The sequence below is a fragment of the Physella acuta genome, unplaced genomic scaffold (genome assembly GCF_028476545.2).
Source record: "Physella acuta isolate Inbredline_101_S28 unplaced genomic scaffold, ASM2847654v3 ptg001735l, whole genome shotgun sequence".
NCBI lineage: Eukaryota > Metazoa > Mollusca > Gastropoda > Physidae > Physella > Physella acuta.
In genome coordinates, this window is record NW_026733246.1 from 1,930 (window position 1) to 74,018 (window position 72,089).

The 72,089-nt window shown below is 37.9% G+C and overlaps 1 protein-coding gene and 1 long non-coding RNA gene across 2 annotated transcripts; both read left to right on the forward strand.

Annotated features, from left to right (window-relative positions):
* The first annotated feature begins 1,183 nt into the window (after nucleotides 1-1,183).
* Nucleotides 1,184-41,113, forward strand: LOC131930200 (transcription initiation factor TFIID subunit 1). Its single transcript, XM_059286612.1, has 45 exons — nucleotides 1,184-1,307; nucleotides 4,625-4,854; nucleotides 5,154-5,262; nucleotides 5,472-5,567; nucleotides 5,833-5,949; nucleotides 6,609-6,641; nucleotides 7,627-7,754; nucleotides 8,099-8,440; nucleotides 8,898-9,074; nucleotides 9,340-9,550; nucleotides 9,839-9,892; nucleotides 10,141-10,244; nucleotides 10,550-10,681; nucleotides 11,069-11,143; nucleotides 11,491-11,604; nucleotides 12,080-12,253; nucleotides 12,700-12,873; nucleotides 13,139-13,329; nucleotides 13,647-13,761; nucleotides 13,977-14,118; nucleotides 14,473-14,603; nucleotides 14,747-14,827; nucleotides 15,084-15,206; nucleotides 27,611-27,754; nucleotides 28,312-28,396; nucleotides 29,314-29,410; nucleotides 29,571-29,694; nucleotides 30,357-30,479; nucleotides 30,914-31,056; nucleotides 32,782-32,953; nucleotides 33,346-33,554; nucleotides 33,886-33,994; nucleotides 34,142-34,240; nucleotides 34,773-34,865; nucleotides 34,993-35,077; nucleotides 35,609-35,676; nucleotides 36,005-36,124; nucleotides 36,334-36,426; nucleotides 36,717-36,869; nucleotides 37,496-37,619; nucleotides 38,015-38,121; nucleotides 38,658-38,729; nucleotides 39,245-39,350; nucleotides 39,523-39,630; nucleotides 40,063-41,113. Exons 2-45 carry the CDS (start codon nucleotides 4,678-4,680, stop codon nucleotides 40,332-40,334), a joined length of 5,706 nt encoding a protein of 1,901 aa, XP_059142595.1. The 5' UTR covers nucleotides 1,184-1,307; nucleotides 4,625-4,677; the 3' UTR covers nucleotides 40,335-41,113.
* Nucleotides 41,114-46,976: 5,863 nt separating this feature from the next.
* Nucleotides 46,977-50,564, forward strand: LOC131930199 (uncharacterized). The gene is made up of 3 exons (XR_009384093.1): nucleotides 46,977-47,101; nucleotides 49,513-49,546; nucleotides 50,504-50,564. It is a non-coding gene; the product is annotated as an uncharacterized LOC131930199 (long non-coding RNA).
* Nucleotides 50,565-72,089: the final 21,525 nt, after the last annotated feature.

Consider the following 72,089-nt stretch of genomic DNA (forward strand, 5'->3'; position numbering starts at 1 on the left):
ATTTAAGTCCGGTTTTTTTTTTTTGTAAATTTTAATTTAATTTGATTAATATACTCTTAGAAGTTTTAGTCAATATTTTAGAAAGATATTGATGTTTGAAAAGATATTGAACTGCAGTTTTTGAGAAGGGCTGAGGTGTGAAGTCATTTTTGGAGGCGGTCTGGCTTTTTGTGACAATACTTGACGGGCGGGTAAAAGGGGGGTTAAAAATCTTCAAAAAAATGCATAATGTCATTTATGTATACCCCTCCCCACCCACCCCCACCCCGAATTATTTAATTGCTTTGTAAAATACAATAGTTAGGTCTTGCGAGATATGGCATCTACAGTGCTATAAAGCAGAGTTTTTTTTTATTTCAGGCATCTCATCGGAGGAGGAGGGGGGGTAGCTCCACCCCTCGAAGAAAATCTAGCTCCCCCCACCCCCAACGAAATGGACTTTATATAGAAAATATATACTTTTACCTGTATGACCCTGCCTCCAGAGTTTCTTCCAGGCATCTCTTCGGGGGTGGGGGCCTAGCCCCACCCCCCCCCCCCCCCCCCCCCCCCCGAAAAGTTTTTATACCGCCCCCCTCCCCCCGAACGAAACGAAATTTATATAATTTTATATAGAAAATAATATACTTTTAACAGTGTCCCGCCCCCCCCCCTCCCCCCGAAGAAAGTCAACCGCCCCCCCCCCCCCCCCCCCGAAAAATTTCAAGTGCCCCCCCCCCGGAGGAAAAAGTCTGGAAGAAAACACTGCCTGCCCCCCACAATGGTTGCTCTATCCGAACCTGCCCCCCCCCCACCCACCGCCCAACAGTTGCCCTATCCCACCATGTCGTCTCCCCCCCCCCCCCCCCCCCCCCCCCCCCCAACAGAGTGGTTATCAGTGATATTTGTAAAATTCTGGATAGGCCCTAAGTGAAAATTGAGATCAGGCCTATTTATATGACAACGGAAATTCCCGAAAGTAATATGGCATTTTGGCTTTATAAAAGTTTTATTTTATAAAAACATATATTAAACAAATCTTATTTATTAAGCCATACCATACTTAGGTAGTTTTACAATTATTATTATTTATCACCCTAAATGTGAACGATTATGAATTGAGTAGATCTAATAAAAATAGAAATATTTTTAGCTACAGGAATTAGAAACACATTATGAACATTTTATTATCCAAAAAACCTGGCAAGCTTGATGTTTAAAATGGCGATGTCCACAACAAGCAAAATTCATATTATTGCAATTTAGATTAATGTTTACGTGCATTATCAAAATATGGCAATTTATGAGGCAATCTGTATGAGAATAAGGTTTGTGTACTTCATACCAACCGTAAAATACGATTAAATAATAAAATCACACTTTTTCATGTATGTTTTATGTCGGTAGATCAGAGCTCCTCTTGCTCGATGGTGAAACTGAGCCATTTGCCTTTTTTTAGCGCAATTTCCATTCTGGAGAATTGCGTTTATTAACTCGTCATTTCTGGGAATGTATGGATGGATGAATGTATGGATGTATGAATGTGTGTCCGGGCTTTAAGTCGTATCTCCTCCTCAACGAAGCAATATCGATGACTAGTTACAAAAGCAATTATGTTAAGCAAGTTACGAGGATGAACATAGGCCATAAAAATTCCGGGTTTCTTTCATGGATTTCCCGAAAAAGCCAAAAAACCTCGAAAAAATTCCGTTTTTTGCCCATATCTCGGCAACCAGACCACTTAGCGACTTAAAACATGTACCAATCGATTCCTGCCATAATTTAGAACAATATTGCCGAAGAAAGTTTTCAAAAATATCCTTTCGTTAGGTCACAAAAATTTTTTTGAATTAATTAAAATTTGGACCGAATTAGTAGGCATGTTTTTCCAACCACACCACATGCGTCATCACGTTCAATAGCTGCGCCATCACGTTCAATGGCTGCGACATCACGTTCGGTAGCTAGGCGCGCAATGGTTTTTAGTCATGTTACTCTATTGTAAATAAAACATGTAAAATACTGAAAAAAAACTTAATAAAAAACGTTTTAATAACTAACCAATGGTTTTACTAACCCTGCTCTTGATTTACGCTACGACAGAGCTATTTTTAGATAACATAAGGAAATTGCGCTAAAATTGTCACTAGACTTTTTTTAATTACTTGTTTTTTACTTTTTCGTATACAGAGTAGATCTAGATCTAGGAGATTCTGTTCCATTTTTAAAAGTTTACGTAAATTAAAAATGGGAATAAAAACATGTCTGTATCCCGAGTTGCCATCCCCTGTAGTGTTATATATAATATATAAGAATAGGGCCTATTAAAAAAAGTTTAGGGGAGATCACTCCCGGTTGTTCACCGCTCATGTCCAGTTGAGCCTTTTTTTATCTCTTATATTAGGGATTCGCCTCAGATTATAAACTTCCATATTGTTTAAGGACTTAAAGAATTAAAAACTACATTTATTTCCTAATAATTTGATAGGCCGGTAATCTATGGTTTTGGGTAAGTAAAAATTGCCCGCGGCTATGAATGTACGAAAACGTTACCTCATTGTCAAGGCTTTTATAGAAGTATATTGTGATATGTTTGTGTCGAATATTATAGATAAATGAATAATAAACCTAAATCAATGGCTAAATATATCAATATAGGCCAGAAATTAACTTTAAACAGCCGTGTCTGCGAGAAAGATTTGCTATATAAACAGCAGCCATTTGTAAAATAGAGTGGCTTCCCCCTGAATCTCATGCTATAAGTTAATAAAAATAAAACAGATGTCTGCTATAGTAAATGAGCATGGTTACATCTATTGGAAACATCGCTAGTCTTCATTTATTACTGAAAAGTTTTAATTCAATTGATTAAAAACAGGTACATAAATGAAAAAGGAAACATTTTTGTATTTTAAAAAACATAAATCTTCCTCAAAATGTGAAATAATTATTAAAATTTAAGGAGTCACCTATTTTTCACATCATAAGTCGTGGGCGATTTTACGTACCTAAAACGATAGAATCCCGATAGGCCTACCAATTTTTGGGGACTTTTTATACCAGTGTCAGAGAATCCGGAATCTTCTTAAAAAAGGGACTGTTAGGTTACTATTACCTAAAATAAGCTAACCCCAACCTTAGTCCTACCTGACGCCAAACCCTAATTTCTAAACTGGTCGAGATTACAATACTACTAACAACCTAACACACTTATCTGTATCTTCAATCATCCCCAATTTTAATTAGTTAAATTAGCCTATCAAAATTAAACGCTAGCCCAGAAATATATTTTTAAGAAATACATTTGTTTTTAAATGACCAGGAAGCTGTGAGTGAGACAGTGAGTTAATTTTTAAGAAGTGTTGTTGTGCTAAATGATAGGCAGTTCAGCATGAATGTGTCATCTACTACACTAGGAGTTCTTCCCATTCAAATACACAGCGAGCTTAGTGTTGGCTGTTTATCACTAGTTATTTTTTTCATTAATTTTTCCACAGAATCAGAAATATTTTTAATGGTTAAAATTATTTTATTACAGCAACGTTCATAATTTTGTTATTAGTAACCAAAGTTTGAGAATATAAAATAAATGATTTTTATGCTGCAATATATTACTTTTTACATTATCTTCTGCCTCGTACTCAGCGAAATGAACAAATATACAGCAGATGTAAAATGCATTGCAAACACTAAAGTCTAAACATTCATTGTTATATTGTTATAATCTAATCAGTATTGTTATAGAATTTGTTGGATAAAACTAGATCTACTACTGGTATAATAAACACTACTGACATTTTACTTTACGCTGCAATCAATATTAGTGATATGTTTTTTACTATTTACTGTGTGGCTACTTTAATTTTCTTACTAGACACTGATACTTTATAAATAGAGATCAAAATTGGTAGGACTATTAAGTTTGAATGCTGTCATCCTTATCCTTAATTTCAGCCACTGCACACACAAAAATGAGTTGGACCCCTGTATTTCATTGGCTTATTGTTAATAAATATTCCATTTTTTAAATTTTGGCAGCAAATTTTTTATTGTAAAAGCCAGACAGTGGTCTGAAGTGTAGCCCATTACATAGATTTTTATTCTTTAAATTGGAAACTAGTTTTCTTTTGAAAATGTATAATGTCTTTGACTTACTTTTGCCATTATACAGATGTATGTGAAATTAGTCATGTATAAATTTATTTTCTAATTTATAGCCTAAATTATTAATTTTTTTTTTTTAATTTAACCTATTTATTCACACCAAATTTAAGGCTGATACTCATTTAATGACTGTTCTCATTTAAAAAAACTTACCCCATTTCACTGCCACCAAAAATCATGTAAAAATGTCTTGTGTCTACTGTTAGAATTAGCTCAGTTTTGAAAATTTTGGGTTGATTCCTTAATCAAAACTTACTACATATTTATTTTGGCTTCACTAAACATTTCGCAATGCAGTTTTTTTTTTTAAGCCCCCATGATAAAAGGGATAACTTTGACAGTCCAAAATTATAAGTCACAAAACTAATACAATTGTTTTTATTTTCAAATAATTTCTATCTTTAAAAAAATTAATCATTCTACTCATATCAATTGATTGAGAAGAATTTACTTAATAAATGGATTGCTTTTTTTAAAATAGCATGTTACTCAAAATGTCATCATAAAAGCTGATTCAACTGAACAAAGCAAGCCATGGACAGCGATGAAGAGAGAGATATGGACCTGGACCTTAGCCTGGATCATGCTAACAGTGACCATGGAGACTCCAGCCAGCAGGATAAACAAACCTCTGCCATATCCTCTTTGACTGGGTTTTTATTTGGCAACATTGATGAAAAGGGTGAATTGGAGGAAGATTTTTTGGATGAGGTAACTTGAATTTCCTGTTCAATTTTTTTTCTCATTTTCATAATTATTTAAAGCATGAAAAGACCTAGCATTCTGATTTTGGTAGCTATCTGTTTACTCAAGATATATTTATTAGTAGTAATTTACATTTTGTGTTTTATGTATTTTTTCTTAAACATGATTTTCATAAAAACTTTAAGACAACAATAGCCAAGCTAACTCATTTACTGTTGGTATTTTTATTTATGACACTAAGAGGAACTAGACATAGCATGAAATTTGAAAGTTGTTTGTAACTCCTTATTTTTCTTTACTCCCAGGAATCCAAACGTCACCTGGGCTCACTAACACAGCTAGGTATAGGGTCCATGGTGCAGGAGATCACAGAAGGTGGGGGTGGAGACTTGGGCTCTGGACAAGCAGATGAAGGTAAAATTTGTTTCAGTTTTTTTTTTATTTATTAATTGTTCTATCCCTGATTGGGATTGTGTTTTTTTTTTTTTTATTTATAAACCATACTTTTTTTATTGATCTAAAATGTGCAATATTTCCTATGTTTCCTATGATTTCAACAGGGATTCACTATTTATTTCTACTAAACTACTTATTTTATTGATTTGCAATTTGTTTTCGTATAGACTTTAACAGAAAATCACCATCTGCTATTGATTATTCTGACATCATCGAAACTGCAGATGAAGATATTGATCTGAAATTAGTTGGTGACTTTAAAGGTACTTAGTTCTGATTTTATGTTTCTGTATACATTTTTATTAATATATTATGTTATACGTTCTTTTATGTTTTCAGTTGAAACAAATAAATTTAAAATACATATAAATTTTGTGACTTTTACTGAACTCTTAAACATAACTTATTAATCATTTGCATACTAAATACAAATTCATTTTAAAAAGATGTAAATGCATTGAAAACTTTTCTAAGAAAATGATAAAGCGTTGAAACAGATGTACACATTATGACTACTGTTCATGCTAGATGATGCCAATGAAGACACGGCCGATGACGATGATAGGAAGTTGATGCCACCACCATCATGGCTACCCTGTCCCACTCAGCCAATCAGTGTCTCTACAGATGGTGGCACTAGCTCAGGTATAGAGTTCTGGGATATTTATAGCTAAGTGTGTTATCTGGCTTTATGTTGTCATGGTTACCCTATCCCACACAGCCTATCAGTGTCTCTACATCAGATGGTGGCACCAGCTCAGGTATTGCATTATGAGATTGGATGTCCAAGGCTATGTTTGTTGTCTAACTGTATGTTGTCATGGTTACCCTGTTTCACTCATCCATTCAGATTGTGGTACCAGCATAGGTATTTCATTGTGGGATATTCATGGCATGAATGTGAACTGATTTGTTTTTTATTAGTATTTTGTTGCTTATGATATTATTTAATATAAGTATGTTTTTTGGTATTTCTTATTGTTGCTTGGATGTTTGCACGTGATATTTTGTTTAGTTTTACTTGTATTTATTACTCCAGTTAAGTCCCTTTATAGTATAATGCAATTTTTTTTTTTCAAATCTGTTGTTCCAGTGTTGCTTTTATATTGTTCCACCAACCATTATGACTAAAAAAATTCCATTTCTGTACCTTACATAACATTTTATGATTTAGCATGCATGCTGTAAGTTTTGTATATTGTGAACTTGTTTTTAGTTACTTACTAACACTATGTTGTTCAGCTTGGTTACATTGTTTTTCAGTGTGTCACTGACTAACATTGTATGTTGTTTTCCCACCACAGGTCATCAAACATCAGTAGCAAAATTTTCTACTGGTAAGACACCTCCTCAGCAACTATAATATAATCCTCCTTGCTGTGGTTATTTCTCACATTAAGTAGCCTAGTATTTAAAAAATTCAATACAATTAGTATCTACAGATTAATATCTTTTGGGTTTTCTCATGTGGTTCTCACCTAAATATAAATTATATAATAGAAATTATTTTAGCTTCCTTTTGTTCATGTCATCTACTAGCTTAAAAATATTTCATAAAGTTCAATAACTTTGGTCATCAGTGTGGACAATATTAATCGTTTCTAATTTATGCCTCTCGCTTTATACACTAATTTCAATTTCAGTAGTTTATGCTTTAGTATTAATTATTTCTATTCTAACTTAATATGTTGCTAAAAAATATCTATCAATATTAAATGTTCAAAGTACATGATATATTCTGGTAATTAATTTATCTGTCTTTCATTTTGTTACTTCTCTGAATAAGTATGCTTAATTTACTATTTCACACTTGTTAGGAAACCCATTCTATTGCTAACTTCAATAATTTTTACTGTTAGGCTTTAATGAAAAATCCTTAAAATTGATCTCAATACAGTTTTTATTAGCATGAGCATAAAATGCTTACTGATTTGCAAATATGAAGCACATCACATTTTTAACCCACTCCATTTTCTGAAGAAGAAAAATCATTTTCTTTTTCTGTTAAATTTTAAACATATTATCTCACATAAAGGCGAATTTTAATTTGTTTCACCAATTTTCATTGTTTTATAAAAAAAATCTAAATGCTTTATAGAAAGCTAATGTGTTCAGGAAATATTAATATTCTCTAGTTTTTGTTTAAAAAATCAACTGATTTTATACCTGCACATTACAAAGTTTATTACTTTTTATTTGAGGTGCCACATCTACTATTTTTATTTATGTGTAGAATAAGTTTAGTAAAAAATATTTTCTGCCAGGCTCTAGAAACCACAGTTGTTAAAATCCCCTGCTTTAACTGTTTGTCTAATCTCACAGATGAGCAAACATCTCCATCATCATTAAGCCCAGGCAAGAAGCTCAACACACCATTGGCGGACATGATGCCTCCAGAACTGGCTAATGTTGATGTCACCATGTTGTTCCCTGAGTTCAGGCATGGTCAGGTAGGTCTTTCTTGTTCCCTGCATCCAGTGGCCAGATAGGAATCCTATTGTTCCCTGGGATCAGACATGGCTAGGTGATCACTTGTTGTTCCCCGAGTTTAGATTTGTGTCTGTAGGTCAATTCCTCTCAGAGTTCAGACTTGCCAGGTAGGTCTCTTATTGTTTCTTGAGTTCAGACACGTATATCACTCCCTTGTTGTTAAGAGATATGGCTGGGTAGTTTGTTGACATAAGACAAGGTGATACACAAAGCTGTATTATGTTTAGTAATTTTACTGTAATAATTGTCATACTTGTCCATCAGCACCAGTTTTATTTCATTGAATTGTAATTACTTTTGGCAGGTGTTGAGGTTTTCTAGGCTGTTTAAAGCAGCCCACATGCCCCATGTCTGGAGGAAAAAGCGCAAGAGAAAAGACGATGACGAGGAGAAGAAAAAAGCTGAAAGTAAAAAGAAAGAAAAAGAGGAGAGTGAGAAGAAAAAGTCTGACTCTGCTGACAAGGAAAATGAAAGCACTGACAATGTGCAGAAGGTTGGGGTTAAGAAAGAAATGGATGAGAGCAGCAAGGCTGAAAAGATGGATGACAGTGATGATGGTTACGAGGCTGGGGAAGAGGATGAGTTGGATCTTAAGATCAACCTTGGAAGGAGCCCCAAGAAAGAAGAGCTGACAGATGATGATGAGGTTGGTATTTGTTGTATGACCTTGTATTAAACTCCATTTTGTGGAATCAGTCCAGTTTTTGCCATTTAATTCTGTTTATAATACTGTATTATAGTAGCAGACTTTAGCAATTACTAAATAGAGGTATAATTAAATAATTAGTATTTTCCTTTTTATGATTAGTTTCAGTTCAAAGCTTGCTAAGAGACCTCAGTAAACTTAATTTTAAATTAAAATTTAACATATCACAACCATTCAACAACCATGAGCTGCCTATAACTGTTCACATTTCATTAGTTTTTAACCATCTAGTGCTTAAAACTATCAATATCATTGTTAACCAATTGGAGCCTATAACTTGATTTCAGTGTTAACCATGTAGTGCTTGTCACATAACTCCTAGATGTTTCATATTCACCAAGAAAATTTGGATAGTTTTTATGAAATATATTAAGTTTTCTGTAAATTTCTATTTTAGGAACTGCTCAAAAGGCCAACAGATCGCTCCATGTCAAGAAATCAATCAGGTCCAAATGAGAGTGACCATGACACAGATGTGGCACCATGGCGCTATGGACCTGCCCAGTACTGGTATGATTACCTGGGGGTGGATGAGACTGGACGAGACTTTCACTATGACTTTAAACTCAAACCAGTGAGTACAACAATACACTCTAATTTTCTAACTCTATATTAAACTATTGAGCTTATTGAATAAAAGTTAAAACTAAATTGATTTACACTTAATTTATTAGTGAATTTTGAATTTTATTTCAATGAGCGTTTAGCCATATTACATTTAATATTGTTATGGTGATGTAGAAAGGATGATCCAATATTTCTGTGAGGGAAAATAGAATGTAAATGTTGCAGTACTAGTTTTAGTGTAGTTTACTGTAACCACCCACTCTTCTGTGCAGGAGGAGGCAAAGAAAAGAGAGGAGGAAGAGGCAGAGAGGATTGACAAAAACCTGGACTATGACCGTTATCTGATGGTCACCCAGCAGAGGTGGGAGGATAAAATTATCTGGGATGGAGAGAAGTCCAAGCAGAAAGTTCTAGAAGAGCACAAGAAGAATGCTGAGTTTGCTGGCTGGGTACCAAGTACAAACAACAGGACGTTTGCTCAGTGTAAGGATTTCGTTCTCAATTTAAATATAGATTTTTTTCAATTCAGCTTAATTCTTTAAGAAAATTTGTTTCCATGTTGCATCTTTGTCAGATTGTCTTTAAGAAACATGAAAAACACACAAATTTGAGTGGAAATGCACAATACTGTCCGTACCAGCCTTTAATAATATTTCAACCTTCTAAACAGAAAAGTCTTGTTCTTATGTTCACTTCAATCTGCTGTTGCTTTGTTGTAATTGAGAAAGTATGGTGCACCTTTATATATTCTTTAATATTATCTTTCTCTAGCTCGGTCACAGTCAGGTTTTTTACAGAGATCAAAGTCCATCATTGCTAAGCCAGGTAGGTAAAGGCTACACATCAGTAGAATAACATGTAGTTTAATGCTGCATTGGTAATCTCATTGGTAACCTGTAATTGTGAAATCTGTATATCTAAAAAATTCATGGACTACTTTACCTTTTTTTATTTTATTTCATTAATTCTCTTAAAATAAAAAAAATGTAGTTTAAAAAAATATATGAATATTTTATTTGGCATTTTGTGTTTTTTTACATGTAAGATAATTGGCCTGTTGTATTGTTTTACAGATTCTGAAATGGGCAGAGATTCCGAGTGGTTCTCAATTTTTCCTGTAGAGAATGAAGCCTTGATCTACAAGAATTGGGAGGATGACATCATATGGGATGCAGAGGTAAAAATCTTCTTGAGGTTTTGATGAGAATATCTTTGGGCAGGATTCTTGATTCATGGAATTATTTAAATGCACAAGCTTTGACCAAAAAACCCCTTATTGCTGTTGAACAAAACAGGATGTTCCGGCTTTTACTTGTTTAAAACATGATAGTTATCATCCATTATTATTGAAGGTTTTGGATTTGAGTAATTTTCCATGATAATTAGTAGTTTCAATTCAATTTTTCTTACTTGTCTTTGCCTTTGTATAATCATTTGTTTTCTTTGTCTTGACAACTGTTATTTATTACACCAATCCTCCAGAACATGGACTCTATACCTAGCCCCAAGGTGCTGACCCTTGACCCTAATGATGAAAACATCATCCTGGAGATACCAGATGACATTGACCCCAACCAGCAGACAGAACAGGGGACTGGCACAAAGAAGGAGAAGGTAAATCTTGTTTCCTTACGACTACACTGATATGTGGGTTGTCTTAAAATAAATCTCACATGGTTTCTCATAAAATAAAGCTGTCTGTGTCATCACTCTGTTCATAGAATGCTTGGAAATGGGTTTTTTTTTTTCAAAGAAAAGTTATAAACAGAATGTTAAACAATCTCATGAAAAAAAAAATAACTATTTGATGTTCCCATTAGACTAATATTAAAACAATACAGTGTAAACATAATCCTTTTTATGTATAAGAATGTACTGCTTTTCTTCTGTGTTATATGATTAAATATAAATACAGTTCACCTAGCAAATATTGCAAATATCTAACTGATTCACTCCATTTTGTATCAACCCATTTCTAATTATTCTGTTTATTTTTTTTAGGAATCTCTTCGCAAGAGCAAAATATTGTTGGGTAAAGCTGGAATTTTGAAGGATGGAAATGGAGATAAGGAAGAGGTAGCTATGTTTTTTATGTTCTTTGATAATAGTTTTCTGTTCTTTGATAATAGTTTTCTGTTGTTTGATACCAGTTTTCTGGTGTCATTTATTATTTGATAGTCTGGTAAGTTTCTGAAAAGTTTAAATTGACATCAGCAATGAAAAGTGATAAGTATAGTTTTAAGTATTTAGTTTATAAAAGCGCAATTTTTTTTTTACAATAAATTGTGAGATTAGCTAAACAAAATTTATCGTGACCAAATGTTAATTATTATCTTGTCCATTACAATATTAGTTTAGATCATTTAGATAAAGACAGTTTTAGAGTACATACATTTTGCTTGCACGCTGTGATTTCATTATAGGTTCCTAACGCTGTTAATGCTAAAGACTTGTTTAACCTATCCAATGATGAATACTACAGCCCTAAACAGATGGACAATGCCTTACGTCCCAACATTGGTAGCTCTGTTATACAGGTATTATCTATTGATTATGTTAATTGTATTGTTATTCACATAAAACTGATCATATTATCTAGCTATTAACAAGAGCTAAAGCAGTGCAGTTTTATTTTATAAATTTCATGGGAGTTTTAAAAAGTTTTTTTAGTAACTATCAATAAACAAATTAATTTTTTTTAACTGAAAAGTTTTCAAATCTTGTCTGAATGTTGAATAATATTTTTCTACCCTGCTAACTTTTGAAGCAAATTTCAGATGAATGCGAAATAACATTTTTCCACCCTTTAAAGCACATCTGGGCAGTATGTTGATTAACCCTTTTCCACCCATCTACCTTTTGAAGCCCATCACATCTGTCTGTCGATTAACCCTTTTCAACCCATCAAACTTTTGAAGCCCATCACATCAGTCTGTTGATTAACATCACATCAGTCTGTTGATTAACCCTTTTAAACCCATCTAACCATCAAAGTTTTGATCTCATCTCCAGCACTCCACCCCAGCGGCTGAACTACGGCAGCCATTTTTCCCCACTCACCTGGGCCCAAATAAGCTGAGAACTTTCCATAGGCAGCCATTTAAGAAATATTCCCACGGTCGCTTGTCCACATTTGAACCTCATCCTGTGGACAGCCTCAACAAAGTCATCAAGAGAAAAGCCAAGGTATTTATATATAATTGTTGTTATTCTACATTTTTTCTCGTCTAGATGTTTAGATCTAAGTTATGATAGAAATTGGTTTTTTTTAATATCTTTTATATTAAAAAAAAACGAAAGTAAAAAAAGTAATTATTTAAAGCCTTTTTTTTTAATTAAAAGTTTTTAAGTTTGTTTCACTGTATCTAAAAATGTTTTATATTATTATGCACATTCTTAAATATCTTTTGTTTTAACATTTTTGCACATTTATTCATAAACCAATCACTCTATTTCAATATTTAAATAATTTTCCGCAGTAACAGTAAAATATGCTGAGGCAGATTCACTATACAATTAACAGACATATTTCAATTTCGCTCACTCAAAATAAAAATCTTTTTGCTTATTTTTTTGCATTTTAAAGCAAAAGTACAAGAACCACAGTAAGTTCACCATTATTATTGTTACAGATCAGAGATCAAGAGAGACAAGCGTTTGGTGGTGGAGAAATATTTTTCATGAGAACACCTCAAGATCTAACCGGAATGGACGGTGAGCTAATTTTGGCTGAGTATTCTGAAGAGTTTCCTCCCTTACTGATGCAAGTTGGCATGGCTTCCAAGATTAAAAATTATTACAAAAGGGTAAGAAAACTGATTGAAATATCTTTTCAGTATACATTCATTTAAAATTAAATTAACTTGTATTATACATTGCTGAACTTTTTTTGTTGTTGTTGAAGTCAATAAACTATGTTTCTATTTTTATTTATTTTAATCTTGTTATTAACCAACATGCCTCTTGTAAAGCATATTTATTTGAATATGCTTGAATACTGATTGAACCATCACAATGACTTAAAATGTCTTTAAAAATTGCTTTTTAAGTAAAATAAAAAAATTTTACCAGAAACCTGGCAAAGACACAAATCCACCGACTTACAAGTACGGAGAACTGGCCTATGCACACACTTCACCATTTATTGGTGCTTTAAAACCTGGCAACTGCCTTCAAGCCTTGGAGAACAACATGTTCCGGTCACCCTTATATGAACACAATGTCCCACAAACAGACTTTTTGGTCATTCGCACGAGACAAGGGTAAATGATTGACACTGAGTAATGTATTAGTGTTGCCTAATAAAAAAATATATCATTTTTAAAAGTATAATAAATTTAAAATAACTTTTTTAAATAAAAAAATTTTATATTACAGTCTCCTTAATCTTTTAAAAATATAATAAAATGACAACTAAAATTTATTTTTTAATTAAAAAATGTTAAGTATTTTTCTAAATATTTAAAAAATTAAAATACATTTTTTGAAACAGAATTCTTAAAATTACAAAAAAATCAATGGATTGTCATAAAATGTATTATGATTAATATTTCAAAATAACATTAAATGTCATGGCCAGGTATTACATCAGAGATGTTGAAACCATCTACACAGTTGGTCAAGAAGGTCCTTTGATGGAGGTCCCAGGTCCTAATTCTAAAAGGGCAAATAACTTCGTCAGAGATTTCCTACAAGTGGGTATTTTCTTCTTTACATTATAGAACATAAAAGGAGCATTATTTTGTTCTTTACAGTATAGCACCTAACAATACCAGTATTGTAAATACAATGTTGAGAATTGTTAAGGCTACTGTATTAAGCTATTGATTTAAGTGAAAGCAAATGTATATGATAAAGACTTGAACTTTAAAGTTGAAGTTGAAATAACTTTTTTCTACTTTTTCTCTAGGTTTTCATTTACCGACTGTTCTGGAAGAGCAAAGACGAGCCTCGGCGAATAAAGATGGAAGACATAAAAAAAGCTTTTTCCTCTCACTCTGAGAGCAGTATCAGAAAGAGGCTGAAGCTGTGTGCAGATTTTAAACGTACTGGTAAGTCTGTGAGAGGCTGAAGATCTGTGCAGATTTCAAACATACTGTAAGTCCATCAGATTGGATTTAGCCCTGGATAACCTGTGTCACCATTACATTTTTTTTGTGTCACCACAAGAAATGTTCTATAATATAAACTGTGTTGAATGAATTCGGTTTTACATTTAGACTTTGTGTCACCACTGGGTATCACCAATTTGTATTAAACTGGTATATGAATTGTTTTATCATTGTTTTTGTGTGTCACCACTGGTTGTTACCAACTGTGTAAACTGGAATGAAAATTCTTCTTTACCAGTAGACTTTGTGTCACCACTGGGTATCACTAACTGTAAAAACTGAATCCTGTTTCAGGCATGGACTCCAACTGGTGGGTCCTGAAGCCAGATTTCAGGCTGCCTACAGAGGAGGAGATCAGGGCCATGGTGTCACCAGAGCAGTGTTGTGGCTGGTACAGTATGATCACAGCAGAGCAGAGGTTAAAGGTCAGCATTCATTAGCATAAATCATTTGTTTGTGACACTGGCTGAGATTATAATTTTATTTACAGTGACACTAAGACATAAACTCCATTATATAAGAGTTTGTTTTTAATTCCTTCACTGCGATTGTTTCATTTTTCATCTAGGATGCTGGTTATGGAGAGAAGTCGCTGTTTTCAGTTGAGGAAGAGAATGAGGAGGATACACAGACTAAAATAGATGATGAAGTAAGTCAGCTAATTTGTTTCATAATCACTAATTTGGGTAGTCAGTTTTTGTTTGTTAAAGTGTTAAGCTGTATGCTAAAATGTTTGACTGTATGCTAAAAGTGTTTGGTGGTATGGTAAAGTTGTTTGGCTGCATGCTAAAAGTATTCAGTTGTATGCTGTCTGCTGATATCCAGCAGCCAATATTTGTTTATGAGATGTGTCTGTGTAATTAAAGTATGTTGCTGTCTACTGATGTTGGTTGTGTTGTCCACAGATCCGCGCTGCTCCATGGAACACCACCAGGGCCTATATTGCTGCCATGAAAGGAAAATGCCTGCTTCAGCTGAATGGTCTGGCTGACCCTACTGGCTGTGGTGAAGGCTTCTCTTACATTAAGGTAAGCAGGGAATACATCATGTAGTGTCATTTGTCGTCTGTAGGAAAGATAAGATGTGCATCTAGTGCAATGATAATTAGTGTACCAGGTGCCTATTGGTTTTTAATGTTTTTGAACAAAAGATTGTTCTTGATTGCACCTGGAATTTGAGGTTTAACTAGATGTACCCTGTCTTGTCGGCTCGACCCTGTACCCAGTGTGGTAGAGAGGACAATAAAGCTCAGTGTCTGGAGTGAGAAGGGGAGAGAATCAAGAAATTGTTGGCACTCTTTATAGTTAGATACCCTGAAATATCCCCTGAGCTGGGTGTTCCCTTGTAGTTTTGTGTCTGATGTTGTTAGGAAGTGGTGGGCAGTAAACAAACTGGCCAGTTCCAAGTTGTTCATTAGTAGGGCTGCACTGAGGGGTGTGATGGTTGCCATTGGCCAGTACTGGCTCATGAGCTGGTCGCTGGCCACGTCTGATGGTGTCATGCCGTTGGCTATCAGGTGGGTGACCAGACTAGTGTGACCTTGAGAGATGAGTTTGATGAGAGCGGCAGGGTGAACTTGGTCAGGTCTGGCGCCGTGGTCCAGCAGGTGCTGGGCACAGCTGCAGGCTGCTGTAGTCAGGGTACGTGAGTTAAGGAGAGTGGCTAGGGCTTGTTGTTTGTGGCCATCATGTTGGGTGGGTGTGCTAGGAAGTGTGGCCAGCGCTTGCTGTTTGTGGCCATCATGTTGGGTGGGTGTGCTAGGAAGTGTGGCCAGCGCTTGCTGTTTGTGGCCATCATGTTGGGTGGGTGTGCTAGGAAGTGTGGCCAGCGCTTGCTGTTTGTGGCCATCATGTTGGGTTGGTGAGGTAGGAAGAGTGGCCAGCGTGACCTGTTTATTGCGCTTTGTATTTCGTTTACTAGAGAACTCAAGTAACACTTTTAAGGCTGTTTCTGATTGGTTGGTAGCTGCAAGTACAAGAGCTGACACACCTTGTGTGGTCTCAACATCCACATCAGAGCCAGCTTGGAGCAGGAGGGTCAGTATTTCTGTACTGGCATCTTCATGCACTGCCCACATCAGGGCGTGATGGCCGGTTATGTCCCTTATATTGACATCAACATTTCTCTCTATCAAGTACTTGATGATGGGGTAGTGTTTAAGACGTGTAGCCTGGATCAGTGGTGTCCAGCCGTCTGTCTGGGTCAGGTTGACATTGGCTCCTCTGTTCACTAGAACTTGTACATTGTCTAATGAACCACAGCTGACTGCCAGATGTAGACCTGACTGTCCGTCTCTGTCCTGTGTGTCAATATCCACTTTGCTACAGGCCAGGAGTCTTTCTAGCATTGACTTAGTGCCAGCCATGCTGGCTGCAGCCATGAATGGATGCTGACCCTTCTCATTGGTCACGTCTGAACTTGCACCACTGTCAAGAAGTTGTTGGACAATGTCTTCCAATCGATGGAATTCTGTCATCCCTGAATCATTTTCATTCTGTTTCAAGTTTTTTCTGATATTTTTTACATAATTTTCTGATAGAGCATTCAGCAATGGAGTTACCCCTTTTACGGATATGTTGACATTAGCTCCCCTTTGTAACAAAAGATTCACGACTGCTGGGTCGGTTGCTTTCATTAAGATTGACTTCCCTTTGTACGCACCATTGACATCTGCTCCCTTGTCTAAGAGCACATTGACTACTTCTACACAACCACATCTAGTAGCAGTTTTCATCAGCCGTGCTCCAGTGCACATAAGTGCGTTTCCATTGAAATCTGGAAACTTTTCCAGTAAAAACTTGAGGGTCTTGGAATTTTGGGAGCGCACTGCTATTGCTAAAGCTCTTTCGATGTTTATGACAGCATCGTGTTTCAAAAGAAGTGCTGCGCATTGGGTATGGCCGTTACGTAATGCCTCTTCAGTGACCGAGGTGAGTTTGTCTACGTGCTGGCGTCTCATGTTGGATGACAGATGCTGTAAAAGTATCTCCAGTATGTGAATGTCTCCCACGCTGGCTGCCAGACTTAAGGCCGTGGTGTCCTGCTTGTGTGGCGTGGCGAGAGGCGTGGCCCCGTGCTTGCACAACAGCGCCACCAAACGGCAGCTGTGGAGGCGGGTGGCCAACACAAGAGCTGGTTCTACGTACCTTGACTTGAGGTTCACGTCGACTCCACTTTTCAACAGCGTTTCGATAAACTCAACATCTCTATCCACTACTTCTCGCCCTTGCATCATACTCAGTAGTTGTAAAAGTGTCGGGCGTGCCCATTTTTCTTCATCAGACACGGAACTGCAGTTCAGAAATATCTTAAACGAATCGAGGTCATGCTGTAGGTAAGTATGAGTAAGGGGCGAGCCTGAAGGGAAAGAGTTTTGTCTCATGAGGGAGAAGACTTTGCCTATCCCAACTTTATCGGCAATATCCTGTGTAGTTTCTCCCCTGTGATTGGTCAACACCTTCCATTGTGCTCCCTTGGCCAGCAACTTTTTGACCACGTCTAGGTCACGTGCCTGGACTGCCTTCATCAACGCGGTGTAGCCTTTGTTGTTTTGATAGTCGAGATTTATAAACGCTTTGCTGAGCAAAAGACTGACCACCCGCGTTGAGCCTGATTTTCTCATGGCAAGGATTAGTGCCGTGTCGCCGTCTCTATTAGCGTGGTTAATAATATCATTGACACTCCCTTGGAGAATAGCGTCTACGGTTTCATGGTGACCCAAGTGAGCCGCGAGCATAAGTGCCGTGTTGCCTTCTGTGTTTGTTGGTTTCACCTCTGCTTGTTTGCCCAATAGCATCCGCGCGATGGCGTTAAAACCCCCTTGAGCGCTCAGGATCAGAGGCGTTTCTCCCTCATTGTTTGTGCTGTTGATGGCTGCACCTTTCCAGATAAGGAAATCTACAATGTCTGTAAAATTCTTCCTAGTGCAAATGTGTAAAGGCGTGTCACCGCGTTCATCCTTACAATTTATCTCAGCTCCACATTGCAGTTGTTGCTGCGCTTTAAACTTGTCACCGGTTGCGCATGCATGCTGCAATAAGTTATTGGGATGCACAGTAGCACGCCGGTAGTCAACCCGAATCGTCGCCATGTTTTGTCTGTAGACAGTGTGCATCTCCAACTCATCAAGTTGGAACAGTCTTCGGCGTTTTTCGGGAATTGTATCTTCCAGTTGTGCTAGTGTAGTCACTCCCTAAGCGGTCGCCTGTTTATTGTTCCTTTCTTTCTTTCCAACATTGGTTTTAATGGTCTTGCAGAAACTTAAGAAAAATGTGTTAATTGTATTAAAATTACCTATTTTAATAGAGAATATTGGGGCATAGAGAACTTAAAAAAAAAAAACTGAAGCGTATTACTTCTTTAAATGCCTTCAAAAATGACGTTTGAAGTTAAAGTTGTGTTTTCGTAAGCAATACTAAAATAAAATATTTGTGTTATTCAGAACATAGTCTCTTCGTATCAGCTATGGATATTATGTATTCATATTTAGGGGGCAGGTGTAATGTTCTGCGGTATTAGAACACAGTTTGGCGTGATCAGAGGCGGCTATACAAATACGTGGAGGGGTGGGTTAAGTCGACCATAAGCGCTATGTGCGTTTCAATGAAATAATGCCGTAATCACCTAGTTAACTGCAGAAAAGTTGGATCAATTACGCGGCAATCCATGCAAATTTAAGTGTTTAAACTATTTGTAATATTTTCCTCTGTTTTGGAACCGTAGCTTTTTTTTCTTCTTAAAGCGAATTAACATGACCATATATAATAAACCGGGAGTGTTCTCCCCTAAACTTTCTCGAATATTCTTATATAAAACTTCGAGGGATGGCACCTCGGGATATAGACATGATTTTAAATAAACTTTTTAAAATAGAATAAAATCTCGTAGAAAAAAGAGTTGCACACCAAGTGAACGCCAAATAAAATGTGCATAATAGTGCGGAATATTATAAGTACTTTTTAAATTCACATGCGTTTTTTGATAAATCGGAAATAGCGAAAATTACTACTTCCTGTCAAAGGAAATTACTCAAAATTTGTTAGAAGGCAGAGAATTAGTTTTTTTTACTTACATGTGATATTTCATTTATCTATCTGAAATAGCACTCAAGTTATAGACTCTTAAAAAATCCAAAGTAGAAAAAGTTCCACTTCCTGTTATCGGAAATCGCTCAAAAGTTGATACGGATATACGATTTTGATATAATACTTATATATGAAATTTCATCAACCTAGCTGTAACGGTACTCAAGTTATCGTGTTTACAAACACACACACACACACAGACATACTGACAAGATTGCAAAACTGTTTTTCCGACTCATGGAGCTGTAAAACGTCGAGATTTGCTAAAATCTCGATTTTTTTTTTTTTGCACGATTACAAGACTTTCTGTATACTTCGTATACACGAGAAAGTAAAAATTTTCCGATAAAATTGTAGGATAATATATTTAGGTTGATTTAGTTTTTTGTAGTTTAATTAAAACGTTGAAAACTTTGAAAAATCAACACTTAATTTAGAAATGATAAATATTGAGTTTTCTATGCATCAATTTAGATTAATGTACATATATAAAAGAATATAACATAATGGCGATCACGTGCAGTTTTTACCTATATTTAAATCATCAACAATTTCATTGTACTGATAACAAAGATAAATAATAAACACGTCGCATCACCCCAAGCCCAAAGACACGTCTGCATATTTGTAACTGGTTGTATTACTGTTTAGCATAAACAAAAATGTATTACTTACGAGCCTGTCCACTTTTTTTTTGCCAGACGTTTCACTCCGTGGTCTGTAATTTGTGATATTTTTTTAAAGCTTTACCTTCGTCAGATAAAATATGTTCCATTGTTCATTTTATTTTCTCAGAAAATTCAGGCTGCCTACATTTGATAGATAATAGTTATATATGACGTCAGCAACTCTTCACGTCCCCCCCCCCAGGTTATTCTTAGGTTTTTTTTCTATTGGCGGATATGTTTTACGGAGAACTATTTCATTGATTTCTCACGCCCCCCCCCCCGGTTATTCTTAGGTTCTTTCTATTAGTGGATTTGTTTTACCGAGAACTATTTCATTGATTTCTCACGTCTCCCCCCCCCCCCCCCCCCCCCCTTTATCCGTCATTCTCCTGGTTTCTTTTCTTATTCTTTGCCGCGTGGACCAACCAGATTTCAGCGTCGTGATTTTTGTCATGGTTGATCACATAGGGGCACGGGGAAAAGAATGTTTAGTGCAGGGCTGCCTACTTGTACGGTTTTGCCCGTAACTTTACGATTTTGACATCCAGGTTACGGAATTACGATTATGCTGCAAAATTACGGTTTTGATTTCAGTAGAGATCAAAATCGACTTTAGTGTAAAAAAAATAAATTTTCTGGTGGTAACTTAACTTTATGTTCCCGGTCTGAGTTTTATATTTTAATTTAGCTAGTTATATTTCAGTGTGTTATCCGGTTCTAAGGTTTTCAGCCTCTTCCGTAACAATCCCCCCTCCCCCTTCCCGCTCATGTCATGGCTGGCGGCAGTCGTGTTTATATTGTGAACTATTGACCCCGCGAGTGGTCTGTGTTACCTCATGAGCCGGTGTTGTCCGGAGAGAAAAAAAAAGGCGTGGCCTAAATCATTGAAAGTCTCATCGCGCAGTCTGGCGAGACATATTTGCTGAGGCGGTATTACGGCTAAATGCCTAAATAGCGAGATATCGAGGCATTTTGTTTGAGATGTGCGAGAAGACAAGATTTTACTAAACAACGAGATCTAGGCTCACCTAGATCAATTACGGATCATATTTTTAAAATTGTTCTTTTCTTCTAGATATTACATTGATAAAATGTAGATTTAAAAAAAAATATTCAAGAAATATGCTATAAATTCTAAACATCGTCACCCGTCGGCCGCTTACGTTTTCTTGTTCGCGGGAGAAAAAATCCTGACACACACACAGTCGAGGGGTCACTGAGTTCACATTGGTTTAGATATCCGTAGTGTTGGCCTATATCATACGTCATACTACTCATTGCAAGAACAATTCCTATTTGAAATTTTCCATTGTCGCCTTACATTCTGAATTTAACGGTGTTTTTAAAAAAAAACTAATTATTAGTCCATAAAATAAAAAGTAGCACGAGTCGCCGACTGTCATCATTACGCTGATAAGCTTTACGATCGTATAATATGGGTCTTATTTACATTGTATTTTAAAAATGTGTAAAAATACGGAAAGTTACGGAAAACCTATGCTCTTGTTACGGGGAAAAATTTTTTGGGGTAGGCAGCCCTGATAGTGTTATAGATATGGGAAAGACGGTCCATTTTGTTTCTGCAATTTGTGATTATTAATTAAAAAAACCACGAGTAATTGGAGATGGCGGGAGGTATTATTAACTGATTTGTAAACACAAAACAGAAGCAGGCAGAAATAATATATTTGTAGGCTGTTGTTTTGTTTTTTTTCACTGAAGGTAAAAAAAAAACTCGCTATGGTATCTACACTGGCAACAGGACATTACCCCCCTGGATATCCCCCCCCCGGACATTTACCCCCCCCCCCCCCCCCCGGAGCAATTACCCCCCCCCCCCCCCCCCTCTCAAGTTAAAATCCTAACTCTAACTAGAATTTTATCCCTATATACTACTTTAATCCAAACCTTAAGAAAAAGACCAAAACCTAAGCATCCACCTTAGCCTAAAACTTCACACAAAACCAAAGCTAGACACAACCCTAACCCTAAAACTAGCTCTAACCCAATCCCTAACCCTAACCCTAGCCCTAACCCTAGCCCTAAACCTAACCCTAAACTTAGCCCTAACCCTAACTCTAAACCTTTCCGAAGGGGGGGGGTAATGTCCTACTGGGCGGGGGTAATTGACAGGGGGGTAATTACTCTGGGGGGTAATGTCGGGGGGGGGGGGGGGAAATATCCGGGGAGTAATTGACTGGGGGGAAATGCCCTGTTCCCATCTACACTGACTCGAAACTTCACTGCGAAACAACTTACTGCTTTGATTTTTCTAACAGTAGAAATGGTATTAAATGTTGCAATCGATATTGTCGATGCACAACTTTGGTATTTTCAATTACAGTTATTGATTTAAGGTCTGTATAAAAGCAACACAACTTTGCAAGAAATTGTCAGCAGTTTAGAGCAGTCAGTCGAAAGAAGAGCCGTTTCGCTTCACTGCAATTACTCCGCTCCAGACCAATAAATGTATAATTCCGCATTCGCGTCATACAAGGAGAAACCATTGATTCCACAATGACAGCACAAAATATGTCACTACAAATCATATTTTGTTTTGTGTGGATCTTGTGATTAGTGGGGTGAGGTATGGGTTGTACTAAGTAGGGTTGATGGTTGTGCAGTTAGGTTTTAATGTTGTCAAAACTGTGGGACGTTTATAATTAGGTTCGATTAGGGTTTTGGTTCATGGTATTGTGCGGTTGTTGTTGTTTTAATCTCCGCTTCCGTTTATCCTCTACCCTTAATTTTTGTATATCTCATTTTTTTAAGTTAATATTTATTTCACGATAATTTCAAAAGAATGGATGTTAAATGACACTGTTTTCTAAAAGAGTTTCACACCGTGGCGAGGCACGGGTATGCAGCTCGTGAATATATATATATATATATATATATATATATATATATATATATATATATATATATATATATATATATATATATATATATATATATATATATATATATATATATATATAATCAGCTCCCCAAAGTTTCATAGCACTCGGATGAACGGTGTCAGACCGCATTCGACTTTTATTTTTTATATACGGTATATAGAGAAAAATCGCACCCTGCCGTGGCGCCGCCCTTGCTAAAATAAATTTTTTTTTTTTTTTACAGAACCCTTCCCTCGAGTGTTCTTATCAACTCCCCAAAGTTTTATGGCTATCTGATGAACAGTGTGAAATCGCAATCGAATTTTATTTTTTATATACCGTTATAAAGATATAACAAATCGCGCCCTTCCGGGGCGCCACTCCTGCGAATTTGAAATTGTTCTTTGCGCAGAAACCTCCCCAGGAGTATTCTCAACATATTCCTAAAGTTTGATGGCGATCGTATGAACGGTGTCACTGCGATTCACTTTTATTATTTTTATATACCGTATGTAGAGAAAAATCGCACACTTCCGTGGAGCCGCCCTTGCGAAATTAAAAAAGATTATTTTGCAGAACCCTTCCCTGCCGGGGCGCCACTCCTGCGAATTCGAAATATTGTTTTTCGCAGAAACCTCCCCAGGAGTATGCTCAATAACATCTCAAAGTTTATTGCGATCGGATAAAAGGTTTAGTAATGCATAAAAGACAGACAAACACACATACATTGCTTTATATATATATATATATATATATATATAGAGAGAGAGAGAGAGAGAGAGAGAGGGGGAGAGAGAGAGAGAGTTTAAGTAATTAAACATGGATTTAAAATTATGTCTAGTCCGTGCGGCGTCAAACCGGCCAATGACAAAACGACCTCGCCAAAACGACCCCGACAAATCGGCCCCGACAAAAGGGCCAGCGACATATAAACCCCGTCAAATACGCTCCCGCCAAATAGGCTCTCGATAAAAGGGCTCCAGTTAATAAGACTCCCAGCAAATAGGCTCACGTCATTTAGTTTCTCGATAACACGGCCCCCGTCATTATGGCCCCCGACAAATAGGCTCCCGCCATTTAGTTTCTCTTCAAAATGGCCCCCGTAATTACGACTCCCGACAGATAGGCGTCCGTCATTTTGGCTCACGACAAATAGGCTCCTGTTAATTTGGCTTCCGACAAAAGGACCACTAACAATACGGTGTCCGTAGAGACTAAGTCTCCCGGCAAAACGGTCCGATTGAATATGACACCTGCCAGTGGGACCCCCTTCATCAATATTCTTTTAGAGTTAGCTTATCCAACACTCTTAAGTAATGCAACGTATGCATCTCTTGTTCGGCAGGCCTTATTGTTATGCTAGTTTATCTATTATAAGAAATAGTATGTTTTAATTTAAAGGTCATCTATCTATGACTTCCATAAATGAGTCGGTTACAGGCTGTTCCGAAGTGTGTGGGGATAGGGGTCCACGCTGTACATTCCTACCTGCAGTATGCTTGTAGGTTAACAAAACAATGCCGTTATCCTGTAAACATCAAGTATATCATACATTTATACTTCTATGCTTGCTTTTAAGCAAGAGATCTTTGTTGTTGTAAATTAAACATCAAATTTTTAGTTTTGGTGGAATTTAGCTGTTAAGGGCTCGATTTGTTTGTGAATTGATGTTGGTTCATGAAAAACAATTTCATTAAGGCATTTAAAAGAGGTTATAGTGGTAGTGGAGGTAAAACAAAATGGCTACTTTTATGTCAATAGTGGTCATACGATTCATTAGGCTGGAGCCAATATGTCGGGAGTCGTTTTGTCGGGAGCCAATATGTCGGGAGCCTATACGTCGTGAGCCCTTAAGTCGGGAGCCAATGTGTCGGGAGACGCTTTGTCGGGAGCCAATATTTCCTGAACCTATTTGTCCAGAGCAAATACTAAGGGCTGTTCTTTTATTGGCAATAACTTCTATCGAAAGCGATTTCATCGATTACCGAAAATTCAGGCTACTTACGTTTAATGGTACATATTTTTATTCTGATGTCAGCAACTCTTCACCCTAACCCACCTTTCACTCCCACTCACCCCCAGTTATACTTATACGTGTTCTTTTAATGGAAATGCATTCTATCGAACTCGATTTCATTGATTGCCCCCCTCCCCCTTCCTCCTCTTTTGACATTTTTTTTACTTCCCCGGGGCCAGATTTAAGTGTAATTTTTTTTTCATGGTTTATCTACCCCGTAAGTATGGCAGGAAATGTATTAAAAGTGTTATTCTTTCCCCTTCTTTTATTATCTCCCCTTAAATATTTTTAATCTATTATATCAAAGTCAAAAGTAGTTTCGTACGGCCGACTGACGATATCAGCTATAGAAATCCAAACGCCGCGATTCACTATCACCAAACTGGTGAATTATAAGGGAGGGAATTTTAAAGCATAGGCCTACTTGCTGGCTAAATTCCGTGAAAATTCAAATTGTTTTCAATTTTTAAATTATTTATATAGGTAAATAGGCTTTTTTTGCAGTAGGACTTCTGCATTTTATTTCGTTCATATTTTACATTTGATGCAGCGCGTTTTTTTTTTTTTACTTTCTCGTATATACAGAGTGTAGAGAAAGTATTGTAATCGTGCAAAAAAAAAATCGAGATTTTTGCAAATATCGACGTTTCACACCTCCCTGAGTCGGAAAAACATAGTTTGCAATCTTGTCCGTGTGTGTGTGTGTGTGTAAACACGATTTAGAATTTGCAATTTTTTAGCCCGAGTTTTCTGCTCATGTTTTTAGTTAAATATTTCCCCCCAAAAATACGAAATAAACCGGGAGTAATCTCCCCTAAACTTTCTCGAATATTCTTATATAACACTACGTGGGATGGCACCTCGGGATATAGACAAGATTTTTAATCAATTTTCAATTACTTAAACTTTTTAAAATAGAATAGAATCTTTCTAATAATATTCAGGGATGCCATATTTTCGAGAATCAGGTGTTTTTTTTCCTTTTCTGGATACGCAAGAATTGAGTTTTAAAATTTCCGGGTTTGCAGTTTTAAAAAAAAATTAAGATCGTTTTAAGCTTGAAAATTTTGGCATTCTAGAAATCTTACATGCCTTGGCGGTACATATTTACTGCTGTGCAAACCTAGAATTATCATAATTATTACGCCCCCGCTTTCGTGGCCTTTGTCTACCCGACATCACGCCGATATTTCGGTCAATGCGACCTTATATTTTCTTCTAGGGGAGTCGTCCATAAATGACGACACACTCGTAGGGGGGAGGAGGGGGTCCGTAATTTTGTGACGGTGTGTGATGAGGGGGAGGGGGGGGGGGGGTCAGATGGTGCAACGTCTCACTTTTGCATTATAAACAAGCCATGTTAGAAAACGAATTTTAGACGTTATTTTGCGTTTTAGAAAACTGTTTTAATAAATTGTAATTTGAATTGATTAAAATACTCTATTTTGACAGAGTTCAGACAAGATTTGGGAAAAAAGATCGATGTTTAAAAAAAAAATTCAACTGTAATTTTTAGGGGTAGGGGTTGAAGGCTGACGTGTGACGTCATTTTAGGGGGGGGGTGTCTGGCTTTTTGTGACGGTGTGTGACGGAGGGGAAGGGGGGGGGGGGACTGGAGGTAAAAATCGTCAAAAAAAAGCGTGAATTATGGATGACCCCCTAGGTCTATCCTAACTTCACGCGACCTCGCAGTATAGTATAGTGCCGGATTTAGATCTGTAACTATTAACCAACAAAATGTCCGAAACACCAGTAGGCCTATTTATTACGTTCGTGAAAAAAAAACTTATAGTAAATGACGTCACCGATAATCTCACATGCGCAATGGACCAAATAAAAATCAGCTGTATTGTATAGTATTAGATGGGTGAGGCTGTAGACGGAACCGTTTGATGTCCTTCTTGGTGTGGATGTCCTGCTATTAATGAGGATGTGGGTTGGGGGTAAAGTTCGCATTATTTACGTGACGTCATCATTGGGCTACAGCTCGGCTGTGTAATAAAAATAACAAGGCCTTACCATTACTTGCAACGCCGATTTTTTTTTATTTCTCGTATACGAAGTATAAAAAAGTATTGTAATCGTGCAAAAAAAAAATCATGATTGTTACCAATCTCGACCGACGTTTTACACCTGAGTCGGAAAAATATAGTTTTGCAATTTTGTCCGTATGCCTGTGTGTGTGTGTGTATGTCTGTGTCTGTGAACACGATAACTTGAGTACCGTTACAGCTAGGTTGATGAAGTTTCATATATAAGTATAATATCAAACTTCTTTTTATCCATGTCAATAACAATGATTGAACCCGTTGTCTTACTCGGCTGCCTCCATTAATTGTTATCCTTGTTTAAGATTGTGGTTATTCCATCCATTTGCACACCCTTATTTGTTGACTGTGAACTCTTTATGTAACAATGTAATGACAAGACATTTCATATCACAGCCTAGAAATCAGTGAGGTTCCACCTTGATTACCAAGTTGGAATTGAATTCCAACTCAACAGTTCTGAAATTGCTTTAATTTTACGCAGATGTCATTTTATTGTATCAGTTGTAGTGGATTTGTTGCTGTTCATCATCTAGAGATATTCCCTATCTAATTTTTTAAACTGTCCTGGAGCATCATAACATCTGTCCCATATTTACTTAGTCTATACTTCATGTCTCAAAAAATCACCACTTCTGTTGCTTCTCACCGTGTTCATCTGTTATATTTTATATCCCAGCCTGTCCATATCCTGCACATATTACATTCATCATGTGGTCCTTGACCTTTCCAGGTCCCCAATAAGCCAACTACCAAGGAGGAAGCTAAGGAAACACCTGTGAAAAAGACTGTGACAGGTACAGATGCTGACCTGAGGAGACTTAACCTGCAGGATGCCAAACAGCTGCTGCGCAAGTTTGGTGTTCATGAATCAGAGGTGGGTACTTTTTTTTAGTTTGGTGTTCATGAATTAGTGGTGGGGGGACATTATTTAGTTTAATGTTCATGAATAAGGGGAGGGGGGGGGGCATTTTTTAAATTTGATTTTCATTAACTAAGGTTGAGGACATTTTTTTCAGTTCTATTTACCTTAATTTGAATGGGGAAATTTTTTTTAGTACATGCATTAGGAGTGGGTTTTTTGATTATTCTAATATCAAGTAATTATAGCAAAACTGTACACTAACATCGTTGACCTAATAATCTGTAATTGTAACAGAATCTTTTGTCCCTACTACAGCCATATTATCATAGACCCAAAACAAAGAATACAATTCTCTAGTTTAGTCAGTGGACAAAGCTAAGTTTCATTAAAATACTGTTACTTAAAAATGTCTTTGCTCATGTCATTCTTTATTAACAGTTTCAACTGCTACTGTGCTGTATATCTATGTATCAGAATATGTACAGTTAAAATCCTTTAGAGATTTTAACTTCTATTGGACATTTTTGTATAAATAAAATAAACTTTAAAGCTAATAAAACATTGAACAGATAAAAAAACTTTCACGCTGGGAAGTAATTGATGTGGTGAGGACTATGTCTACAGAACAGGCCAAACAAGGCCAGGATACTACAGGTGAGCTTTGATTTGTTGACATTTACTGTCCACATTTGACATTGACTGTCAATATCTGATATCCATTGCAATATATGTGACATTTACTGTTGATATGTGATGTTTACTGCTAATAAAATGTGACATCCTAGCTTTGACATTGACTGAATTCTTGTCTGAAAAAGTGAGTACTTAGTGTTAGTGTAGAGCTCTAGGCAAACAGCGTTTACATACATACATAGGTGAGGCTGAGCAGTGATTTCATTGTACAGTTGGAGTTGGTCATGTCTAATAGTACATTTGTTGTGAACACACTGACATGCCGTTATGGGTAATCAAGTGCGTTCCAGAACATTTAAGACAAATAACCACAAACGGGTTACAAAACACATGCCTTATTAAAACAAAGTCTTGTTACAATACTAAATTTAAATATATATCTACACTATCTACACACAGGCTACTCAAAATACTAACACAAAAGTAAAAACACAAATCTAGGATACCGTGGTTGCAGAACTAAAGTACACAGAACTAACCTACACTAACCCTGATAGATGTAAAGTACTGGATTGAGGCTAGCAAAAATGCTATCACAGAGCTTTTATACCCGTACACAAACAAGTACAAAACAGACTACAATCACCTCAAGACAAGAGTGATGAACACTAGTGGACGGCATGCTACTACATACACACATCCCCTTCACTCATTCACTACAACACTTATCTCTCATTTAAATCTTAGAAGTGGTAAAGACTAAATCTTACGAGCTTAGTAAAGTTTGCTAAATCTCACAGGTTTGGTAAAGTTTACAAAATTTTACAGGCTTTGTAAAGTTTACTAGATCTTACAGGCTGGGTAAAGTGTACTAATGTTTTGGGTTGGGTAAAGTTTACTTTTTTGAGTTGGGTAAAGTTAACTTATCTATGTTTCAGGTTGGGTAAAGTTTGCCCGTGGGAACCGCTACTCTGCTGCAGAGCACATGGAGAGGTACAAGGATGAATGTCAGAGAATTTTTGAGCTGCAGAACAGGCAAGTATTTCTTCATGTTTTAGTGTATTGGTGTTCTTTCTAAGCTTTTACAAAAAGAGTTCTTCACCTGTCAACCAACAACAGATCTACATGAGTTGGATTTCAATCCCAGCAAGCTATTATAAATTGTTTTATAACCCCTACATCTTTATTTCTACAGCGTTTTGGCATCCACAGAAACTTTATCCACTGATGAGGAGTCGACATCCGGTGAAGATTCGGATTTTGAGGAGATGGGCAAAAACATTGAGAGCATGTTATCCAACAAGAAGACTAGCACACAGGTTGTTAATGATTTTAGGATGTTCTATAAGACTCTTATTTTGTGTTCTTCTTTACTTGGCTTTAAAAAATGGAAGCTATCTGCCAAAAAGTTGGATTCAGACTGTATGAGAGTGACTGCTGGTCCAACAACAAAATTATACAATTTGCTGCTTCTGCTTTTTAATGAGGTTAAATAAACATCTGAGACAGTGACTTGTTTTATCTATGTCCTGTCTCATATGAAAACAGAGCTGATGCACATTTAGGTTGAGTACACTTTATTGCACCTACTTATGTATGTTGCAAGGGAGTATCTTTTTCTGTTCGTGCACTATACACATTGGGCAGATGAAGAAGAGTTTATCTGTGTTAATGACCTTGGCTTACATATGAATAGTGTGGTCAGCACTTCGCCTAACCGCTTTTGTTTCGTTGAAGTGAGTCAGTTACTTATCACAGCTGGGTGGACTCAGAGATGTCCTCCAGACTTGATCCTGGGATCCTAATAGAAAACCTTCAGGTTAGCAGTGGTTAGCTCTACCATGGAACCACTCCATACGATGGCATTTAATAGTTTCTGCAATAATATTTGGATTATTTTCTGCCCATATGAAAACAAAACATAATATCTGAAATGAAGTAACTGCACACATATTGAATTTATTGTTCTAACACTCCACAGTTGTCAAGGGAAAAAGAGGAAGCAGAGAGACGAGAACTACAGAGGATGTTGAAAGGGGACATGGGTGACAGCAAGGATAAGAAAAAGTCAGGAGCTGGGGGGAGCAAGGAGGACGACCTCATGGTGAGACCATCATTTTAAATACTGGAGTCATTTAATAGATCAAATTTTATTTTTTTAGGATATATACATGTAAAAAGAAATTCAACATTTGCTGCACATGTTTATTTCAAATCAGCTGCCATGAAACCTATTATGATCGTTATTTAACTAAATCTATTAAGTGAAGTTCCCTTTCAAACAAATTGGTCCTAAGGCAAAAAAGGTAGAGTTCATCTGTTTCTCTTAACTTGGAACTTGAAGGGACAGTGTGGTCAGCACAGCCATTTTATTCACTGACTTAGGTCAGGTAACAATCAATGCTGGATGGACTCCTACCAAAACAAGTTTGTGATATGAACTTGAAACTAGGGTTTTAAAATTGAGTGTCCTACCATTTGACCATGCAGTCTCTAGTGTTGTAACATAAATCTTTTTTATTTATTTATTTAATTTAGCACCATCGTGGAAGAAAGCTGAAAATAGTCAGGACATTCCATGATGATACAGGCAGACAGTACCAGAGGTCTGAGATGGTCAGCAACCCTGTGGTCATTGATGCTTATCTGAGAATACGTCAAACTCGAGACCCCAACTTCATGTGAGTAGCTTTATGCTACCTTCAGATATATCCTGTGATGTTGACACCTGTCGTTTGCACTACCATGTTGTCATTCTTTCAGTTGACAACCTGTTATCTATACTAATTTATTATGTTGAAATAACTTACTAGAATTTTTATATTGACAGTAAAGATTTTACTGAATTTGTTGCTTGACAGTAAACAATTTAATAAATCTTTCTATTGACAGTAAACAATTTGATAGAACTTTGACAGTAAACAACTTGTTGAATCTTTCTGTTGACAGTAAACAATTTCCTGAATCTTTCTATTGACAGTAAACAATTTGCTGAATCTTTCTATTGACAGTAAACAATTTGCTGAATCTTTCTATTGACAGTAAACAATTTGCTGAATCTTTCTATTGACAGTAAACAATTTGCCGAATCTTTCTATTGACAGTAAACAATTTGCTGAATCTTTCTATTGACAGTAAACAATTTCCTGACTCTTTCTATTGACAGTAAACAATTTGCTGAATCTTTCTATTGACAGTAAACAATTTGCTGAATCTTTCTATTGACAGTAAACAATTTGCTGAATCTTTCTATTGACAGTAAACAATTTGCTGAATCTTTCTATTGACAGTAAACAATTTGCTGAATCTTTCTATTGACAGTAAACAATTTGCTGAATCTTTCTATTGACAGTAAACAATTTGCTGAATCTTTCTATTGACAGTAAACAATTTGCCGAATCTTTCTATTGACAGTAAACAATTTGCCGAATCTTTCTATTGACAGTAAACAATTTGCTGAATCTTTCTATTGACAGTAAACAATTTGCTGAATCTTTCTATTGACAGTAAACAATTTGCTGAATCTTTCTATTGACAGTAAACAATTTGCTGAATCTTTCTATTAACAGTAAACAATTTGCTAAATCTTTCTATTGACAGTAAACAATTTGCTGAATCTTTCTATTGACAGTAAACAATTTGCTGAATCTTTCTATTGACAGTTAACAATTTGCTGAATCTTTTTATTGACAGTAAACAATTTGCTGAATCTTTCTATTGACAGTAAACAATTTGCTGAATCTTTCTATTGACAGTAAACAATTTGCTGAATCTTTCTATTGACAGTAAACAATTTGCCGAATCTTTCTATTGACAGTAAACAATTTCCTGACTCTTTCTATTGACAGTAAACAATTTGCCGAATCTTTCTATTGACAGTAAACAATTTGCTGAATCTTTCTATTGACAGTAAACAATTTGCTGAATCTTTCTATTGACAGTAAACAATTTGCTGAATCTTTCTATTGACAGTAAACAATTTGCTGAATCTTTCTATTGACAGTAAACAATTTGCTGAATCTTTCTATTGACAGTAAACAATTTGCTGAATCTTTCTATTGACAGTAAACAATTTGCTGAATCTTTCTATTGACAGTAAACAATTTGCCGAATCTTTCTATTGACAGTAAACAATTTGCCGAATCTTTCTATTGACAGTAAACAATTTGCTGAATCTTTCTATTGACAGTAAACAATTTGCTGAATCTTTCTATTGACAGTAAACAATTTGCTGAATCTTTCTATTGACAGTAAACAATTTGCTGAATCTTTCTATTGACAGTAAACAATTTGCTAAATCTTTCTATTGACAGTAAACAATTTGCTGAATCTTTCTATTGACAGTAAACAATTTGCTGAATCTTTCTATTGACAGTTAACAATTTGCTGAATCTTTTTATTGACAGTAAACAATTTGCTGCCATGGATGACCAGCAGAAGGAGGAGATGAGGAAGGAGAGGAGGAGGATACAGGAGCAGTTGAGGAGGATCAAGAGGAACCAGGAGAAGCCTTTCTCCACCCCACCCCCCAAGAAAAAACCCAAGAAGGAAAAGGAACAGCTTCTCAAGAATTCCAAGGTTTCAAATGTTGGTTCTATGAGCTTTGTTGCTCACTTTATTAACCTTTTTTTGTGTGTTAATTTTTCTTGGCTTGTTTTGTTGTTATATTCTTGTTTTTTATTACAAATAATTTATTCTGAGAGAGATTAACACTAACAAAATAACTTATTTATTAATTAGCTATTAATAATCGTGAATATATGTATTTAAATCAGTACAATTTTTTAAAAATAGTTTATTAAAAAATTTTATTTTACAAATAATTTTTTTACAATAAGCAACAACATTATGTTATTTATGACTTTTGTCAAATTTTTGTTAATTAATCAATGACACTGTTATTTATAATTAAAGTACAATTTTGTGACTTGCAATACAAGTGAATAAAATGTCTGATTGAATGTTGACAGATGAAGTGCGGAGCCTGTGGCCAGATTGGGCACATGCGAACCAACAAGGAATGTCCTATGTACAACACCAGGGGAGCAGGGGCTGGGTCTCTGCAGGTGGCCATGACGGAAGAGCAGGAGGAGGAGGAGGAGAAGAACGTGCCTGTGGACCAGGATCTCATCAATGTTGAGGGCACCAAGATCATCATGTCCAAAACTCTCCTGGAACAGTCAGTCCTTGCTTATACTTATACATTACACAACACTCTGTTACATTATACTTTTTATAGGCATAAAAATTTTAATTTTAAAAAGCATTAGTACATTTATAAAAAGTTTCTAACCATAATATTTGATATTAATGGTTTGCATGAAACTTGTAATGAAATTAGCTTTAGCTTTTAAATAAAAATTCAAATTGGAATACTTAAAAATTTAATTCATGTAAAAACAACATTTTTAAATACAAAAAAATTTTTAATTTCACAGTGAAAAGAGGACAGTTAATTTACTAATATTGCTTTATCTAAGAGTCGTCATCATGTTTACGTTATTTCACAGCGCTGAAAGCATACGCCGCAAATCTCTGGTGCTTAAGGTACCCAAGCAGGCAGTAGAAACCAAGAAAAAGCGCAGGGTCAGCAATATTGTACACTGTGACTACCTCAAGGTAAGGCTGCCCATTGCTTATGATGATGTTTAAAAGTACTTGTGTTTTAAAGTCTTAGAGAAAACATAATATTTGTATATTCTATATTGAGTAACAATTGTAGATTTAGTTTTAAACCAGTTTATTTTTTGTTTCGTTTTTTTGTAGAAGCCAAAACAGTCTTCAAACAGACGACGTACAGATCCACTGGTTACTTTGTCGTCTATCTTTGAAACCATCCTCAATGAACTCAGGAGTATGCCAGATGTAAGAAGTGTCAAGGTTTTAAGCTAACAATAAATAAATTAACTTAAGCACAGAGTATTAACATTGTATTAAATATTAGTTTTTTGTTAATCTTTTTAAATTGTTACTTACGTGGGCATTTGGAAAATAATCTTATATGCTGCTGAGATTTTAAAAAAAAAGAGATACTAAAACATCCGAAAGAAAGAATTTAATAATTTGAATTTATTTACTGTGATTTTCTAATTAGAAACTTACATAAATTTACCTAGACTGCAATTTTAGCTATAATTTTATTTTTTGATGATATATTTGGAGTATCTAGTGTCAATGTTATCACTAGTTCTTATAACAAATTAACTGATTAGCCTGCCCCTTGTTTTTTTTTGTCATAGAAGAGTAGTTGTTATTATTTACTTGGCTAAAAGTGGATGAAACATGCCATTTTGTTAATCTGATTTCTTTTGTAATATATTTTAACAAATAGTAAAATGCGCTCACTGTAGTTAAAAGCAAATTGATTATTGGAGTTAATCCCCTTGTTGTCCAATAGATCCAGCTGTTTCTGTTTCCTGTCAATCAAAAAGAAGTGCCTGATTATTACCGCATCGTTAAACGTCCAATGGACATGCAGACCATGAGAGAGGTAAAGCTTGACAAATTTTTATTAAAGTTTTCTAAGTGAAAGTGATCAAATGCACTGGAGCTTGTAACTTTCACCCAGCTTTTCTATTATGTCAGACGATTGATATGTCTTTAATTTTCTTCCACAGAATGTCAGACAGAAGAAGTACAGGTCAAGAGAAGACTTCCTGTTGGACTTAAACCAAATCATTGAGAACAGCAAGATTTATAATGGTCAGTTGGCTACTGTTAAGTCATGCATGAAATTAATTGTGGTAGATGTGAATAGTGTGGCCTCTGTTACATGTAGCTGCATTCAACTGGATTTCCCCTCTAGATATTGATTGGAAGACTTAACAGAAAAGTTATTTACCCTTTCAGACCAGGTAGATTAGGGTAGATAAAGTAGAGTTTATCTGTTCCTGTGAACTCTGCATGTGAAGGGAAAGTGGTCGCTTTTCCAGGGGTCAGGTACTCATCAGAGCTGAGTGAACTCAGGAACATCTACAGCCTTGAGCCCTGGATCCAAACATGAGACTTTCAGATTTAGCAGTCATGTCTTGTGCCATGTGACCACGCAGTCCTTCTGCGAGACTTAGGTGTTAGATTTTATATTAACATTGAGAAATAAAACTTACAATAAATCACAAATTCACACTTCTACTCTTCTTTCTGTCTCATCTTTTTCTGTAAATTATTACCTTCCACTTAGCTGAGTATTGTTCCTGCGTCACATTATGAAGAGAAATTTTCTGTGTCCTTTAGGTCCAGCTCACCTGCTGACACTGAATGCACAAGCCATGTTGACTCTGTGTTTCCAGAGGTTTGCTGAGGTAAGTTGAGTTTTAGACTTAGCAGTTTACAACCATCAGACGTGAACCCAGAACCTCAACACTATTTCAGGCAACATAACCATACCATTAAAAATTCTGGGACAGGAAAACCAACTATCTGAAACAAATTCCAAAACACTTACACAAACCCATTTTATGACATAAACACTAAAACAATGACACAATTAACAAAAAAAATTACACCAACACCAAAGGCAAAGATACAATCACCAAAACTAAACACTGAACACAATCACCAAAACAATGACACAACCATGTCTGTACCTCCAACAACAATGTCATCAAACCATAACATCTATGCCAACAGAAAGAACAGAAACTGATGCGTCTGGAGAAAGCCATCAACCCACTGCTGGATGACAATGACCAAGTGGCGTTGTCTTACATCTTTGAGAAAATTGTCCTCTCTATGAAAGGCATGGAAACTGTAAGTCTTCTACTGACATCTTTGAATGGTAATAATACTTGTTTGGGGAAGCTCAGCAGTTGTGCAGCCCTATTCTGGTGGATGTTTGTGTATAAACTGCTTGTAACCTGCTTTAAAGATATGCAGTCTAGTGACCTCACATGTATAGCCTGGTTGTGTATTGACTGCATGTGACCTGTATTTTAATAAATTGTGTTGTATTTCTTCAGTCCTGGCCCTTCCACCAGCCTGTCAACAGGAAAACTGTCAAAGACTATTACACTGTCATCAAGCGTCCCATGGACTTGTCTACGCTCCTTAAGGTAGGAGATTCTTTTATTTAACCATTATTAATTAAACAGTAAGACCTTCCACAAATATAAAATATATTGTCCTTAACTGTGATCTGGTCATTTCTAAGTAAAAATACCAATATCTGACCCTCTGCTGTCCAGTGTATACAGCCCTCTGATAAGAGTTTAAAACAGCTGACCCTCTGCTGTCCAATGTATATGGCCCTCTGATAAGAGTTTAAAACAGCTGACCCTCTGCTGTCCAATGTATACAACCCTCTGATAAGAGTTAAAAACATCTGACCCTCTGCTGTCCATAGAATGTCCAGTCCCACAAGTACCAGAGCAAAGACCAGTTTGTGGAAGATGCTGAGCTCCTGTACACCAACAGTCTGCAGTACAATGGCCCAGAGCATGCGTTCACTAGCACGGCTCGTAAGCTGATGGAGGTCTTGAAGGATGAACTCAATGAGGTACACATTTCTTGTTTAATGAACTCAGTGAGGTACACATTTCTTGTTTAATGAACTCAGTGAGGTACATATTTCTTGTTTAATGAACTCAATGAGGTACACATTTCTTGTTTAATGAACTCAATGAGGTACACATTTCTTGTTTAATGAACTCAGTGAGGTACACATTTCTTGTTTAATGAACTCAGTGAGGTACACATTTCTCGTTTAATGAACTCAGTGAGGTACACATTTCTTGTTTAATGAACTCAATGAGGTACACATTTCTTGTTTAATGAACTCAATGATGTACACATTTCTTGTTTAATGAACAAAATGAGGTACACATATTTCATTTTTATCAACTCAATGAGGTACACATTTCTCTTTTGATGAGATTTGAAACAGTATTTAACAATCCTTAAATTGTTGGTTATTGCATAATAGAATTTAACAGAAAGGATTGATTATGTAAAATAACTGTAAAATGTGAATATACCTGCAAAAAGGAATGTTACCAAGTAACATACATATGTTAACTTAATGTAACAGAAGTTTTAGATTATTGACTTATTTTGCCATAATATAAAATAATCTGTATTATGTTTGAAAAAAAGGGAGGTAATGTTTTTCTTGTAATATTCCAGAAAGAAGAGCAGATTGCCCAACTTGAGGCAGAGATCAGTGCAGCACAGGAGGCGGCGCTAGATGCCGCTGACACTGACAGCATGACAGGGACGTCTATCAACAGAGATGACGGCAGCATCTTGGGTAAAGATTTTACATTTCCTTTAAATCATGTTATTTTAAAAACAAGATCACAAAAATGTGCGGACTTCCATTTGGTTTTTATTTCCTCATTCTGATGCCATATTAGGTCTACAATAGACAGCACGGTTTTTAAGTAGGTGTTTTAGTGTCATAAAATGTCTGATAATACAATTTGTCTTTAAATAGACAATTTGGTTTTTAAAGTTGGTGTTTTAGTGTCATAAAATATCTGATGTTACAATTTGTCTTTAAATAGACAATTTGGTTTTTAAATTGTTTTAGTGTTATGAGACATCTGATGCCACAATTATTCTGCAAGTAGACAATTTGGTTTTTAGTTTGTGTTTTAGTGTCATGAAATATGTGATGCCATTTGTGTTTTTCCTATTGTGCAGACACTGAAAGTATGGATGGGTTCAGTGGTGGGACCAAGGACCACATGACCATAGCTGAGGATGACAACAACTCTGCCATGAGATCTTTTGCTGGGGAGTTCACTAAAGTAAGTCTTGGTGTTAAGGGGAGATAAGTAACTGCTGGGTGTAGGGATGGGGAGGCTGCAAACTATTGCTGAAGGAGTATAACATGCTATAATAGTTCTGCTGCACGATTATTGAAAGGGAGAAAATGAGTTGTGAGAAGTGATAACAGGTAATTGGTATATGTTTTAAATCATTATATAGTTGCTTAGGGTTTTAATTAATGGATTGTGAAAGTGGTAAAATTTATTTAGGAAGTTGACAAATAGTCCCAGAGCAATTGTTGAACTAATAACTTTCTCCCATATTTGAAATTACTATCTGTCAATTTTATACCAATTATATTAAGTTGCTAGCTATTAAAACAGTTATCAAACCTTCAATAACACATTTGTTTACATATGAATAAGATATTAATAAAACAAAATAGTTAACGGTGCTGAGCCTCTCATTCTGTTGTTGAGGGTCACACAATTCACTGTAAAGAAAAAAAAATTCTGTATTCGTATCTTTTGACTAGTCACACCATCCAGCTGTTAATTTTTGTCTATCCCCACAGAACACCCAGCAGGCTTCAGATTCTGAGTTTGTGGACATTGAAGGGGATGAGGAGGCAGCATCACGCAATCAGGTCAGTATTTTTTGTTGCTGACCAATGTTCTAGTCATAAAATCTCACTCAAACCACCACAGGCAATAAAAGTAAAATTTGTCAAGGGACAGCGTGGGCGAATGGTAGACTGTAGAGCTCATGACCCTTAACCCAAAATTCTTGAGTTCGGCTCATGGGCTTAAGTCTGTGGCATGTCCCTCAATTCACCCAGCTCTGATGGGCACCTAACTTATGTTGGGGAAACAAAGGCAGCGGGCATAGTGCTGACCACACTATTCCATTGTTTACCAAAGTCATTGAAACAGATGAACACTACCTCATCTGCCTCAAGTGAAGCGGAAAAAAATGAAGATAACTTTTTACAGATTTTTTAAAAATTTTGTAATATGTACCAGATCAAATGTTTTGTAGTGGGGCCCATATTTTCCTCTGAACATAAAAAAAATGAAATTTATTAAAACATTGTGGTGTCTAACATACAAGTGTTATGTTGACTATGGTATCTAACATACAAATGTCGGACTTATCCTACAGGCAAACAGAGAGAACTATGGAGAGGATGGTGAGGATGATGACCTGGCTAAAGACCTTCAGTTGTCTGATGGGGAGGAGGAGGATGATGATGAAGATAACAGTATAGGTAAACAATATGTTGATGCAACAGTATAAAACATTTTCTATCATTTAAACTATTGTGATCTATTTTATCTTTTTTTTTATCGCTAAGAAACTGGTTTAAATGTGTTATATAAGCACTTTTCGATACCATACATAAGTGTAGAAATGATTGATTAAAATTTTTTCCTTTACAGGAGACATGAATGAATCTGGTGATGGTCAGCAGATGGACGAGGAGGTCGGGGGTTATGACGAGAATGCTCGATCATACTTTGACAATCAGGGAGAAGAAATGGTTGAAGGTCAGTTACACCTCTGAAATTCTTTTCTTTATCTAACCTGCTAAGCTTTAGAAATGGAAATATATTTAGTCACGGTCCTGCTTTGTAGCCATTAAGTTTAAAATTTTTATCAGTTTTAAGCATTTTAAAATTTATTACCAACGAAACATAGTTAAAATATTGAAGTGTTTATGGTATTAGTAGGTGCATAACCTCATGTTAGGGAAAGTAATGGCTGTTTTGCATAGAACTGACCATACTGTCACCTCATATGCTGAGGTCACAGAAACAAGATAATTCTACCTCAGGTGCCCCATTGACTGCCGTGTCCGAAAGGATAACAGTTTTGCACATTAATAAAATTTAAAGAAGTCAGTAGCATTGTTTTAATTTGATATTCTACTTGTGTCTTAATTTAAGTTAAGGAAATACCAAAATTTTTGTCTCCCCTAGGTGAAACATATGGTGCAGGGCAGTTTGAGGAAGAAGGGGACAGCTTTGATCCCAGCGAGTTTTTCAAGAACAGCACGCTGGCCTCCGCACAGGCCCAGGCTCAAGCTGAGGGTGGGGTGGACATCAACGATGACCTGCAGATTTCAGACGACAGCGACGACGACAGGAAGGCTGATGCCAGGGAGCAGGAGGAGGAAGAGGAGGAACCCTATCCCATGATTCCAACGGAGAATCAGGCCACGGAGGGATTTGACATTAATGAATATTTGTGATACACTGGCTAAATGGGATAAGATGATAGCGTGCTTGTGGTTTTATGGATTTGTCAGTATGAGTAAGCTTATTGTGTGCTTGATTGGTTCTGCCTAAAGTTGATTGTGCGTGTTTGCTTGGTTCTACCTAAAGTTGATTGTGTGTGCTTGTATGATTCTGCCTTAAGTTGATTGTGCATGTTTGCTTGATTCTACCTAAAGTTGATTGTGTGTGCTTGCTTGATTCTGTCTAAAGGTGACTGTCTGAATCTCCCTCAAGCTGATTGTGTGTGCTCATTATTTACATAAAGTGAAACATTCAAAGTTTAATATGTTTATAATTATAATTATATACAAACTCCATGTTAATATGTTAATACATATCTGTATGATTTATATTTAATGTTATCATTGTTTCACCTTCTAAATATCATTAGTGTGATTGGCACCATTTTAAATTCTGTATCTAGTATCGATGTAGGGAGAAGTTTAGCATTAACTTAGATGCTATCCTAATCCATGAAATGTTTTCATGAGGAAATGAAATGTTTTGTTGAAAACGTGTAACATGTAACCAGCTATTTTTTCTACTTGAAGTTAATGTACCATTTTTTACATTAGAAAAACAATTTCTATCTTTCCCATATTGGGATTGTTGTTTTAGAAAATGTAAAAATGTTTGTCTCTTTTAAATGATATATACCCGAAATAACAGTGCTTTTATTTTTAATGTACAGTGTAAAGAATTTGTGAAAACATGAAGACTTCATTGAAGTTTAATATAGACAAACAATGTAAAATTAAACAACAGTAAAAAAAAAATATCTCGTTTTATATCATTCTTAACCAGTTGAATTTAATTTTTCTGATATATATTTACATTTTATTTTTATTTGTCTGAGTATATATTTTTAAAAGCACATCTTAACACTGCCTTCAATCTAAGGCCGAACTAGTCATACAATGCTAAAAAAAAGTTGTGTCCCTTGACACACAAAAATTCTATAGATTGAAACTACTGGTAAATTGCAAGGGAAATAACTTAGTTTTAAAACACCTAAAACAATGTAGATAACTGGGTTAGGATAAAGAGGTTTACTTTTAAGTTCTTAAACTAACTGCATTTTGTCTAGTCTTTGTTCATTATGCGTGGAGGGGGGGGGGGGGGGGTAAAGATGCTTGAAATAAACGAAACTAATATCGTTAAAATAAACATCAAATGAAAAGTAATACTATAAAGCAACAATTTATTTCTTCCTCTGATCAAGAAGTGTACCCTTTTAAATTTTGGTAATAATACTGCACCTTTTCAGCCCTTAGCTACTTACATTTTTTTTGAAAAACCGACAAAAATAATTTTAAAAGTGAAAAAATGAGATAACTAAAAAAGAAATGCGTGTGTGCCAGGTGTAGAATAAGGTGCGGGTTTTACCTTGACATCGTTTCAAAAAGTTTGAGGTGGGCTAGGCTACCTTGTCATCTAAGTTCTGGCAATAAAACAACTGTACCATCACTACGTCGAGGTGAGCTGTGTTTTTTCCACACTTTTTTCGGTCGGGGGGGGGGGGGGGGCGGACACTGTTAAAAGTATATATTTTCTGTTCGGGGGGCGCTAGACCTTCCTCGGGGGTGGGAGTGGGGCTGAGCCCCCCGAAGAGATGCCTGGAAGAAACTCTGGAGCTGAGGCTTGTCTTGGTTACTGACAAACAGACTCTAGTACCATCACTACATCAAGGTTAGACTTGTCTTGGTAAGTGACATTCTAACAGACTCTAGTACCATCACTACGTCAAGGTGAGGCTTGTCTTGATTAGTGACATTCCACAGACTCACAACTATGTCTTAAAAAAACAAAAAAAACATACGTAATTTTAAATGTTTTTTTAAAGTGTGGGGCGTCTTGCGGAAATGATGCAACACACTTTAAAAAGACGGAAGGGGGAGGGGGAGACATAGGTGCTAGATAAGGAAGTGAGAGTTTTGAGATATACCAACTCACGATATCTACTTCATTTTTTTAAATAAATAAAGTCTGGAAATAACATGTTACGAGTGATAATGGATATTTATTAGAAAGTGCAAATGATATGAAAAAAAAGGTATTGAGGGAAGGGGTTTCTGGCATATGGGCTACTGGCGCAGGGAGGCAGAGGAATCGACTAAATGTGTATATTTTTGTTAAGTCTTCGCTAGTTAAACCTGCCCTGACCGTACGTTAAACTAAGCCTTTAAGACCCAAACATTTCGCGCGACCAGAGCCTGACCCAACTGGTTCCAATCTATCAGCCCCACAGATAGGCAACATGCCAGGCTGATGGTTCGAGTCACTTGCGCATCCTTGCGTTACATGGGACTTACCTCCCCTCCTAACACCACCACCGCTATCTACTTTCCATTGGCGTGTCCTACACTGAAGGTTTTTAAAACTCCACGATAGCAGTGTTTCTTGCAGACATTTTTCTCCAGTAAAAAACTCAAACGTTTAAAAAGTAAAAATTCACTATAAAAATTGCATTTCGTTTGGGGGAGGGTAGGCGTGCTTCAGGTGAGAGGCAGTGCCCCCCTCCCACTATTTCTTCCAGGCAATCTCTTCGGAGGAGGGGGGGGGGGCGGAGCTTGGGGGGGGGGGGGGGGGGGGGGGCTGAAGAAACTGAACCGCCCCCCCCCCCGAACGCAATAAAATTTATATGGAAAATATATTTTTTAACAGTATCACCCCCCCCCCCCGGAAAGTTAGCCCCCCCCGCCAAAAATTTCAACTGACCCCCCCCCCCCCCCCGGAGAAAAAAAAAAGTCTGGAAGAAACACTGCCCCACCCCCAGAGATGCCTGAAAGAAACCACTGCACGCTAGAACAACACAAGAACACAGAATCAAAGCAAGCAGTAACGTAATACACACGATAGCACAATGGCGAAGACGTAACTTAATCCAGAAAGTAGATTGAAGGACTCCGGATACAAAATACGAGCTAATCTTTTGAAAAAATCTGGCCACTACTGGAGACAAAAGTTTCAAAAACTGTCGTGTCAGAGCTATTTTGCTTTCGCGTTTGTTATGTCTTGTGCGCCAGGTACAAAATAGCCACAAAGGAATGCGATAGTATTATATAGTTAATATAAATGTTGGTTATAGAAGTCATTATATATTTTCGTTAGGGGGGTCGTTCATACATAGAGGAGAGGGTTTTCTCACTTCTGTGAAGATCATCTACCTGAGGTGCTGTAGGGGGGGGGGTCAATAAATATGACATGGCACTGGTTTGTATTTCTGAAGAATAAATAAGATGAGAAAAAAAATCCCTTTCTAAATTCCGTTAGAATGTTGGTTATTTTGTGGAAAAGCGTGACGACGTTTCGGAGGGGGGGGGGGGGGGGGGAGTAAACCGTCGTTAATTTATGGACTATCTTTTAGAAAGCATTTTAATATCAAATATAATATTAATAGGCAGTCAAAAAAGGGGCTTCACGCATGGATGATGCAAGGAAATGAGATGGTATCCTGCAAGACTGCAGCATGTATGATACGGCGCGGTCTAGGCTGTATGGGGTGCCCGCAGGTCTGGAGACCACCGTCCAGTTCGTCCACAACGTTGTGCTTGTTGTCCAGTGTTTCTTCCAGACTTTTTTCTCCGGTGGGGGGGGGGGGGAGGGAGGGGGCACAAAATTTTTGGGAGGGGCGGACTAAATTTTCCGTGGGGGACGGGGTTGGGGATACTGTTAAAAACAAAAACATATATTTTCTATATAAATTCCAATTCGTTCGGGAGGGGGGGGGCGCCGTAGATTTTTTTTCCCGAGCCGCCCCCCCCCCCCCCCCCCCCTCCCCCCCTCTTCCCGAAGAGATGCCAGGAAGAAACACTGTTGTTGTCTGACTCCTCCGCTGTAACTAATGTTGAGTAGGTCGAAGAAGAAGAAGGGGTGATCTTCTTTGGTGGGTGCGGGGTGTTAGTTTTCTGCAAATAACACTAATTTCTAGACACAGGCCTACTCTACTGCAATGATGTATTTCCTAATTAGAATTAAGACAACATAGCAAAAGGATTGTAGGTTAATTAACAAGAAAATTAATTGATTTTATACAGAACAAGCATGCATATTATGCTACTAATTATTTTACATTTAATAAAGTTACAAATTTACAGTTAATAAAGTTATGGTTTTGTGTTGGGCTCTATACGTGAGTGGCTGTGTTACATGTTCTTACTCGTTGTTTGATCCATGCTGAAATAAATCGTCTTGTTTCACTTGAGCTATGAGGACATGTTCTAACTAAGCGATATTCGATTCTCATCCAACTCGATACTAATCGTTTAGTATGTCTTTGTATATGGGCAAGCACGCAGATTAGTTTAGAACATTTTTTAAAAAGTGAAATGGAGATGACGTCAGAAGTGGCTTGAGTCCTGACTACACTAAAGGGCAGTTATACTTTCAGACAATTTTCTCCGGGAGAAACTTTCGAGAGTCGGGGGGGGGTGGGGGGGGGGGGGGGGGGAAGAGAGAGAGAGAGAGGAGGGGCATTAATTTCTTGGGCAGGGGATGGACACTGGTTAAAATATATATTTTCTATATACATTCAATTTCGTTTGGATGGAAGGATAGGAAAGAAAGGGGGGGGGGGGGAGAGGGGACGGCGGAGTACGTGCTTGGGGGGGGGGGGGGGTGGGGCGAAGAGTGAAGACATGCCTGAAAGAGAACTCTGATAAAAGAGGCATCCTCAGTTGATTCACACAACTGTAGCTGATTCTTACAACTTTCCTCCACCAAGCAATGCTTTCTCATCTCTCCCTCCCCCCTTTTTTTATCAAAAGATATGACGTCACGAAGCTCCACCCATGAAAATAATCATAATTCAAAAGAAAATTAACGTATTTGTCTCTCTCATTATGTTATGCATTTTTAAGGTATATGAACGTAAACTTGGTCGACATTTACCCCCCCCCCCCCACCCCACCCCCCACCTCCCGTTAGCTTCACCCACGTAGCTATTGGTCACCAAACTCAGCCCCCCACCCACCCACCCTTTGCACACATTGCGTGACGTCATATGTGAGAACAACTTCTAATTATCCATAAGGGGTAGACTAGGCAATCAGATCTGATCAAAGGGCTTGGGGAGTGGCTGATCAATGAAGTGGTCTCCCCTTGTAGAAAACTGAGTCTAGCGCTCACCACGGGGTAAAGTCAATAAATTATAATTAGCTTTTTAAAAATGTATGTGCCGTAGGTGATAAAGTTAATATATTTTTTAAGCCCAAAATGTCCGCGATTCTAAAATATCCATAAATGACGTCGCGCTTTTTTTTTGATAATTTTTATCTACCCCCTTTCCTTTCATCACAAAAAGCCACCCCCCCCCCCCCCCACCCCTCAAATTGAAGTTGATTTTTTTTTTAAAGCATCGATTTTTTTTCTAAAATATTCACTAGGACACGCCGCTAGTTGTAAGTTTAGTTAGAACACACCATTGAGAGTTTAGTTCAGAGTTTCTTCCAGGCATCTCTTCGGGGGGGGGGGGGGGGGGGGGGGGAGGCACCCCCCCCCCCCCCCCCGAAGAAAGTCTACCTCCCCCCCTCCCCGAAAATTTCAAGTGCCCCCCCCCCCCCCCCCGGAGAAAAAAGTCTGGAAGAAACACTGGTTTAGTTAGGTTAGGATATACAAAAAATACAGTTTCTTTCAGGCATCTCCTCACGAAAAATTCTGCCCCCCCCCCCTTCACCCCACTCCCATAGAAAATTTCAAATTCATGTGCCCCCCCCCCTTCCCCGGAGAAAAAAAAAGTCTGAAAGAAACACCGCCACTGACTGTGAGTTGAGTTAGGACACGCCGCTGACAAGTGCACTCGACTCGGGCTCGACTTGGCACACGGTCAAATATTTGCCTTGTAAGTCGGCATCAAAACATCCCCCTGCCACTCCCTCCCCACGCCCTTCGACAAACTACGCTGTTTCCAGGCTGCATTTATTTAAACTGTTTGCTCTCTCGCACTTGCCTGCATATATTTATATAGATCTGAGCAAACGTCTCATCCAGTTCGCCCTGGGATGACCCGGGAACCTTAAGCCCTGTCCTTTAATGTGACATGACTCTCCAATTATTCTTAAAGTAAATCTTACCATGGAATAAATTATCCAGCTTTAAATAAATGCAGATCTAGCAGAGATTGGTGATAGTTATGAAAAAAAAAAACGCTTTGTTTTAAGCAGAGTAGGCAAACAAGACAAACGCGTGATATTTCGTTCGATTAAATTAATGCATAATTTATTTTTTCTTTGTAGACGAGAATAACGAAGTTGTCAAAACATTATTTTTAGTTTATTCACAATTGTTTCCCCCTTCTTTTTACTTGTAACACGTAGATTAGTTACAATATGTAATCAGGCCTAATTAGCTTTAACTTTAATGGTTTAAATTAAATGAAGCATACGATTTTTAAAATTGGAATTGGTTGCTTATGTGTGCTAAATATTACCCCTGATCGAATTTTAATCACTAGAACTAGAAAAGAGAAAAAAAAAAACAACAAAATATCAGAGTTAAGAGACAATCGATAGTCGGTGTTGTTACAAAGCTACTGTCCTTTAATTAACAATTATCGCACGACAGGTCATGTTTGCTTAATTTTGTGGGTGTCCCAACTCTCCCGGATGTAAGGCGTGGTAAGTGGGAAAAATGGCGGACGTCGCAACATCCCAGGGCAGGGAAGATCGTTTACAATGTAGAGTTTCGAGACGCAAACGCAACACTTGTAAAATACAAAAACTTTGTGAAGATATTGCTAAAAATGGTAAAGGCTTTATGCATCTAAAACGCCCAGTTCTTATATCTCATAGTAAACCTTATAGGCCATATGCTTATTTTAATTTTAATCGATACTCTAAATTTAAAGATTTATTTACTTGTAGCTTCATGATACAACTGGCAACCCCATAAAATCTATCGTCTGCTAAGAAATTATTAAGTAATTAATTTGACGCAGTTACAAAATTAACATTGCTGATATTATAACGTGGAATACGTTATCAGTCTTGGAATTTCTAACCAATTTTTACAACGATACTGTAATTGTATACTAGTATTTTATTGTTTATCTCCCGTAAAATAGCAAAATTAGATGGTAAATTATGAACATTGAACTGGCCAGGATTTACAGCGCACCAAATGCCAAATAAATAATTTATTTCGGGCTATGACTTATGAATAAGGTTTTCGTTTTTCCGCTGATTTAATAAATAAATTGATTAAAACAAACCAATTAGTAGGAATTTTTTATGATTGATCCTTTAAAAAGTTATGAAGTACTTAGGATAATTACATGATAGTTCTATAATAAATATTTCTTTAACCAAGTTATCCCTAGAGAATGCTCCAATTAAATTAAATCTAGAAATAATGATATACCAAATATTAGAATCTATCTATATTTATAATGAAAAATTGATATCTGTTTAAGTTTTTAAAATTTAGATAGAAGAAAAGTTAAAAGTATCCAAGGCCTGAGTCTCAACTTGAAAATTTGTATTTATATATTTTATTTGTGTTGACACCAGGACTGCATTTATAGTCCTACATTAAAAACATAAAAACATATTTCTTTTAGGGTTTATAAAAGATCCAATCTCTTACAGATGTAATTCTACTTTCTGAGACAAGTGATTGAGAACCTAAGAATTAAAAAAAATATAGAATTTTCTAGAAGAAGATTAAGTTAGTTAGAACTTTCAGCAAGTGGGCTTTGAGTGAGGAAGGGATGCATTTAAACACTCTTAGCAGGATACTTGATTCATTTAAAAACATACCACCTAGAAAAATAACTTTTTGTTAGATAATTGATTCATGCATCTCCTAACATTTTAAAAAGCTGTAGGCCTGTTCATGGGTTTAGATATCAATCTCTAATATTTAGCTGTTATATTAGTTAACATATATATTAAGCCTACAAAAAAATCACAAGGTAAGTGAATACTTATACACCCACAAACAGCCTGTTTGTTTAGAATTTTTAAAATATATTTCCTTCACAATGTTTGCCTACAAATTGATGTCAATTTTAGTGTTTCACACCATGCATGGCTTGTTACAAGCAACTTATACGTTCTGCTCTAGTAGGTTATAAAAATAGGCACTGTCGAAATCTTGGTCTCGTTCAAAGTTCTTTATAATGATGCAAGCTATGTTATATTTAAAAACTGAACTTTATAAGCCCATGGTAATATACTTAGTCACTATAAATTGTTGATTAGTAGTATTTAATTAGCTTATAGTTTTATACTTTTCTCTTCATCCACAGTTTTGCTTTAAAATATCAATTTTTATTTATTGTTAATGAAAATTCAAGAGAAAACAATATTTTAGTTTTTTGTTTAATTTTCCAATTTAAAAGTATCATCCTGGTAAATATTAAGCTCTTGTTGCCTTTTAAATAAATCTTTTAGAATTACCGGGACAAACTGAACACTAATTTTCTTATCAATTTACTTGTTCTTCCATTAATGAAAAATATTTTTTTAATATCAATTTAGCTTGATTTGGTCACATATTACCAATTATAAAGAACTTTTTTTAAAGAAAAAAAACACATTACTTCCCTTTATTGGCAGTTGATTAAAATCTTTTAATATTTTTATTAGTTCTATTGTATTTAATCTATGTATTAAAATTCTGGCTGATTAGTTTTGAATTTGTGACATTCTTATGTAATCAAATAATGCTGCACTTGTGTAAAGATTTGACTATAAGATTATTACATTGTATTAAGATTTACATTAAACAGTTAACATTTGTAAATTAGATAGTTAACATTTGTAAATTAGTTAACATTGGTAAATCAGACAGTTGACAAGGCCAAATTAGACAGTTAACATTCATAAATTAGACAGTTAATATAGATAAATTAGTTATCAAGGCTAAATTGGACATTTGACATTGGTAATAAATTAGACAGCATTGGTAAATCAAAGTAGCCTACAGATTAGCTTTTTATAAATGAAAGGAATCTGTTTTATATAACCCTCTTGTTGTTAGCTGTTCAATATAAGCTGGAAATGTAGACATTAAGCTTGCTATTAGCAGTAAACAATGTTGTTCTGATAAATTGACTTGCTATTACCCTCTCTCTATCTTTACAATTCAGGTGTTGTGTGGCAGTCCATTTTAAAAACATACTTAAATATTTCTATTTTTTTTGTTTTGTTTCAGACATTAAGGAATTGATAGCTGAAGTCAAAACAGAGTAAGCTTACCTTTTTTCTAATCTCTGCATTTAAGGTTTCAAACCTCATTTGGTTTAAAATAAAAAGACCTGATTAACAAAATAACAATGTTACTGTAAAACTTTTGTTATATCTCTGTCCAGTTAAAATAATGATCTCACAGCCGATTGAAACTTCAGTTATTCTGTTTTAATAAAATACAGATTAAACTGCTGTATTTTTGTGTATTTTTTATAATTTAGGTTCATATTTGAAAATTAACGTATCCTAAAATTTCTATATAATTTAAAAACACTGATATAGAAAAAATTACAGATAATATGTAGTTGCTTCAAATAATGGCTAACATCAGTGGTGTAGGCAGGACTTCGGTATGGATTCCAAAATTTTTTAAGAACCTAAAGCAGTTTTTACGATGTTCGAAATTTTGAAACTTAAAGCTTTGGAAGAGATATAGGTGTGCCTCACCCAGAGGCATAGCGAGGGGGGGTTGGGGGGGGGGGGTGGGGGGTGCGGACTGCACCGGGTGACACCATTTAGAGGGGTGACACCAAGGAAAAAAATAGCAAAATATATAGAAAATAACTTGAAGGGGGGTGCAAATAGAAAGTTTGAGGGGGGGTGCAAATAAAAAATTTGAAAGTTTGTCCCCGGGAAGGGTCGCTATGCCTCTGGGGGGTGACACCATTAAGTGCCGCACCGGGTGACACCCGACCTCGCTACGCCACTGGCCTCACTAATACCTGTAGTGTCTTAACAAAAGACAGCAGTCATTTTTAATGTACAAACCATCCTGTACCTATCCACTGGATGGTGTTACAGTGAATTTTTATATACCTTTTCAGTTAAATGCCAACTACTTTCTCAGTTAAATGCCAACTACCTTTTCTTTATCAGAACAATGACATCAAACATCAACAAAAATTTCAGTGTCAAATTTTTTTTTTTTTACAGCTATTTAAACTATCTTGTTTCAGACCCCTGCCCTATGATGAGAGTTCACTCCCCTTTCTTGATATCAAGCTAAAAGAAGAGTTGGTAAGTGGTCTTAAGATTTTTAAGCCGATGCCCTGCCCCCTGTCTCATCTTACTGTCTACAAAAGACAAGTCTTTCAAATAATAATTTGACAAAAAAAAACCCCACCTATTCATCCCTTCTTTACCTATTTTTTTCAACTCAGTATCCATTTCTGATTATATGTGATGAGCATTTATTTTTTAATCTGCTGAATAAAATACATTGTCAACACATCCAAGTTTATTTTCAATAAAATATTATTTAAAAATATGTAATTTGTAAGCGATGTAAAAAAATAGCCCCAAAAAATAAGTGACAGGAAAACATTAACGTCAAAACATGAGAGTTAGAGATAAAATTTTTGTCCTTTTCATTTTATTTAGCTCCTGGTGGATGTAAACTTTAGACAGGTGTATTCAGGCATTGCAAGCCTGAGCAAACTTGCTGTATATATCGCATAGGTAGGGAGCAGAGGGGTTTGCATTAGATGCTATTTTAGTTTCACTAAATTGGCGGCTGTAATGTGCAGTGAAGTTTCACTTGATATGCTTCCATCCAAGCCAGATAACTCTGTCTGATGTTTTAACTCCCCTGAACTGGTATCTTATTTAATAATTGTAGTCCCTTTTACTCACTAAACACACTATCTTTTGGTGCACACCTATTAGGAGATCTTGTTTATCTCCCCTGTTGTCTTACCTTTATGGTTGTGCCCCTTACAGCAGTGGTGTACCTGTCTTCAGACAACCCCCCCCCCTGTTTATCTGCCTTAAGGTACCTCACTGTTCATCTCCCCTGCTGTCTTAACTTTATGGTTGTGCCCCTTGCGTCAATGGTGTACCTCTGTTTTCAGACCACCTCACTGTTTATCTCCCCTGCTGTCTTACTTTTATAGTTGCTGTCCCTTACATCAATGGTGTACCTATGTCTTAAGGTACCTAGCTGCTTATCTCCCATGCTGTCTTACCTTTATGGTTGCTGCCCCTTATGTCAATGGTGTACCTCTGTCTTTAGACAACCCCATGTTTATCTCCCTTGCTGTCTTACCTTTATGGTTGTGCCCCTTACGTCAATGGTGTACCTCTGTGTTCAGACACCTACCTGTTTATCTCCCCTGGTGTCTTACCTTTATGGTTGAGGCCCCTTACAGCAGTTGTGCACCTATGTCTTCAGGTACCTTCTTGTTTGTTTACCTGTCTTGTATAGACAAAGATGATCTGCACCTTGTCAGATTTTGGGAATACCCATCTGGTCTTGGTTTTAAAAAAAAAAGTTGTCCAAAGAATGTTTCCTTGAGCCAGGTTGATGCTGTTTAATATACTTTAAACAAAAAATTCAGATAAAAAAGTTGTCCAAAGAATGTTTTCATGAGCCAGGTTGATGCTGTTTAATATACTTTAAACAAAAAATTCAGATAAAAAAGTTGACCAAGAATGTTTCCTTGTGCCATGTATGTTATTTAATATAGGGCCTAATTTACAAAGAAATTTGAACCATTCAAATTATGGAAAAAATGTTGGGGTAGAATAGTGTTCGATGTTATAGAGTTTATAGTAGATCTAATAGTATAAAATCGAATTAGTAATGTAGTCTATGTATTGTATAAAATGTTAACTGGGCAGTACAAAATGATAAAATAGCTTCTTGCTCATTCTGAATTAAAATTAAGCTTTCACCCATTTTCTTGACTTTCTATGTTAAATCTGATGTTGAATCAACGAAAATTGACTCTTTACCTTTAAAATAGACAAGTCAGCTTGACTTCAGGAAATGTATATCTGCCCCATTAAAGTCTCACCTATTTAAATGTGATGTGGTGTACTAAAATAAAGTGGGGCAGGTGAAGTAGAATTCACATGTTCTGTGACCTTGGCGTATGAAGGGATAGTGTGGTCAGCACTATGTCCAGCCACCTTTACTTTCCCTATCGTGAGTTATGTCCCCATCAGAGCTGGGTGGATTCAATCACGGTCTATTGACTTGAACCCGGTTTCGAGCTTGAGACTTTAGGGTTAGCAGTCGAGCGCTCTACCGCTAAGCCACGCTATCCCATGGTGTACTCAAGAGATGTGTTTTTCCCGATAGTTTAGTCAAAGATACAACCCTTATTATTAAGTACCAAAGAACCTCCTTTGTTAGATTTGATACACTATCCCCAATCTTTTAAGCAGAAATATAACTTTCGTCTAAAATACCAAAGGACCTCTTTTGTTAGCTTTGATTTGTTTTAGTTCAACCACCACATGAGCAGTTATTGTTTCATTTGTCTTTTCATTTTAAACTTGATTTGTATACAAATTATTCTCGGTTTCATTTCATTATCTATTTGTAAACATTACACAGACTGTCATTTTCTTTTACATTGTTTTTGCACCTTGGTGATAAACATTAGTCAAGACTAGATCTGAACTCTGAACTCTGTAGGTTTATTTAAAGACTGTTCCAGCCTTTAAAAATAGTTTTTTCTCCTGAATGATTAGATCTACACTCCAATGTTGTTTTGGTGTTTAATTTGTTTACACGTGCGGTTGGGTAATTTAGACGACCCCACCGTGGCTGGTTATTGTTTACGATTCTTGAGTACGTGTAAGAACGCCCGCGGGGGGGGGGGGTATCGAATCAATTTCGAATTGCTAGTATCGCTGCACTGGCTCTTCACCTGACCCAAGCGCTTCATCTTATCCGTGCAGTGATACATGTAGAGAAAAAAAATGGCTCGATACGATACTGTACAAGAAAATAGGAAAACATTTTGCACACCCCTCCCCATGACAGAATCCTGGCCTACGCTACTTCAAGTTACAATTCTTATAAGTATTAGTCTTTTAAAGCTACGGTCAGTAACCCTCTGTTTGGTACTAACTTTAAGTCCTAAACGTAAACCACAAACAGCCCTAATCCAAATCGATTCATAAAGTTTAATGTACGCTTAATGTACATTACAATCGTGGCCAGTGGTTCTTAACTTTTTTTAAAGTACCGGACCCCACCATTTTTATATGCGCATTCAACAAACCCTTCTTAATAGTTCTATCGTCCGTACCGACTAAATACGATCGTGAATTATGAGTCGGGTGTGTGTGTTTTAACCTCCGTCGAGCCCCTGAGACACACCGAACCCCTGGGGTTCGATCAAATATAGGTTAAGAACCACTGACATATACTAAAATCATCATATGTGGTTGGGCTAATCGATGTAAAAGGTGTATACGTTGTATATATATAGTATAGAGTCTTGAGTTTACTTTGTGTACGGTGAAGAGAGTGAGAAACATTTCCTTCTGTTTCTTGTCAACGTCCGTGCCAGGGGACAAATATAGAACCTCCCTCCCTCCCTCCCTCCCCACCTCCTTCCTTTATCAGCCTCGCTCTTTAACCTCCAACCCCCACCCCAGTTCACACTGACCTTGACAATCAACGTAAATAACAGGGAGATAATCTTTGCTTACTGCCTTGATTAGATTAACCCTACCCCCTCAGAGATTAAGTAGCTGCCGGCTCGGGGTATTATGAGTAAGTCGTCACCACAAGATTCCCACGTTCGTTGTTTATTTTCGCTTATAAAGATAGTCTTTGCTGCAGATTGTTGATGTCTTTTCTTGGATTAAAAGATTAATTAGAACCCTAACACGGTAGTTGTGATTAAACGAAAAACGGTTATTAGGTAAAGGGGCAATAGTGGTCATTGTCACAAGTCAGGTTAGTAATAGTGAGGCCATTAACTACAGAGACAGCTGAAGAGCTCTATGGGTCGATGACATCCCATAGGCATGTCATCCACACCAAGCCGCCCACATCAAGCCACCCCACACCAAGCCACCCCACACCAAGCCACCCCACACCAAGCCACCCCACACCACGCCACACAAAGCCACTCCACACCACGCCAACCCACACAGAGCCACCCACACCAAGGCACCCCACATCAAGCCACCCCACACAAAGCCACCCACACCAAGGCACCCCACATCAAGCCACCCACACAGAGCCACCCACACAGAGCCACCCACACCAAGCCACCCACACCAAGCCACCCCACACCAAGCCACCCACACAGAGCCACCCACACAAAGCCACCCCACACAAAGCCACCCACACCAAGCCACCCCACATCAAGCCACCCACACCAAGCCACCCCACACTAAGCCACCCACACAAAGCCACCCCACACCAAGCCACACAAAGCCACCCACACCAAGCCACCCCATACCAAGCCACCCACACCAAGCCACCCCACACCAAGCCATCTCACATCAAGCCACCCACACAAAGCCACCCCACACAAAGCCACCCCACACCAAGCCACCCCACATCAAGCCACCCACACCAAGCCACCCCACACCAAGCCATCTCACATCAAGCCACCCACACAAAGCCACCCCACACAAAGCCACCCCACACCAAGCCACCTCACATCAAGCCACCCCACACCAAGCCACACCACACCAAGCCACCCCACACCAAGCCACCCCACATCAAGCCACCCCACACCAAGCCACCCCACATCAAGCCACCCCACACCAAGCCACCCCACATCAAGCCACCCCACACCAAGCCACCCCACACCACGCCACACAAAGCCACTCCACACCAAGCCACCCACACCAAGCCATCTCACATCAAGCCACCCCACACAAGCCACCCCACATCAAGCCACCCCACATCAAGCCACCCCACATCAAGCTACCCACACAGAGCCACCCACACCAAGCCACCCCACACCATCCACCCCACACCAAACCACCCCACACCAAACCACCCCACATCAAGCCACCCCACACAGAGCCACCCACCACATAGTCACCCTCAGTCTGAGGGGTTTTAATCGTTTTAATTAATTAAACAGTGTTTGTTAAAAATTTTAACTGTTATGAAGTACGTTTACAACCCAGATGCTACTAAAGGGTACAAGATTCCTAAACTGTTCAATTTTTGTCTTGTTGTCGTTTCATGTACACTTTGTTTTGATAGTCTTTATTGTCTATGTATAGTTGTATAGGGCTAGGGTACAGTTCTCTTATTGTCAAGGACTGTATAGTTGTATAGGCCCAGGGTACAGTTCTGTTAATATCAAGGACTGTATAATTGTATAGGCCTAGAGTACATGTCCCTCGCCAGCTCAAGTTGCTATCAAATGTAGCAAGGATTGTTTGTACTGAAGCCACGTCCACTAAGGTCAAGTGCGCTGTGCGATGATAAACCAATTGGTTCTTCTAGTGGTGTCAATCTTAAGGTTTGGAATATTTCTTTTTAAATCTGCTTCCTTAGAACGAGGACCTAGAGAAGAATCAATGATAGAAATAACTGCTTACGGGACCATATTTTTAAAGTTCTACCCCCGAATCTCCCAGAAACGGTACAAATTCCGAGGTGCGAAGAATGTGTAAGCCGGTAATGTCCTTTGTTGAGAATCATTGACTGTAAGTAGAGCGGGTCACTGCTGGTCAGTTCTCTTGTACTTGTAGATTGTCTTGTATAGCGGTTCTCAATTCTGGAGTGACTAACTAGAGCGGTTCAGTCACTGCTGGTCTGTTAGTTCTCTTGTACATTGTCTCGTATAGCGGTTCTCAACCCTGGAGCCAACATCGGTGGTCACAGTATTGACAGCTTTGTTAAGGGTTTCTAAGTGTAAAGTAAACATAAGAAATTACATTTTCTTCTTTATTTTGTCCCTTTTTGTACACATTTCTGAAAAAAGGCCCAGTCTTACTAAAGACAATCGGACACAACTGTGTTCGAATCCCTGGTCTTGAAAACTGAAACCATTGATACCCGCCCCTGGTACCTATAAGCTTTATATGACAGGTCAAGTAGAGTTCATCTGTCCAGCGATCACTATAGACACCTTTTTATTTTATTTTTTCTCTCACTATGTGTACTTGGGTTTAGAAGAAAAAGTTAGAAGCATTTCTAAAGAAAACCAGCTACCAGTGTTAGCGCGTGACTAGAAGCCCGTGTTTGCGCCCATAGCTTATGTACTCAACATTGGCATCGCTGTGTTAAAACGTGTTGTAGCACAGCCGTGAAGGGGCTGGGATGTCTCTTCCTGTCTGCGTACATAAGGGGCTGGGATGTCTCTTCCTGTCTGCGTACACAACACAACATGGTACGCTGCACGGTCAGCACTTGGTGTGTATGTGTGAAGGGCGTGTTCACTGGTGCAGGAATCTCTCCAGGAGGAGGGGGGGGGGGCATGTCTCCCTCGGAGCACGTCCATCGTCCCCTCCCCCCACCCCTCTCGGCTGAAATAGATAAAAGGTGTAATTTAAATAAACAAAATATAATATACCAGTGCTACTATGAAGTCGCACCCCCCCCCTCCCCACTGCCTGGAAGTTCCAAAAACACCCTCCTCTCCGTAGAAAAATGTCTGAAAGAAACCCCCTGAGTGAGTTGATTCGTAGGCCTGTCGTTTTCTACTAGTACCATGAAGGTATAGGGCGTGATACACCAGGTCAGTTCCGTGTCAGCATTGTAAGTCCCGTGCAGTAACTTAAACAACACTAAGCCCCATGCTACCATGAAGTCATAAGCCCCCATGCTACCATTAAGGCCTAAGCCCCCATGCTACCATTAAGTCCTAAGCCTCCATGTTACCATTAAGTCATAAGCCCATATGCTACCATGAAGTCATAAGCCCCCATGCTACCATTAAGTCCTAAGCCCCCATGCTACCATTAAGTCCTAAGCCTCCATGTTACCATTAAGTCATAAGCCCATATGCTACTATGAAGTCAAAACCCCCATGCTACCATTAAGTCATAAGCCCCCATGCTACCATTAAGTCCTAAGCCTCCATGTTACCATTAAGTCATAAGCCCATATGCTACTATGAAGTCAAAACCCCCATGCTACCATTAAGTCATAAGCCCCCATGCTACCATTAAGTCCTAAGCCTCCATGTTACCATTAAGTCATAAGCCCATATGCTACTATGAAGTCAAAACCCCCATGCTACCATTAAGTCATAAGCCCCCATGCTACCATTAAGTCCTAAGCCTCCATGTTACCATTAAGTCATAAGCCCATATGCTACTATGAAGTCAAAACCCCCATGCTACCATTAAGTCCTAAGCCTCCATGTTACCATTAAGTCATAAGCCCATATGCTACTATGAAGTCAAAACCCCCATGCTACCATTAAGTCATAAGCCCCCATGCTACTATGACGTCTTAAGTCTCCCCCCCCCCCCCCCATCATGGTACTATTACGCCGTATTTCGAGCCTCAGGACAGCATCGTACGTCCCTTGCGTCAACATTTAACAACACTTAGCACAGCACAAAACCTTTTGTGTTAGGCGCAATTTTCATTTTTAAAATGTTTTTTTTACTATAAATTTACCTAGCTGATTTCTATTAACTCTTGAACCTCACCTGAACAACAGGTTCACGCTTTTCTTCTACACGTGAGGGGGTAGTCCAAAATATTTACACGGAAGTTCTATCTAAGGCTTCTTTTATTTTATTGTTTCTTTAAGACTTCACCGTGTTTACATCCATATGAACATATTCATATTTACTGTATGAAGTGGAAACCCAACTTTCTGTTCAGTATTTACCTACCTTGTTTTTATTTTGATAACTTGAATGGATCCGAATATGGACTCTGAATGAAGAACGTATCTGTTAAACTTGTTTGATTATTGAAGCAGAAAGGACGTGCAATTAGAATCTACGAAACTCTGTTTTGATCGCTGTAGCGATTCACAATTCTTTGAATAACTATTAGATCTACGTAGGCCTACATTTGTTTTTCACAACTAAATTTATAAATATTTTTTTTGCAATAATTTGAGCCGCTGTTTGGCTTGAATGAAATAACAAAATAAGAATAAATATTTGTCGATAGATACCGCGAAAAAATTTCATCCTGCGCCAGTTTATTTTCAAACGCCTGCTCGCTGTTTTTCTATGGTTCAATTTTGCTTTTTCAAATATTTTTTTTCATTTTTATTGTTGTCAACTGGCTAAAGAATAGAATGTCTTTGTTTATAATAGATGCCCCTTGCCGAACAGCTAGGCGGTTATTTTTTGCCTCCCGTTACTGCTTACTTCCCCTGGATGTAAACAAACCTTCCATCACTCGCCCGGCCCGTGGGACGCGGTGATTTCTCTCGGCTCAACCTGGTCGTCCCACGCCCCTTGTCAGGTATCCAGGCCACAGGCTGAAAATAACCAACTTCCTCTTACTAACCCCACCCACCCCTCCAACACCCCCACCGCGCAAGACTCAAGGAATGGGTCGTTATCTTAATTTTACGCTAATCACAGGATGGTGTGATGGACTAGACCTGGGATGATAGACTAGACCTGGGATGATGGACTAGACCTGGGATGATGGACGAGGGATGATGGACTAGACCTGGGATGTTGGACGGGGGATGTTAGACTAGACACATGGGATGTTGGACTAGACCTGGGATGGTAGACTAGACACATGGGATGTTGGACTAGACCTGGGATGGTAGACTAGACACATGGGATGTTGGACTAGACCTGGGATGGTAGACTAGACACATGGGATGATGGACTAGACCTGGGATGATGGACGAGGGATGATGGACTAGACCTGGGATGTTGGACGGGGGATGTTAGACTAGACATGGGATGTTGGACTAGACCTGGGATGGTAGACTAGACACATGGGATGTTGGACTAGACCTGGGATGGTAGACTAGACACATGGGATGTTGGACTAGACCTGGGATGGTAGACTAGACACATGGGATGTTGGACTAGACCTGGGATGGTAGACTAGACACATGGGATGTTGGACTAGACCTGGGATGGTAGACTAGACCTGGGATGGTAGACTAGACACATGGGATGTTGGACTAGACCTGGGATGGTAGACTAGACACATGGGATGTTGGACTAGACCTGGGATGGTAGACTAGACACATGGGATGTTGGACTAGACCTGGGATGGTAGACTAGACCTGGGATGGTAGACTAGACACATGGGATGTTGGACTAGACCTGGGATGGTAGACTAGACACATGGGATGTTGGACTAGACCTGGGATGGTAGACTAGACCTGGGATGGTAGACTAGACACATGGGATGTTGGACTAGACCTGGGATGGTAGACTAGACACATGGGATGTTGGACTAGAACTGGGATGGTAGACTAGACCTGGGATGTTAGACTAGACACATGGGATGTTAGACTAGACCTGGGATGATGGACGAGGGATGATGGACTAGACCTGGGTTGATAGACTAGACACATGGGATAATGGACTAGACCTGGGATGGTAGACTAGACCTGGGATGGTAGACTAGACACATGGGATGTTGGACTAGACCTGGGATGGTAGACTAGACACATGGGATGTTGGACTAGACCTGGGATGGTAGACTAGACCTGGGATGTTAGACTAGACACATGGGATGTTGGACTAGACCTGGGATGATGGACTAGACCTGGGATGTTAGACTAGACCTGGGATGATGGACTAGACCTGGGATGTTAGACTAGACACATGGGATGATGGACTAGACCTGGGATGATGGACTAGACCTGGGATGATGGACTAGACCTGGGATGATGGACTAGACCTGGGATGATGGACTAGACCTGGGATGTTGGACTAGACCTGGGATGATGGACTAGACCTGGGATGATGGACTAGACCTTGGATGATGGACGGGGGATGTTAGACTAGACACATGGGATGTTGGACTAGACCTGGGATGATGGACTAGACACATGGGTGATGGACTAGACCTGGGATGATCGACTAGACCTGGGATGATGAACTAGACCTGGGATGTTGGACTAGACCTGGGATGATCGACTAGACCTGGGATGATGAACTAGACCTGGGATGTTGGACTAGACCTGGGATGATCGACTAGACCTGGGATGATGAACTAGACCTGGGATGTTGGACTAGACCTGTGATGATGGCCTGGACATGGGATGGTTGACCAGACCTGGGATGGTTGACTAGACCTGGGATGGTTGACTAGAACAGGGATGATGGACTAGAAATGTAAATTGGACTTAGGGCGATGAGCTCGACAAGATGAACTGGACTAGCTCTTAGTGGACTAGCAATGGGATGACCTTTTGTTGCTGTACTCTAGAAATGAACTAACCCTGAGTAAACTATCTCTGAGGTGCTGGAAACAAAGACGATAGTGCAAACTGTACAACCTAATCCAACCGTTCTTCCCATGACGTAACAGCAGTATAAAAACTTCTACTCTACCTGAGGTTGACAGCAGCAGGGGAGTGGGTGAAGGGAGGGGCTGGGTCTACTGACGTCAGAGTTCTGTTTCTCGACCTGAAGTACGTCCAGTGTTAAATGCCTAAGATGCGATGGAGAGGGTTTCATTAAACACAGCTCGGCTAAATTTAAACGTATGTCAGTTGGGCAAATATTTTCAGAGGCGGCGGAGAGGGGTGGGCTTGTATAGTTGGATGACGTTGTGACGGGTTTAGGTGCCGGTACTGGGCTTGTTAGGTTTTCGTTTATGTTTATCTGTCTATTTTTAGACTTGTCATCTCAAATTTTTACTCTCCTATAAAAAAAAAAAAGAAAAGAAAGCAGAAAAAAAAATATTAAAAAATTGAAATGTTGATAGATGAAAAAATGCCAAAAATAATAAAAACTTTAAGTGAATTATTTATTACGTCACAAACGTTACGCCTTCGCAGAACTACGGTTTAAAGAAAAACGTTTTTTTTTTAAAACTTTTCTTGAACATTCCAAGATTTGACAAAGGTAAAAGTAAAAAGTGAAAGGTACGCTGAGGATGAGGGTAATCAGGCTAATGTTTACTGCCGCGGCGGCTTTAGGAATGTGTATACCCCTCGACTAGAGAGTTGTGTCGTAGAGAGTAGGTGTTAGTCGTAGGGTCTTTGCTGTTTGGTGCCATCATAGGACTCCAGTAAATATATATATATATATATATATATATATATATATATATATATATATATATATATATATATATATATATATATATATATATATATATATTGTTGCTTGTTTTTAAATTCTTGTCACTACATATTATACTCTTCAACATTTACAGTCTGTTAAATTTTTGTTCTGACCTTGGTTATTTCACACTAAACAAGACCTTTGCAATTAGGTTTTTAACCTTTTAAAAAAAACATGTTCATTTATCATAAAAGCTGTGTTTAAAGTTTATGTGCGTGGATATCTACAAGTCATGGGGTGCAAAATGATTGTTGTGTTACTTATCTTCTGTGTAAACTTTTTCCAATTTTAGTTTACGGCGCTCATAAATCGACCGGTGCACACCCGTGCTGTGCTTTTGATATCCGGCTGTTGGGGGAGGGGGGGGAGGGGGGGGAGGGGGTGGTGAGTCGGGACTTTTCATTCCTATTGTTTACTCGTTTCCGATAGTTCAGTTATAAAAACAAATGGATTTTTTTTTTTTACTTTTTTCAACTTGATTCCTTGTCCGAAATTTCGTCGTGTCTGACTCATGGAATCTTGCAATTACCCCCCCCCCCCCCCCCCCCTTTCCCGGCACGTGTGAAGCATATTTTTCAAATTTAGAACAATGCTTTGTTTTGTTTGTTTTTTTACTTATTTTTTTATACGTAATATTCCTTGTTACATGAGTTAGGAGAGACCAGCTGAGAAGTATTTGATAATCTCATCCAAATTTGAATCTCATCCAAATTCATATCTCGTTCAAATTCGAACCTCATTCTTATTCAGATGTCGTTCAAATTTGAATCTCATCCAAATTCTAATCTTGACCTTATTCGAATCTCTTTCAAATTCGAATCTCATCCGAATTCAAAGCTCGTCCAAATTAGAATCTCGGCCTTATTCAGATCGCATCCGAATTCGAATCTCATCCAAATTAAAATTCGTCCAAATTCGAATCTCGTCCAAATTCGATTCTCGACCAAATTCAAATCTCGTCCAAATTCGATTCTCGACCAAATTCAAATCTCGTTCAAATTCGAATCTCGACCAAACTCGCAAGATACAGGCTTACAATCAGACTCTCCGAGAACTCCTATACGTAGCAAGTGAGGCAATGACGTAGTTTTACTAGCAATCGTTGACTGCAGTGATATAACTATTTCAGCTTATTTTGTAAGCAGATAACATTGTTGGTTAAAATACCGTTGTGTAGTTTTATGGGTCGTCACGCACTTGACTTTAGCGCAGGTGTGCTCTCTGTCAATGAAGCGGTGGATAGAGATGCGAGGTAAGATTCATTTCGTTAAGGTTAACAATGTTGAACGTTTTATGTTAGAGTTCCATTATTGTTGGGGTGGAATGCGTTGTGACTTCACTTTTGACAGAACTGTAGCAATGAGATGCCATAGACATTAGCACTTAACCTGGGTTCGGTTAAACCCCAGGGGTTCGGTGTGTCTGCCTCAGGGGTTCGGCGTAGGTTTAGACAGATGCACGGCTCCTATAATTCACCATCGGATTTTGTCAATGCAGACGATAGAACCATTAAGAAGGGTTCGGTGAATGATGCGCATAAATATGAAACTGTTAGGGTTCGATACCACCAAAAATGTTAATATATGAAACTGGTAGGGTTCGATACCTCCAAAAAGGTTAAGATATGAAACTGTTAGGTTTCGATACCTTCAAAAAGATTAAGATATGAAACTGTTAGGGTTCGATACCTCCAAAAAGGTTAATATATGAAACTGTTACGGTTCAATACCTCCAAATAGGTTAAGATATGAAACTGGTAGTGTTCAGTGAATGCACATACACATAATACTGTTAGGTTTCGATACCTCAAAAAAGGTTAAGAAGTAGTACCCTAAGGTTGATCCACCTTACCACTTATTTGACTAACCCTGGTGGAGTTTATCCATCTTTTCTGGTGCCATCAGCGTCACGTGACCCAGGATTTCCATTTACGTAACCTGTCAATCATCCATAGGAATGTGTTTGTAATGAATCGTTGTACACTAAAAACAAGTGTTGATATCTTATATCATGCCAACAGACAGTGCGAAGCCGAAATATTGTTTTCTTTCTTCTTGTTTAATATTTACAACTGATAAAATATTTACCCCTTGTTAAACATTTACCCCTTGTTAAACATTTACAACAATATTTACTATTTGTTAAACATTCACCATTCGGTTAAACATTTACCACTTGTTAAACATTTACGCCTTGTTAAAAAAACATTTACCATTCGTTAAACCCTTAAGCTACCACAATTTTATGTGCGATAAAAATGCAATTGCTGCATGCTTAAAATCGAATGTCCTTATGTGCCATAGAGAACAAAAATCAGCTAAAAAGAACCAAACACTTTAAACCTGTGTTTCATTATGTGCGGCGAGTGTCACTATATTTTTTACACCCTCTGTCAACGTCAGTCGCGTTTCTTTCCCGACCTGCATTCTACCTGCCTATACAAGACCCACCCGTCATACAGGACCCAACCACCCGTCATACAAGACCCACCCACCCGTCCTTACAAATCTCTTGTCTCTAATTATGGCACTTGTTCTATGGCAGACTATAGAAATACTTCTTCTTCTGCGTTGCTTTTGAGGCTTTACTTTGATTAAGCCCGAACGTACTCCACAAAACCGACTCTTTTTTTGTGTGTGCTAAAATTTAAACTAAAGAGCGTATTGAGTCACATTATGATCAGAATACGATATTTTATATCAATGATATACTGGCATTATATTAAATTGAAAATATTCTTTAACTTGTTTTTGTTACATGTTAAAATACTAGCCGTATAACATTGTAAATGCCCTAATTATAATATTCTTAAAATAAGTGTCATTTAAGATAGAAAAGGATTCGAACACAGGGTTGGTAGTTGTACGGACAGGGGCACTACATTTTTGTGTCCTGTCTGGGCCACACCCACTCTCTAGATATTTGTGGCAGCCAAGGCCTCAATACATCAACTCTAGTTTCAACAGGCGACACTGTTTCTGAAGATTACTTAATGGAATAGCGTGGATCTATAGACAAGCATTGTTAAAACAGAAGGTTATGATGGTGAAGATTACTTGATGGAATAGCGTGGATCTATAGACAAGCATTGTCAAAACAGAAGGTTATGAGGGTGAAGATTACTTGATGGAATAGCGTGGATCTATAGACAAGCATTGTCAAAACAGAAGGTTATGAGGGTGAAGATTACTTGATGGAATAGCACGGATTTATAGATAAGCTAGCGGGGCTCATCTGCCCGGGGTCCGAACTCGGGACTTGTTGGATACGCCCGCCTGACGACGTACCCTACCCGGCTGTCAATTAGGTCATAATGCGACTAAGACTAGCCTAGTGTTCATCTCTGGTATGTCGGATTTATTTTCAATGTTGATAGATACTATCTACTCATATTCTACTGTTTACAAACTAAAAGGTATGTTACCAAAACAGATGTTATAAGCATCGATATGTTTTAGATTATAAATTTAAGATTTTCGGCGAAAATTAATTGTTCAATACAAATTTCAAGTCTTTACTTTGTAATTTACCCCACGTTCTTAAAATTTTTGAACCGTCAATTAATATAAATATCAATATTTTACAATAGCTACATGAACTACTAGTATACTGCTGTTGGTGCCCCGTCCATCGAATAATACACGTCTTAAACTCAAGCATCTCTTAGAGCAGTGGTTCTTACCCTGGGTTCCATCGAACCCTAGGGGTTTTGCGAGTCAGTATCAAGGGTTCGACGGAAGTAAAGATACACCCAACTGACATGATTAAAGATCAGAATATGTCAGATCGGACGATTTAGAAGAGTTCAGTGAATGCACTAGTGAAACTGGTGGGGTTCGGTACCCTTAAAAAGGTTAAGAACTACTGTTTTAGCGCCTACATTTGATAAGAAATGTCAATATTTTAAAATAATAGTTACATAACCTACCAGTGTAGCCCATGTAGACACCTGGTGCCCTATCCATACCTCATGACCCCGCGCCTTCTTTAAGATTTTAATATCGAACTTAAAAACGGTTCAAATATCGTCCCCCACTTTTTCCTTCTTCAGACTTCAAACTAGCCTTCGCAGGTAACTTCATGGGACAGTGATCTCGCAGGTAAATGCTTTAACCCAGCAACGTATTCTTTTGTTAGACCTGAATACACTTTTTGTCATAAAAAAGGTAGCTACGTTTTTTTTTTGTAAGTGTCTGACATTTTATTAGGAGGAAGGGAGCGGGGATATTAGCCTGCACTGTTTTAAACGATGGCCTTAAAAAAAAATTTTTTAGTGCGTACACGGAGCAAGTAAATTACCCAATATCCTCTCCCGGCTTCCTTTCCCACATTGTCAGGGCGCCATTACGTCAATTGTGCTCTGGTTTGGAACAATTTACTTTCGTGTGTGCTGGAAAAAAAACCGCTCCATGACGCCGTTGTTGAGGTAGGGGGGGGATGGATCTTTAAGATTATGTCTCATGTCATGGAGTGTGTGGGAGGGTGTGTGTGTGGTGGGAGGGTGTGTGGAGGGAGGGGGTTGTATGGAGGCATAGGGGAGGGGGGGTTCTTATCATATGGTTCAAACCAGATTACTTCAGTGTTGATACTTGTTGTGTGTTCTGATAAGGTTCATTCAATTTTGTTATCTGTTATTTAAAAAAAAACAATACATCCACATAGGGCATAGGTTAGGTTAGGTTAGCCAGTTGCCCCTCGTTGGACGTAAGTTGCTGACAAGAGCTTTCCAGGCATCTCTGTCCCGGGCTAGTCTCTTCTTCTGTCCCCGGGTTTCTTCTTCCAGGTAATCCTTGATCGGTCTCTTTTCTTTTTTTTCCCAATCATCCAAATGATAGTCTAATATTTTCAAGTAAAAACAGGCTCATTTCTAACAGTCCCAATAACATGGCTCACAGCGACGCAAGCTTATGTAGTGCGGTAGTGTTTTTGTCCTTAGATAACATAAATAAACTCTAGCTTTCCAGTATGTCTGGTTTTCCTTTAGGTTAATGGTTTTTCTACTGTCAAAACCACCTTTGTACCTCATCATTGCTCAACGTTGCAAACATTTCCCAAAACTACCAAGTTCCTTGCTCACCTAACCATATACTTACTAAATTTTCTTGTCATACTCGAACAGCGTCTAACACCCCAAGATCCCGACACCCGGAAACAACATATTCATTACCCCCCCCCCCCCCCCCACACTATCAACTGTGCTCCTATTTATACCCTATGTCACGCCTTGTGGCCAGGTCTAGCCTGGCTAAGGCCACGTCGATCACACTCCAGCGATGACGTAAGTCTTCTAATTTTCACCCATTTGTCACCGTCCAAACGCGACTCAGAAGGTGACACAAACCGGATGTGTGCTCTAAATGACACGCTCATACTCCGTGTGTTCTCTCCTTGACCAGAAGTAACCAGTGATTCTTTCAGACATTTTCTATGTGGATTGAGGGGGGGGGGGGGGGGTAGGGGGGGGGGGGGGGGGGTTGGGGGGCTTACATTTCCAGGGAAAGGAAGGAGGGCGGACACTGGCAGAAATATAAAGCTTCTGTATGAATTGTATTTCGTGAAGTAACTCGCGTTAGACTTGCTTCAAGGAGGGGACACTCTACCCCCACTCTCTCTCAAGAGATGCCCGAAAGAAACTCTTAATATAACTTGCGTCCTTTAACATTAATCTATCCATAAACGTTATATTAATACTAGCTTATACCCGTGCTTCGGTACGGTATTCTCCAGCTTTGACAAAGGGGCTATACCGAAGACGGAAAAATGGACGGAAAAAAGAAATGACACACTACCTGGCGGTTTATATTATAGATTGTCGTCTACTTGATTCGCCTCATAATCAATACGTTGTATTGTCGATAGGTTTCATGGATAATAATGGGTTAAGCCTCCGGTTAGAATTATGCTAACGTTTAAGTTATGTGGAACTGAAGTATTGGTAGATTAGAAGAAATATTGGTCTAGATTGAAAACCACCGTTATGTTTCATTGATCAGCTAATCCTATTATAAAAAAATCAATATAATAAAAATCACTTTTACAAAGGAATTTCCTAATACTATTGTAAAGACAAAAACGAAGCGAGAAGTTTCGACAAAAGAGTTCGTCCAACGAAACAGATTGCGTAATGACTGGCTTTCTTTTTTTGGTGAGGGGGGGGATCATGCCCTATAAATGTATGAATAGTTTGATAGCCAAAATTGTATTCGGTAGCTGATCGTCCAGTGAACTACAGTACAGGAAAGCAAGCCTTTGATTGACCCAGAAAATCAGTCGAGGTTTGAACATTTCATCAGTCTAATCCGGCTTATCAGTAATACACTCTCTCACCTTGTGTTTGATCTATTGCAGTGGTTCCCAACCTTTTTCGAGTGGCGACCCCCTTTTATAAGAAGTAAGTGACCCGCGACCCCCATAGAATTAAAAAGCCGAAATTAGTATGGAAATTAATAAGCACTAAAATAAGATTTTCTAGTAGACTTTCAATATGAACTACTCTTGATAACTGTTTTAACAGCATGAGTAAAATTTCAAACTATTCGATAAACCTTCGTGGTTAAGTTTTTAATTTTTAAAAAATTTTGTTAACGTCAACCTATGTCATTATAATTATCTTAATTTTGTTTTTAATTAAAGAATAGTGTTGAGAATATATTCTCGAAAAGTCAATCAATTTTACGTTTGGGTATGAATGGTGAATACTACACCAAAATTGTCTGCAGTTTTTCATCTTACTCGGAATCATTCTGCAAATCAAAGAATTCATATTGTAATTCATCGGGAATGCTGGCAACATCAAGGGAAGAAGAGAATGGGTAATGCGTAAATGCAGATTCTTCTTTTTTCAGCTCAGAGAAATAGCGATGCAGTTCGTTTTCAAGAGATTCAAGATGCCCAGAAATCGCTTCTTTCAAAATTTTAATTATCTCACAATAAGATTCATCTACCACACTGCAGAGTTTCTCAAATGTACAATATTTCCAAGATTTATTTTCTTTACCGATTTTGCAGCTTTGATAAAAATGCCCCGAGATTATAAAGTTATAATATTCGTACATTTTCCCTCAAGCTTCAGGTTAAGCTTATCTTGATGTTCGAACACATCCGCTAGGTATGATACTCTCTCCAACCACTCTATGTCGTTTTAAGTATACCAAAAAGTCTTGTTTCCTTTGCACTTCCAAGAACAATCTGATTTCAGATTTCAATTCAAAAACACAATTTACAACATTTTGTTTGATAGCCAGCGTACTGAAGTGTAGAAGAGCAGAACCTCGTGATCTATATTGTTTTTGCTCAGTTCTTTGAAGGCTCCAGAATTTATATAATTTACGACTTGTACTAGCAATGGACTCTTGATGTCGATTGGTTAGGGCAGTGGTTAGGGAGCAAAATCTTTTCTGTTTTCTGAAAGCCCGATTTTGAGCTAAACATAGATGGCGCACCATCCGTACTAACCCCCACAGCCATTCTAACCCATTTTAATCATGCAGTTTCAATAAAGGTATTTATTTTCTCCATGCTATCTTCACAAAAGAGCAACTCTTCTTTGCTATCATCTGAATGAATATAGACACAGATCAGCAACTGCGAACACAAACTCACGTCTGTTGGTTTATCAACTTGAAAAGCAAACAATAGTGAACGCTTAACTTCAATAAAAAATTTGTTATTTAACATTTAGATATCCACGTACATGCAGCGTTTAATGAGATTTTCCTCTATTGTTTTTTTTTTTTTTTTTTTTTGCTTGGCATTTTCTATCGAGACTTCATTTGATGCTTGCACTAATGCTGGTGAAAACTTCCTGTTCGATCAAGTCTCTGGCGTTTGCAATTAGCTTCTTACCGACGAAAGAACTCCATATATTTTTTGGTGTGTTCCAAATGACTGTCTCAAATGGCGTTTTAGTTTTGAAGATTTCATAGATTCGTGACTGAGAACAACTTTGTACAGTGCGCTTTGTTTCTTCTCTATTACATTTCCAGTGATGCTAATGAAGCCGTATTTCAAAAATTCTTCTAAATATTTATTTTTTGTTTCAAATTACTAAAGTTTAGTCTACCAGTTGGCGACCCCCCAGAAAGACCTTGGCGACCCCCAGGGGGGTCGCGACCCCCAGGTTGGGAACCCGTGATCTATTGGTTTTCTCCCTTTGTCAACCTTTCTCCCACGTTTTCACGAAGGTGTTGTATTGTATATTACTTTTTGATCGCTACCTCTCTACTATATATCATTTCTTAGTGCTTGTAAACTGTTTTGTATAATATATATATATATATATATATATATATATATATATATATATATATATATATATATATATATATATATATATATATATATATATATATATATATATATATATATATATATATATATATATATTCTATATACACATATATACACCTATATATATATATATATATATATATATATATATATATATATATATATATATATATATATACTACATAAACGCACATACACATTTGGGAACACACACACAAACATATAGATAATTTATGCGTGTGTGAACTTGAATCCTAATTTACCTAAGCCGTGACAGCAAAGACGTCATCACCCCCAACACCTGTTGACCTCTGCCCTATAAACTTTAAGCTGCGGGCTAGTCAAACTCTCGCCCCGAGTTCGAGCCCTCGCATTTGACCCTCGGGTTGTGCATGTGGCCTGTGGCCTAACGATCAATTTTCAAATGGGTTCCACTCTCGTGACATTTCCCCCTATCATCCAGCTGGTGCTGGTGTCGCTGTGTCCTTTACTACATGCCGCCTACGCTGTTGTTTCATGAATGGGAAGAGATAGGGGGGGGGGGGGTGTTAATTCAGTTAATGCTTAGGCCTTTTGAAAAGAAAGTGTCGTACATGTTTTGTGTTGTGTGGGAGGGGGCACAAAAAGTGATGAGTAGGATATATCAGATTATTGCTTTATAAATCTGGTTTGGGAATCAACGAAAGGTCTAACCCTTCATTGTTGCTTATGTCAGCGAAGGTGTCACTTTGAATTAAGTCGTGAAGAATGTCTTGTACATCGTCCTGTAAAATGTCCTACATATTGTCCTACACATCGCCCTTCAAAATGTCCTACATATTGTCCTGTAAAATGTCCTTCATATTGTCCTACACATCGTCCTTCAAAATGTCCTACTCATTGTCCTAGAAAATGTCCTGCCAATCCAGTGTTTCTTTCACACTTTTTCTCTCCGGGGGTGGGGGGGGGGGGTGGGGAAAGGGGCCTCTTGATATTTTGGGGGGGGGGGGGGGTGAAGGTGGACAATATTTTCCTGGGGGGGGGGGGAGGGGACACTGTTAAAAGTATGTGTTTTCTATATAAATTACATTTCGTTGGGGGGGGGGGGTGTTCGGGTTAGGCCTGTCTCCCCCTCCCCCTGGAAAGAACACTGTGCCAATCGCCCCGTGTTGCCCTCGTCATTATCCTGCCTGGACCTCGTCAGGCCTATTCTCCCCAAAGTGTCCTGCGCACTGCCCTAACAATGGTGTCACACTGACTTCACCAAATGATGACAGAATGCACAGAGACAACACCTTCACGTAACGGGATTCTACTGTTAAGCACACACACACACACACACACCCCATACTCGCTACTTTTTTTTCCCTCGGAGATGGGAGTAAATATGGGGTTGGTCTCCAACATATTGCTTAAACTCGCTTTTTTTTCTTAACCAGACTGAGGTAAATATAGGTTTGGTCTCCGAAGTTCGTTGAGGTTTGGCTTCTAATCCCCTCATTAGCATATGATTAGTCCTGACGTAGAGGTTGCGTCATTCTGCTAAAGTGACGAATAGGGCTTGTCATTAATGTCACTAGTGTGATTTTTTTGTGAGGAGTTTCCTCGATCTCTGATGGGGGACCAACCACTGCTCTAATTAATTAGACCGCGGTTGGTGTGTCTGAAATACATGCCCAGACAATTAGAGAAAGTTTCCTCTATATCTGAAGAGGCCCCCACACCGCCCTTGTCAGCCCAAATTTGGTGTGTTTGCAATAAACCCCCCCCCCCCCCTTGAATTAGAAAGTTTCCTCAATATCTGATGGGGCCCCCACACCGCCCTCGCCAGTCCAAATTTGGTGTTTGCAATAAATCCCCCCCCCCCCTCCTCACCCCCCCTGAATTAAAAGTTGCAGCGTCTCACAGGACGCGCCTATCTCGTGCTTGGTATTGACATCGCTGACGTCACTAGCACTACGTGCGTAGAATCCCATTCAAGTTTACCTTGCGCTGATCAGCCCTGCAGTACCATAGAGACCTCTTAAATCATTTCGTACAGAGTTTCTTTCTTTATAGGTTTTAAAATTGTATTTTTATAATTAACTGTTCTCGGTTTTCAAGATCTGATTTGTTCTCTAACTCTAAACATAAAATTAAGTCACCAATTAATATTATTTAGTTGGCAACATATTTGAATCATAGACACGAAGTAGGCAACTGTATACAGTTATAATACGGCCCAGATAAATCACTAACATTAACTGTTTGTTGCTAAAGTAAACAAGTTTAGATATATTTTATCGTTAATTTGGTTGTAGTTTTAATAAAATAGGCTGA

Bases quoted from the DNA above. Each gene is read 5' to 3' on its own strand.
- LOC131930200 (XM_059286612.1), top strand. From the start codon at position 4,678: ATGGACAGCGATGAAGAGAGAGATATGGACCTGGACCTTAGCCTGGAT. The intron at 14,828-15,083 runs GTAAGTCAGCTA...TGTTGTCCACAG, and splicing joins AGACTAAAATAGATGATGAA to ATCCGCGCTGCTCCATGGAA. The intron at 31,057-32,781 runs GTGAGTAGCTTT...TTTTATTGACAG, and splicing joins ACTCGAGACCCCAACTTCAT to TAAACAATTTGCTGCCATGG.